This window comes from Lycium barbarum, chromosome 10, assembly GCF_019175385.1.
Source record: "Lycium barbarum isolate Lr01 chromosome 10, ASM1917538v2, whole genome shotgun sequence".
In the NCBI taxonomy this organism is placed as follows: domain Eukaryota; kingdom Viridiplantae; phylum Streptophyta; class Magnoliopsida; order Solanales; family Solanaceae; genus Lycium; species Lycium barbarum.
This window is the reverse complement of record NC_083346.1, coordinates 49,687,040-49,759,128: the sequence shown is the minus strand read 5'-3', so window position 1 is coordinate 49,759,128 and position 72,089 is coordinate 49,687,040.

The window sequence follows — 72,089 nt, the reverse complement described above, 5'->3', positions numbered from 1 at the left end:
TGTTGTTGTGGCCCTTATATCGTAAATGATTAATTGGTGAATGAAATTGGCATTTAAAAATGATGTTGAATATTATCGGAAAGCGTATACCTTCGGTATCTTTATGTATATCAATGTATATCTTGGGTGTTATGGACTTTAGATGTGAATCTATATCGATGTTGATGAATTCGGAATGAAACTACGTGAGTTAGAATGTTCGTAAGTGCATTTTAGATGTTTTGAAGAATTTGGGAAATAATGGATTTTTATGCAATTTCGTGTATGGCATGGTTGGTAATTAGAATGTGATTGTATAAGTTTGAATGTGGGAATACATACAATTATGTAGGTATAGAATTGGAGTTGTGAAACTTTGAATGAAAAGTTGCCAACTTAAGAAGTCATGAAAAACTTTGAAACTAGAATGGTGTTATTGTTGTTTGTTTTGGTTGTTGATGTGTGGGCTGTTGTAGTTGGTTAATTTGAGCCGAGCTATGCCTCGGGGATGTTAGATTTATAGGGGAAGTGCTGCCGAAATTTCGGTAGGCAATTGTGAAGTTAAAGGCATTTCTAAGCCTAAGGATCTCATTTGGTAACTTTGACCATTTGCAGATTTTTGACGAAACGGGACGAGACATTTGGAAGAGCTTACGACGTCTGTGAGGTATGTAAAGCCTCCCACTCTTTCATTTGGCATATCTTAGTGTGTCAGTCGAATAGAAGACCTTTCGGAGCATTTCTGCTCCTCGAAACCCGATCCACAGAAAAGTTACTATTCATTCAATTCTATTGAAGCCTAAAGGCTCCAATTTGGCTAGAATGCCACTATTCGTCCGAAACCTATCAAAATGTGGTCGGGTAACCTAGAAATGATTATGTATGACCCTTGGCATATAAAGTTCTTCGGGTCTAAGCCCGACGAGGAGCCCCACGACTTTATTCGGGGGATGCGACGCTCACTGGACTTGGTCAGGGCTTCAGAGACTGAGTCAGTTGAGCTGGCTTCGCACCGGCTTCGAGATGTGGCCACCCACTGGTATGAGACTTGGGAGCTGTCTAGGGGAGAGGGTGCCCCTCCAGCCACTTGGGATCAGTTTGTGACAGCATTCACCCGCCACTTTTTGCCACCAGAGTTGCGGCGGGCACGGGCTGATCGATTTTTACGTCTGCAGCAGAGGGGTCGGAGTGTTCGCGAGTATAGCCTTGAGTTTGATTCTCTGGCCCGATATGCACCGGCCGTGGTAGCAGATATGTCCGATCGGATGCACCGCTATGTTATGGGATTGGACCGGTATTTGGTAGACAGCTGTATGGCCGTATCACTGCAGGCAGACATGGATATTTCCCGGCTTCAGGCCTATGCGATGGGTATGGAGGACCGTCGCAGATCTGATCCTGCTGGCAGAGATAGAGACAGGAGGCCGCCCAAGAGGGCTAGATCCGCGGGTTATTCAGCAGATTCTCGAGGCGGACAGCCTCAGCAGCAGCAGCAGTCTGATAGATATTTCCCTCCTTCCGGCCGGGGTACTCAGTCAGGTAGCCGGAGATTCGACAGTATGGGATCGTCTGGGGCCGGTCAGGGCTCCAGAGTGGCAGGATCGCAGGTATCCAGGGGTCCCAGTCAGGCCAGACCACCTAGACCCCGTTGTCCACATTGCGGGAAGTCTCATCCCGGGGAGTGTTACCGAGCGACGGGAGCTTGTTTTTCTTGTGGCGGTCAGGGCCACTTTATGAGAGACTGCCCATTAGCCAGTGGTTCGGGTAATGCGGCTCAGCAGACAGGGTCAGCCGCCGGTTCTTCCTCTGTTCCATCTGTTGCACGCCCTGGAGGGCGGGGTATTCCAGCACCGGCAGGGCGCGGTCGAGGCCGCGGTGGCGCTTCAGGTTCTAGCGGTCCCTCGAACCGCATATATGCTTTGGCCAGCCGCCAGGATCAGGAGGCTTCGCCAAACGTCGTCACAGGTACATTACTGGTTTTCTCCAGATCTGTATATGCATTGATTGACCCTGGCTCTACTTTATCATATATTTCCCCGCTCGTTGCTAGTAAGATTGGGATCGTGTCTGAGCCTATAGAGCCATTCGAGGTAGCTACGCCAGTTGGGGATTTTATTGTAGCGAGACAGATCTATAGGGATTGTTCTGTGACCATTTATGATCGTACCACTAAGGCTGATTTGGTAGAGCTAGACATGTTTGAGTTTGACGTCATTATGGGTATGGACTGGTTGTCTTCCTGTTATGCTAATGTCGACTGCCAGAAAAAGGTAGTCCGTTTCCAGTTTCCGGGGGAACCAGTTATAGAGTGGTTCGGATCGACTGCATCGCCGAGGGGTAAGTTTATTTCATACCTCAAGGCTAAGAAGATGATCCAGAAGGGTTATATCTATCATTTGGTCCGTGTGCACGATACTGCAGCAGAGGTACCTACCCTTCAGTCTGTCCCGGTCGTCAGTGAGTTTCCAGATGTTTTTCCTGAGGAGCTTCCTGGCCTTCCGCCTGAGCGGGAGATTGATTTTTCTATCGAGTTGATGCCGGATACGCAGCCTATATCTATTCCTCCGTATAGGATGGCACCAGCAGAGCTGAAGGAGTTGAAGGAGCAGCTGAAAGATTTGCTGGATAAGGGTTTTATCAGACCCAGCACGTCACCCTGGGGAGCGCCGGTATTATTTGTCAAAAAGAAGGATGGGTCGCTGCGGATGTGTATTGACTACCGGCAGCTGAATAAGGTGACTATTAAGAATAAATACCCCCTTCCCCGGATTGATGATTTGTTTGATCAGCTGCAGGGCGCTAGACACTTCTCCAAGATAGATCTGCGCTCAGGCTATCACCAGGTGCGAGTACGGGAGTCTGATATCCCGAAGACTGCTTTCAGGACCCGGTACGGGCATTATGAGTTCAGAGTTATGTCTTTCGGGCTGACTAATGCTCCTGCAGTATTTATGGATCTGATGAACCGGGTATTTCGGCCTTTCCTGGACATGTTTGTTATAGTATTTATTGATGATATCCTGATTTACTCGCGATCAGCCGAGGAGCATTCAGATCACTTACGGACGGTACTTGGCATTCTCCGTCAGCAGGAGTTATATGCTAAATTCTCTAAATGCGAGTTCTGGTTGACTTCTGTGGCATTCTTGGGTCATATTGTCGGCGCAGACGGTATTCGGGTCGATACGCAGAAGATTGAGGCTGTGCAGAATTGGCCCAGACCTACCACACCGACTGAGGTGCGCAGTTTTCTGGGATTGGCTGGGTATTATCGCAGGTTTGTGGAGGATTTCTCTTCTATTGCAGCACCACTGACGAGGCTTACCCAGAAGGCAGCAAAATTCCAGTGGTCAGATGCCTGCGAGCGCAGCTTTCAGATGCTGAAGGAGAGATTGATCACAGCGCCAGTTTTGGCTCTTCCAGAGGGGTCTAACGGGTATGTTGTATATTGTGACGCCTCTGGTATTGGGATAGGGTGTGTATTGATGCAGCACGGTCGGGTTATAGCCTATGCTTCCCGGCAGCTCAGACCGCACGAGAAGAACTATCCCACTCATGATCTTGAGCTGGCCGCGGTGATTCATGCCTTGAAGATTTGGCGGCATTATTTATATGGGGTCCACGTTGATATCTATACGGACCATAAGAGCCTTCAGTATATTTTTAAGCAGAAGGAGCTAAACTTGCGGCAGCGGAGGTGGCTGGAGCTACTAAAGGATTACGATGTTGATATTCTGTACCATCCAGGGAAAGCCAACGTGGTAGCTGATGCGCTTAGCCGCAAGTCCGTAGGCAGCCTAGCGGATGTCCCATCTGATAAGAGAGACCTGGTTCGTGATATTCATCAGCTGGCCAGCCTCGGAGTCCGTTTGATAGATTCTGGAGATTCTGGGTTTTCTGTTCGCCCGGTTGCTGAGTCATCTATTATTCAGGAGGTAAAGCAGCGCCAGTTTGAGGATCCTATTTTGATTCAGTACAGAGAGGCGGCCCTTAATAAGACAAAGACCCAGTTTGAGATCTCACCTGAGGGAGTATTATTGTACGACGGCAGGTTCTGTGTACCGGACGTTGCGGGCTTACGACGGCAGATTATGGGCGAGGCACATTGTGCCCGGTATTCTGTCCATCCTGGTTCCACTAAAATGTATCGGGACCTCAGGTGTTTGTATTGGTGGGACGGCATGAAGAAAGATATTGCTGAGTTTGTTAGTCAGTGCCCGAACTGCCAGCAAGTTAAGATCGAGCATCAGAAGCCCGGTGGATTATTGCAGGAGATGGAAATTCCAGCCTGGAAATGGGAGATGATTAATATGGATTTTGTCGTTGGATTACCGCGCACTCCACGCAGGTACGACTCTATCTGGGTTGTTGTTGACAGGCTGACGAAATCAGCCCATTTCCTTCCGGTTCGGACTACTTATTCGGCTGAGGACTATGCCAGATTGTATATCAGAGAGATAGTCAGACTTCACGGAGTCCCGATATCTATTATTACTGACCGAGGTACCCAGTTTACAGCAAATTTCTGGAGGTCATTTCAGGAGGGATTAGGGACTCAGGTGAGTCTCAGTACAGCTTTTCACCCTCAGTCCGACGGGCAGGCCGAGCGCACTATTCAGACGCTCGAAGATATGTTGCGGGCCTGCGTTATTGATTTCAGGGGCAGCTGGGATGATCATTTGCCGCTTATTGAGTTTGCCTATAATAACAGTTATCACTCCAGCATTCAGATGGCTCCGTACGAGGCCCTTTATGGCAGGAGATGCAGATCTCCTATTGGCTGGTTTGACGTGGGCGAGACTAAGTTGATTGGGCCAGATGTAATCCAGGAGGCTGTAGATAAGGTAAAGCTTATTCGAGAACGATTATTGGCTGCTCAGAGTCGACAGAAAGCTTATGCAGATAGACGACGTCGACCGTTAGAGTTCCGGATTGGCGACTGGGTATTCCTGAAGGTGTCGCCCATGAAGGGTGTCATGAGATTCGGTAAAAAGGGTAAGTTGAGCCCCCGGTACATTGGACCGTATCAGATCGTGCGAAAGATAGGCGAGGTCGCCTATGAGCTGGACTTACCATCCGACTTGGAGGCCGTACACCCGGTGTTTCATGTGTCTATGTTGCGGAAATGCATTGGTGATCCTGCCAGGATATTCCCAGTTGACGACATTCAGGTGACGGAGCAGTTATCTTATGACGAGCAGCCTGTATCTATTCTGGATCGTCAGGTGAGGAGATTGCGCACTAAGGAAGTGCCTTCTGTCAAGGTTCTGTGGCGCAATAACAACCGTGAAGAGATGACTTGGGAGGCAGAGGATGAGATGAAGAAGAGATTTCCCCATTTATTCCCTACGCCTCCTGTAATCTAGATTTCTGTATTTGTTGTACCAATGAACGGATGGACCATGTGTGCTATTTATATAAGATGGTTTTCCCGTTGTGCTTGTGAGCCTTCATAAGATTTGTTTAACATTCGGGGACGAATGTTCCTAAGGGGGGGAGAATGTTAGGCCCCGTGTTTTCGCACAGTTGGAAATCGGGAAATAACTACGACTCGGGTGTTAGAAGGGCATAAATTAATTTTTGAGAATATGACTATGTTGGTTGTGTAATCTTTAATGCTAAGACCTCGGGGAAGGCCGAGGATAAATTTGGAATTTCGGAAATTAGTTTCGGGAATTACAAAACGGGATTTTTAAGCATTGGGCCAAGAAACTACAAATGCAATTGAAGCCCAACAATGGAAGAGGGGGGATCCGGCCATGTTATAGGCCCAAACCCATTTTAAAAGGGTCATGTGCTATGCACATGACCCCTAAATAGATATATATGAATTATACTTAGTATTATCCAAGAAACAACTCACAAAATCAAGAACACCCAAAAATAAGGTTTCGGCCGAGAGCTAGAGAGAAAGAAAAGGAAAAAAAATCCCAAGCTTGTGTGGTGGTTCAATAATCTTGGTTTCTACATATTTGTGAAGTGCTCAAGACGCTCTCCGACATGGTATAATTAGTTTGGCACGAGGACGACGTTTTCGACAAGTCGGGGTTTCAAGAAAGGTATGAATTCTCACCCTCTAATGTTGTAGAATTGCTATGAATGGGTTAAAGATTGGAAGTAGACGAGAATCCCGTAATTTGGACATAAATGGAAACGTGTGGGTGTGTGTTTGTAGTAGGTTTGGCCGTGAGCCATAGATGGGAAAATTGGTGTGAATTGATCTTGTTTAAGTTGGTAGAATGTGTTGTTGTGGCCCTTATATCGTAAATGATTAATTGGTGAATGAAATTGGCATTTAAAAATGATGTTGAATATTATCGGAAAGCGTATACCTTCGGTATCTTTATGTATATCAATGTATATCTTGGGTGTTATGGACTTTAGATGTGAATCTATATCGATGTTGATGAATTCGGAATGAAACTACGTGAGTTAGAATGTTCGTAAGTGCATTTTAGATGTTTTGAAGAATTTGGGAAATAATGGATTTTTATGCAATTTCGTGTATGGCATGGTTGGTAATTAGAATGTGATTGTATAAGTTTGAATGTGGGAATACATACAATTATGTAGGTATAGAATTGGAGTTGTGAAAGTTTGAATGAAAAGTTGCCAACTTAAGAAGTCATGAAAAACTTTGAAACTAGAATGGTGTTATTGTTGTTTGTTTTGGTTGTTGATGTGTGGGCTGTTGTAGTTGGTTAATTTGAGCCGAGCTATGCCTCGGGGATGTTAGATTTATAGGGGAAGTGCTGCCGAAATTTCGGTAGGCAATTGTGAAGTTAAAGGCATTTCTAAGCCTAAGGATCTCATTTGGTAACTTTGACCATTTGCAGATTTTTGACGAAACGGGACGAGACATTTGGAAGAGCTTACGACGTCTGTGAGGTATGTAAAGCCTCCCACTCTTTCATTTGGCATATCTTAGTGTGTCAGTCGAATAGAAGACCTTTCGGAGCATTTCTGCTCCTCGAAACCCGATCCACAGAAAAGTTACTATTCATTCAATTCTATTGAAGCCTAAAGGCTCCAATTTGGCTAGAATGCCACTATTCGTCCGAAACCTATCAAAATGTGGTCGGGTAACCTAGAAATGATTATGTATGACCCTTGGCATATAAATGCTCATAAAAAAATATGCTCGCCACCTCACTTCGACTCGAGGTGGGTCCGCTACCCCAAAATGCCCGATTTACTCTTCGGGCCATCTTTGATAATAAAGTTGTAAATATTACTTCGGATCCTTGAGACATCTTCCTACGGGGTAGGTTCGGACAATTCGATACGCTAACCTATGTTTTGAATTATATGGACCATTTTGGAAACGTTTGGCGAAATGAAATTTTATATCGACTAAGTATTCGACTATTTTGTAATATGATATGATTTATGATTTTACTTTGTTTTGAAACACTATTCTGAAAGACGATTTGCATTTGTTTGCTCACGACTCCGCTCGTGCCCTATTATGACTTCGTTCGCCGGTTCCCGGGCCGGTTTTGATTCGTGCGCTGTATGATAAATTCGGCTGTATGCTGTGTTACGGTTCCCGAGGCTTCGCCATAGGGCCCGGTTCCGTTTGGAGTTATGCTGTGATATGGCTCGGGATGCGATACGCTCACCGATGATTATGATTATGTTCGGGGATGTACGGAGATTTGAAACCTTCTGGTGTTATGCTGTGTGTGGCGTCAGCGTTGGGGTGGCGACCACGTTCCTAAGCGTTTGCATGATTTCATTTGCATAGTATATACGTATATGATTTCGATACAGACTTTGACATACCAGTTTGTACCCCACTTTGACATTTGATTTGCTTTCGGTTTTGATCTATAATTCTGTACTCCGTGCTTTACATACTCAGTACATATTTCGTACTGACCCCCTTTCTTCGGGGGCTGCGTTTTATGCCCGCAGGTGCAGATATCGGTGACCCTCCGCAGTAGGCTTCACTTCTTGCTATTCCGGAGTACTCTTATCCGATCCGGAGCCCACTTTTGGTACAGACTCTTTTGTTTTGTATATATTTGGTATGTCTGACTATTTGGGTACGGCGGGGCCCTGTCTCGCCACATGTCTTTGTTTTGAGTTCGTAGAGACCTGTAGTCATATATGTGGGGCGAGGGTCCTATGTGTTTATTGTTTGATTTTGCTTTCGGGTCTTAAAGCGGTCTGTTTGATATGATGGCCCCAAATGGCCCTTTTGTATATATTTGTATTTTGACCGGCGATGTCTATTCCGCCGCTTTGTTTGAGTTTGATTTGATATGACCGCTTAAGACATATTTTCGATATAAATTATGTTTGATATAACTTCTTGAAAATTCTGAAATAAGTTTAGATTCGGAAATAAATATGCGATTTGGTCTGGGTACCCAGGTAGGGTGCCAGTCGCGGCCCACGGGGCTGGGTCGTGACAGGAAGTCCCTCTTGTAGATAGCATACATAATTCATCTGTCAAACAACACAACAACTGAAAAGTTTAGATTACCTGTGGGCGTGGGAAACAAGTAGGGATACTTCTTCTTTATCTCATCTTCCGCCTCCCAGGTCATCTCTTCCCGGTTGTTGTTGCGCCACAGGACTTTAACGGAAGGCACTTCTTTAGTGCGTAGTCTCCTTACCTGTCGATCCAGAATAGTTATAGGCTGCTCTTCATAAGATAGATCTTCCGTTACCTGAATAGCGTCCACTGGGAATATTCTGGAAGGATCACCAATACATTTTCGCAGCATAGACACATGAAATACCGGGTGTACGGCCTCCAAATCGGATGGTAAGTCTAGCTCATAGGCGACCTCGCCTATCTTCCGAATGATCTGATATGGCCCAATATATCGCGGACTCAGCTTACCCTTTTTACCGAATCTCATAACACCCTTCATAGGTGACACCCTCAAAAATACCCAGTCGCCAATCTGGAACTCTAATGGTCGACGTCGTCTGTCGGCATATGCCTTCTGTCGACTCTGTGCAGCCAATAATCTCTCCCGAATAAGTTTCACTTTATCTACTGCTTCCTGGATCACATCTGGCCCAATTAATTTAGTTTCGCCCACATCGAACCAACCAATAGGAGATCTGTATTTTCTGCCATAAAGAGCTTCGTACGGTGCCATCTGAATGCTGGAGTGATAACTATTATTATAAGCAAATTCAATAAGCGGCAAATGATCATCCCAGCTGCCTCTGAAATCAATAACGCAGGCTAGCAACATATCTTCCAGCGTCTGAATAGTGCGCTCGGCCTGCCCGTCGGACTGAGGATGAAAAGCTGTACTAAGGCTCACCTGTGTCCCTAATCCCTCCTGGAATGACCTCCAAAAATTTGCCGTAAACTGGGCACCTCGGTCGGTAATAATATATACAGGGACTCCGTGAAGTCTGACTATCTCTCTGATGTACAATCTAGCATAGTCCTCAGCCGAATAAGTAGTCCGGACTGGAAGAAAATGGGCTGATTTCGTCAATCTGTCAACAATAACCCAAATAGAATCATACCTGCGTGGAGTGCGCGGTAACCCAACAACGAAATCCATATTAATCATCTCCCATTTCCAACCGGGCTTCTGATGTTCAATTTTAACTTGTTGACAATTTGGGCACTGACCAACAAACTCGGCAATATCTTTCTTCATACCATCCCACAAATACAAACACCTGAGATCATGATACATTTTAGTGGAACTAGGATGAACAGAATACCGTGCATTATGCGCCTCGCCCATGATTTGTCGCCGTAGGCCTGCAACATCCGGTACACAGAATCTGCCTTCATATAATAATACCCCTTCAGGCGAAATTTCAAACGGAGTCTTTTCTTTATTAAGGGCCACATTCCTGTACTGAACCAGAATAGGATCTTTGAACTGACGCTGCTTTACCTCTTCTATAATTGATGATTCAGCAACTGCCCGAACAGAAATTGCAGTACCTCCAGAATCTGCCAAACGAAATCCAAGGCTGGCTAACTGATGAATTTCACGAACCAAGTCTTTCTTACCAGATTGTACATCAGCCAAACTGCCCATGGACTTGCGGCTAAGTGCATCCGCTACCACATTGGCTTTCCCAGGATGGTACAGAATATCAACGTCATAATCCTTCAATAATTCAAGCCATCTTCTCTGCCGCAAATTTTGTTCTTTCTGTTTAAGAATATACTGGAGACTCTTGTGGTCCGTATAAATGTCAACATGGACCCCATATAAGTAATGCCGCCAAATTTTCAAAGCATGAATCACCGCGGCTAACTCAAGATCATGAGTGCGATAATTCTTCTCGTGTGGTCTGAGCTGCCGGGAAGCATAGGCTATAACTCGACCGTGCTGCATCAGCACACAACCTATCCCAATACCAGAGGTGTCATAATAGACCACATACCCATCTGACCCTTCTGGAAGAGCTAAAACTGGAGCTGTAATTAATTTTTCTTTCAACGTCTGAAAGCTGCGCTCACAGGCATCAGTCCACAAAAATTTTTCTGCTTTCTGAGTAAGCTTCGTTAGTGGTGCCGCAATTGAAGAAAAGTTCTGCACGAACCGTCGGTAATACCCGGCTAACCCCAAAAAACTGCGTACCTCTGTCGGTGTAGTAGGCCTGGGCCAATTCTGTACAGCTTCAATCTTCTGCGTATCGACCCGAATACCATCTGCTCCGACAATATGTCCCAAAAATGCCACAGAAGTTAACCAGAATTCACATTTGGAAAATTTAGCATACAATTTCTGTTGGCGAAGAATACGAAGTACTGTCCTCAAATGATCCGAATGCTCCTCTGCTGATCGCGAATAAATCAGAATATCATCGATAAACACAATCACGAACATATCCAGAAAAGGCCGAAATACCCGATTCATCAGATCCATGAATACCGCTAGAGCATTAGTCAGCCCGAATGACATCACTCTGAATTCATAATGCCCGTACCGGGTCCTGAAAGCAGTCTTCGGGATATCTGATTCTCGCACTCGCACCTGATGATAACCCGAGCGCAAATCTATCTTTGAAAAATATTTGGAACCCTGCAACTGATCAAACAAATCATCAATCCGGGGGAGGGGATATTTATTCTTTATAGTCACCTTATTTAATTGCCGATAATCAATACACATTCGCAGTGACCCATCTTTCTTTCTTACAAATAATACCGGCGCTCCCCAGGGTGATGTGCTGGGTCTGATAAAGCCTTTATCCAACAGATCTTTCAGCTGCTCTTTCAATTCCTTCAATTCAGCCGGTGCCATTCTGTACGAAGGAATAGATATAGGCTGCGTATCCGGCAACAACTCTATAGTGAAATCTATCTCCCGTTCAGGCGGAAGACCCGGAAGCTCATCTGGAAACACATCTGGGAATTCATTAACAACCGGAACAGACTGAAGAGTAGGTGTCTCGGCTGTAGTATCGGGCACACGAACCAAATGATAGACATAACCTTTCTGAATCATCTTCTTAGCCTTGAGATACGAAATAAACTTACTCCTCGGCGATGCTGTAGACCCGAACCACTCTATAACTAGTTCCCCTGGAAACTGAAAACGGACTACCTTTTTATGGCAGTCAACATTAGCATAACAGGAAGCTAACCAGTCCATGCCCATAATGACATCGAATTCCAGCATATCTAACTCTACCAAGTCAGCTTTAGTGCAGCGATCACATATAGTCACAGAACAATCCCTATATACCTGCCTCGCTATAATACAGTCTCCAACCGGGGTAGCCACTTCAAATGGCTCTATAGGCTCAGACACTATCCCAATTTTACTAGCAACGAGCGGGGAAATATATGATAAAGTAGAACCAGGATCGATCAGTGCATATACTGATCGGGAGAAAACCAGTAATGTACCTGTGACGACATTCGGCGAAGCCTCCTGATCCTGGCGGCTGGCCAATGCGTATATGCGGTTCGAGGGACCGCTAGAACCCGAAGCACTGCCACGGCCTCGACCGCGTCCCGCCGGTGCCGGCATACCTCGCCCCGCAGGGCGTACAACTGATGTAGCAAATGATGAACCAGCGGCTGATCCCGTCGGCTGAGCTACACTACCTGAACCGCTTGCCAACGGACAATCTCGCATAATATGGCCCTGACCGCCGCATGAAAAACAGGCCCCAGTAACTCGATAACACTCCCCCGGGTGCGATTTCCCGCAATGAGAACAGCGGGGCCTGGGTGGTCTGGGCTGACTGGGACCTCTGGATATCTGTGACCCTGACGCTCTGGAGCTCTGACCGGCCCCAGACTGTCCTGCACTGTCAAATCTCCTGCTGGCTGACTGTATACCCCGGCCTGACGGAGGAAGATGTCTACTTGACTGCTGCTGCTGAGGCTGTCCGCCTCGAGAATCTCCAGAATAGCCTGCGGATCTGGCCCTCTTGGGCGGCATCCTATCCCGATCTCTACTGGAATAATCGGCCCTGTGTCGGTCCTCCATACCCAGAGCATAGGCCTGTAGTCGGGTGATATCCTTGTCTGTCTGTAATGCCACTGCCATGCAGCCATCAATCAAGTAGCGTTCTAACCCCATCACATATCTGTGCATACGATCGGCCATATCTGCTACTATGGCAGGTGCGTACAGGGCCAAAGAATCAAACTCCATATTATACTCACGAACGCTCCGATCCCTCTGCTGCAGATGCAAAAATCGATCAACCCGCACCCGCCGTAACTCTGGGGGCAAAAAGTGGCGAGTGAAAGCAGTCACGAACTCGTCCCAAGTAGCTGGGGGAGCACCCTCACCCCTGGATAGCTCCCAGCACTCATACCAGCGAGCAGCAACATCCCGTAGCCTATGCGAAGCCAACTCAATAGACTCAGTCTCTGAAGCCCTGACCAAATCTAGTGAGCGCCGCATCCCCCGAATAAAGTCATGGGGGTCCTCGTCTGGCTTAGACCCGAAAAACTCTGGAGGACCACATAATAGGAACTCTCGAACCCTCAGGCTGTCACGCCTGTCATCATCATCATCATCTCTCCGCCCGCGCCTGCGAGCCTGTCCCGCTACCAGAGTGGTCAATAACTGCACAGCCTCTCTCAGTGTCCTGTCCTTCGCCCTTGGCTGAGGAGCTGGAGGCTCGGGTGCGGGTACTCGGGCCCCTGGAGCTGCTGATGGACCTGCTCCAGGCTCCGCCGGTGGTGGTGTAGCGGATCCCTCTGAATGGGGCACAACCTCGGGCAAATCATAAACACGAGCCCGGGTAACTCGCTGTGCCCGACTGGTCTCTCCTATCCCTGCCTTGCCCTTCTGGGCCACCGTTGCCTTCTTCGGAGGCATCACTGCAAACACAATAACCAATCAGATCAGAATCATCCTAATAGCACAGCTCTATCGCACGATCTAAGATTCCAAAGAAAGGTAACACCCTAAATGCCCTATAGCCTCCTGTTTATAGATGTGGTGCACAACACACCGATAAACAAGACTCTACGAGACACGGCCTGTAGACATTCCGAGGACAAACTGCTCTGATACCACTTTTGTCACGACCCAGCCCCGTGGGCCGCGACTGGCGCCCTACTTGGGCAACCGAACAAACAACATACCAAATCGTCATATTATCGATTATCTCAGATCTCGTATTATTCATTGAAACAGATTTAAAATCAAATATTGTCTTAAGCGGTCACACTTGCAAAGATATCATATCCAAAGCCAAAAGGAGAGGCGGAATACACATCGCCGATCATATATACACTGATGCAAACATATGGGCCAGTTTGGCCACCAAAATAGACGGACCGCATTAAGATGCAAATCGTAAACAAAACAGACACATATAGGACCCTCGACCAACATATATGACTACAGGCCTCTATACATCAAAACAAAGACATATGACGGGGCAGGGCCCCGCCGTACCCCAAATAGTCAACTATACAGTAACATATACATAACAAAAGATATATGTACCAAAAGCGGGCTCCGGATCAAAGGGGAGCACTCTGAAATAACAGAAGGTGGAGCCTACAGTGTGGGATCACCGGCGTCTGTACCGGCGGGCATGAAACGCAGCCCCCGAAGAAAGGTGTCACACCCAGACCTTACTAAGGTGTGACGGGCACCTGACCCTTATTTAGGGCCGAGCGAACCCTCAGACTTCTTCTGTACAGAAAATCACATCAAACTTCTTAAATCGAAAAAGGTAAAATGCATAGTAATTTTTTTTTTTCAGAAAGTATTCTTTGAAGCCGAACGGACCCACAATCATACAGAATTCAGTACAATATATCACAGACTGACATATCGGCTGACGGAGCCGCTTACAGACTGACAACCAACACCCACGACACTGTCTGCAAAGTCTCTAACATAAGTCCAGAACCATAACATACCAACTCTGACTCGACAGCACTCCAGGAGCAATTGGAGCTTACCAACTCCGCTGGATCATCTCCTGTAATAACTTCAGCTCATCTGGGAGTACCTGTGCGGCATGAAACGCAGCCCCCGAAGAACAGGGGGTCAGTACGAAAAATGTACCGAGTATGTAAAGCGAAAATGTCACAAGTATAATCATAATCCGAACCAGAAGTACAGAAATATAACGAACAGAATCGAACCCAAATCCGAAACGGACATACAGAGTTTGGCTGGCAGAATCATCGTACATATCTGGGGCACAAAATGTGACTGACATGATCATAATCAGAGCCAGAGGTACAGAATGTAAGGTCCGGATCAGATCATCAGAAGTGTAACATACAGAGACGTTATTCAACCGGACAGACAGAAGTATACCGGACAGAATCATAATCCAGACGGACGGACAGAATTATAATCCAGACGGGCGGACAGAATTATGATCCAGACGGACACACAGAGTCATAATCCAGACGGACACACAGAATCCTAATCCAGACGGACGGGCAAAATCATAATCCAGACGGACGGACAGAATCATATCATAATCCAATCAGACAGACAGAATCATAATAGGGCACAGGAACGGGGTCGCCACTCCTACTTTTCGCGCCACAACATATCACATTTCAGAAGATTTCATATCTTCGAACATCTCCGTCACATAACACATCATATCATAACCACGGTAACCCCGGGGGCAGATCACACGCCGGGAAACCGGACACATCATGCTTCGTAACATATACACGGTAACCGGGGACGGACATATACCACAGTACCCCGGAACCGGACACATCATACTTCAGAATTCATACATGGGACCCGGCCCCCCGACAAGGGACTCGGCAGCCCATCCGCACGATATAAACCGGCCCGGGACCCGGTGAAAGAGATCATGACACATGCACGAGCAGAGTAGTGAGAAACCAAATGCACATATAATCAGACTCGATAGAATAATCGAACGTGCTATCAGAATATTCATAACAGATTACCCATATCAGAATGCTTATATTAAAATACATATGTCGGAGTACTCATATCAGAATACTTATGTCAGAATGCTTAGGTCAAAATACTTATATCAAAATACTTATATCAGAGTAGTTATATCAGAATACTTATGTCGGGATTCTCATATCCAAAATACTTATATCCGAATACTTCTATCAAAATGTTTACGTCAAATTTCTTGTATCGGAGTACTTATGTCAAAATACTTTTGTCAAAATATCCATATGCAAAATACTTGTATCCAAATGCCTATATCGGAATACTCATATCAGAATTTCCAGATACTTATATCAGAGAGTACATACAGTTCATAACATATCCAGAACAATAGCCCAAGTTCCTCTTAATTACTATGCGGAAATAAGTCCAATAGAGCAATACAAATAGGGTTCGTGAATTATGGGCCCACCTCGGATTAAGTCGAGGTGGCGTATATAAACTATGAACATTTAGCCTTATAGAGTCATCCATGAAGGTATCAGGGCAATCTCGTTTCCTTTGTAGAAGTTACGGACGTTCAAACTATGTTTCCATCAAAGCATAAGGTTCTTAGTTCAATTTCACTGAATGAATAGGGGTCAAAATCAAGCTCGGATTTCTAGGAATAGAGTTTCCCTCGAGACTCGTATCATAGCCTATTACAACTAGGACATGCCAAAAGAAAGGAAGGGTAAGCCTTACATACCTTTTCCGCTTCTTAAGCTTCTCCAAATTCGAATCCCTTTTCCTCCAAAACCTACAAATGGTCATGTTTACCAAATGTAAATTACAAAACGTTAGGAATTCAATCTTAACCAATCCTTGTCTTAATCTTTCAAATGGATTCACCTATATTCTGCCGAAATTTCGGCAGCATTTCCCCTGTAAATACACCATCCCGAGAATATGGCTCAGCCCAAATCAACATCAACAGTAATCCGGGAATTCAACCCGGCCAATCTATCAACAATACCAACAATTATTCTAACAACACTTCAATAGCAAATTCAATTCACACAATATTTCAAACAAGGCTCCAACTCTCCCGAAATTGCCTCCAAATCCGAGAACTACACCAAACACATTCTTCTCTTCCAAATTCATAACTTATACCATTACCCCACACATTAACAATACAATTCTCCTAAATACAAGAATTACATAAAATTCACATAAATTTCCAAATCATCCCACAACTAACATAACATTATTTTGAGTCACTAAACTTGCACTTCTCATCACAGAATTCATAACGACGGCAACTAAAACGCTAACGACAATTTGTTTATTTTTCAACACACCAAGAGGGGCCATTCGGCCCACACCCAACACACACACCTAAGGAGAATTTTCATTCTTTTCTTCACACTACAATATTCAAAACATGCTAATTAACATTAATTCATGACTTTCATCACAACATACACACGGCCCACCCATCACACGGCCTTACTTACAACACACATTATTTTCATGATTTCCATGCATTTCTACACACCACGACATCCACAAGCATCCATAATACCTAAAAGAAGATTGAATTCTTACCTTTTCATCCAAACTTCTTCACTTGGCTAAGGTCTCAAATTGATGAAACAAGCCCTCCATCTTCCAAAACAACTCCACCATGTTGTAGAGGACCCTTGAATTGGTAGGAATACAACAAGAAAATAATTTTTGGGACAAACTTTCAAGAGACAAAAATTGGAGACCATGGCCGAAATTGGCCCTTTGGTTTTCTCCTTGTTCTTTCCTTTTTCTCTCAAGTTTTCATGAACCTTCTCAAGGCATATGATGAATTTTCATCCATGTGCCATATTTATTAAGAGGTCATGTGCATGGCACATGCCTATCTTATTTTATTTTCCTTTCTTCTTTTCTAGAAATTTCTTCAATTTATAGCAAGGATGACTTATTTGCCATCCTTCTTCTTTTTTTTGGAATTTTCATGAAACTCTTGTAAGATTCCCATTTTGCCCCTCAAAATTTCTCAATATTACTATTTTGCCCCTAACCTTCCACATTATTTTTATTGGACATTTTGCAAATTCCTCTTTTTACCCTTGGCCTTTCCCAACATTTTCATACTACCACTGTTCATGAATAATATTCCAAACAACTCGTACATTAAAATCATCCTTGACAATGACCTTGTCCTTAACTTGCCACGACTTTCTCGAATTATCCGAACGTACGAAATACGGGATATAACATTCTCCCCCCCTTTAGAACATTCGTCCTCGAATGTTCAACTAATCTCATGAGGTCTTGTAGCACTTCGGGGGTCCCGTTTGTGGTCACTCTTTTCTTTGTGCCCATACCTTATCCTTCACCTCATTCTCCTTGACCTCTACGCAAATCCTCGGTTTATGTCATAGGTTTCCCTTCTGGTACTTAAGAATATGGTAATCCCTTTTGGTCTAACATAATATGGTCTCCCCCCCTTTTAGGGGCTCCTTATAGGGTCTCGTAACCCTTCGAGGAGGTTCCTTTCTTCCCTTCAAACTCTTTTTCAACGTTACAATTGCCATCAACGTCTTTTGCCTCTTGTCACACTCCTCGGTACTTACAACGTTGTCGTAATACCACGTCATATCAAACAGATTCATAACTGGGTCGGACGCATAGAAGCATATCGGACAGAAACGTAATCAAGTTCAGAAGTACAGGGGCATAATAAACAGAGTCTCATCAAAATCAGAGGCGCAGAAGTATAATAGACAGAGTTTTGATTAGAATCAGACCACTTCTACTAAGGCTTCCGTGATTTACGAAAATTTTCTTGTCGACATTTCATTACTCACCCTGATCATTGTACCATGAATTATTTCATCAAAACCTGTTCGCTCATTCATAAACTCGTTCGTCAAATTGCTACACAAATAGTTTTATGTATCGTTTGTAGGCTCTCTCGAAGATCCTGCTTATTCACATTTCTTGTCCTTCATCTTTTCTAATATCCATACTCATTTTCTTTTCCAGATGTCGTCACACTAGACTAACTTATAATGTAATCAGGGTTTGTCTATTCCTTGACAACATTCCTTGTCGTAGTCGCGATTCCTTTGGTTTCGCTTGTTTAAGTCAATTTTCAACCCTCACACACTTTTCTCTCATGTCATATAACCATACTTCATCCTCTTCTGGAGGTTCGATTCGGTCATATTTCCTACCTTTCGCTTCCTCCTAATGTTTGACCTTTTTGCTTTTGCTTCACTTACTCTCTTTCCTTTCCAATATCATTATACCGGAACTTTCCAAGCTTAACAGATAGAACGAATGACAAAAGCCTACTTTATAACATTTGTACCATTTACCTTGTTATTGTTACTTGGAGCTCGGTACCCTTATTCAATTGGTGCCTTTCGCATTCTAGCACCGGTCGCGGGGACACACGTATTCACTAGTGCAATCACAAATAAGGCATCATACGCATTCATATGTGCATACATAATTATTTTCAACTAGGCCACACATTACCTCTAAACGTTGTTCAAGCCTATTCTAATTCCAAAGCCGTAGCGTTCTTTCCGTTTGTTCTCAAATCTATCTGATTGCGTGCTGTGTGGCCTTTCATGATCTCCAACCATCTCGTATATTCTAATCCCACTCGGGTTATTTTAACTTTCCATTCGTCTCTTATATCGGAATATATAAAATTCTTGCATACTTCCCAGGGGGGTCACCCATCCTGAAATTGCTCCCACCTGAGCACGCTTAACCTCGAAACTTTGGTGGAATTCAGTGCCTTAATGCTGATATAATCACGTCCACTTCCGCGTATGACCTTTACTACATAATCTGTAGCCAGTCAAAGTTTTACAGATTTCGAGGCGTGTTCGTAACACGTCCTTTCTTTCAAAATTACCATTTTACCCTTTTTCCATCTTTACTGCTCAGAGTCTATACGCAACAAATACCAACAATATCTCACAGATTATACATGTATATGCCATACTCCAGCCAACCGGGGCCTCCATGTATCGTATCATATCGTATCATATCACATCAGACCATATCACATCATATCATGTCATACCGTATCATATCATATCGTATTATATCGTATTATATCCTATTGTGTCGTTTCATATCGCACCGTATCATATCATACCAAATCACAGCCGTACAAAGCTTCCGGTTTCAGGTAACAGAACAAATATTTTCAGACTTGCCCTTGTAACCATTCCATATCGTTACTTGCTCCCTTCCGTCGTATGTAAGGCTTACATATGGAATTTCTTTCTCCTATGACTTGGCTCTATCGCACGATATATGACAGAAAGAAGGTCAACAATCCCTAGATGCCCCGTAGCCTCCTGTTTATAAATGTGGCGCACTACATACCCATAAACAAGACTCTACCGGACACGACTTTGCAGACAACCCCTAGGACAGACCTGCTCTGATACCACTCTGTCACACCCAGACCTTACTAAGGTGTGACGGGCACCTGACCCTTATTTAGGGCCGAGCGAACCCTCAGACTTCTTCTGTACAGAAAATCACATCAAACTTCTTAAATCGAAAAAGGTAAAATGCATAGTAATTTTTTTTTTCCAGAAAGTATTCTTTGAAGCCTAACGGATCCACAATCATACAGAATTCAGTACAATATATCACAGACTGACAAATCGGCTGACGGAGCCGCTTACAGACTGACAACCAACACCCACGACACTGTCTGCAAAGTCTCTAATATAAGTCCAGAACCATAACATACCAACTCTGACTCGACAGCACTCCAGGAGCAATTGGAGCTTACCAACTCCGCTGGATCATCTCCTGTAATAACTTCAGCTCATCTGGGAGTACCTGCGCGGCATGAAACGCAGCCCCCGAAGAACAGGGGGTCAGTACGGAAAATGTACCGAGTATGTAAAGCGAAAATGTCACAAGTATAATCATAATCCGAACCAGAAGTACAGAAATATAACGAACAAAATCGAACCCAAATCCGAAACGGACATACAGAGTTTGGCTGGCAGAATCATCGTACAGATCTGGGGCACAAAATGTGACTGACATGATCATAATCAGAGCCAGAGGTACAGAATGTAAGGTCCAGATCAGATCATCAGAAGTGTAACATACAGAGACGTGATTCAACCGGACAGACAGAAATATACCGGACAGAATCATAATCCAGACGGACGGACAGAATTATAATCCAGACGGGCGGACAGAATTATGATCCAGACGGACGGACAGAGTCATAATCCAGACGGACAGACAGAATCCTAATCCAGACGGACGGGCAAAATCATAATCCAGACGGAGGGACAGAATCATATCATAATCCAATCAGACAGACAGAATCATAATAGGGCACAGGAACGTGGTCGCCACTCCTGCCTTTGGCGCCACAACATATCACATTTCAGAAGATTTCATATCTTCGAACATCTCCGTCACATAACACATCATATCATAACCACGGTAACCCCGGGGACAGATCACACGCTGGGAAACCGGACACATCATGCTTCGTAACATATACACAGTAACCGGGGACGGACTTATACCACAGTACCCCGGAACCGGACACATCATACTTCGGAATTCATACATGGGACCCGGCCCCCCGACAAGGGACTCGGCGGCCCATCCGCACGATATAAACCGGCCCGGGACCCGGTGAAAGAGATCATGACACATGCACGAGCAGAGTAGTGAGAAACCAAATGCACATATAATCAAACTCGATAGAATAATCGAACGTGCTATCAGAATATTCATAACAGATTACCCATATCAGAATGCTTATATTAAAATACTTATGTCGGAGTACTCATATCAGAATACTTATGTCAGAATGCTTAGGTCAAAATACTTATATCAAAATAGTTATATCAGAATACTTATGTCGGGATTCTCATATCCAAAATACTTCTATCAGAATGTTTACGTTAAATTTCTTGTATCGGAGTACTTATGTCAAAATACTTTTGTCAAAATATCCATATGCAAAATACTTGTATCCAAATTCCTATATCGGAATACTCATATCAGAATTTCCAGATACTTATATCAGAGAGTACATACAGTTCATAACATATCCAGAACAATAGCCCAAGTTCCTCTTATTTACTATGCGGAAATGAGTCCAATAGAGCAATACAAATAGGGTTCGTGAATTCTGGGCCCACCTCGGATTAAGTCGAGGTGGCTTATATAAACTATGAACATTTAGCCTTATAGAGTCATCCATGAAGGGTTCAGGGCAATCTGATTTCCTTTGTAGAAGTTACGGACGTTCAAACTATGTTTCCATCAAAGCATAAGGTTCTTAGTTCAATTTCACTGAATGAATAGGGATCAAAATCAAGCTCGGATTTCTAGGAATAGAGTTTCCCTCGAGACTCGTATCATAGCCTATTACAACTAGGACATGCCAAAAGAAAGGAAGGGTAAGCCTTACATACCTTTTCCGCTCCTTAAGCTTCTCCAAATTCGAATCCCGTTTCCTCCAAAACCTACAAATGGTCATGTTTACCAAATGTAAATTACAAAACGTTAGGAATTCAATCTTAACCAATCCTTGTCTTAATCTTTCAAATGGATTCACCTATATTCTGCCGAAATTTCGGCAGCATTTCCCCTGTAAATACACCATCCCGAGAATATGGCTCGGCCCAAATCAACATCAACAGTAATCCGGGAATTCAACCCGGCCAATCTATCAACAATACCAACAATTATTCTAACAACACTTCAATATCAAATTCAATTCACACAATATTTCACACAACTCAAACAAGGCTCCAACTCTCCCGAAATTTCCTCCAAATCCGAGAACTACACCAAACACATTCTTCTCTTCCAAATTCATAACTTATACCATTACCCCACACATTAACAATGGAATTCTCCTAAATACAAGAATTACATAAAATTCACATAAATTTCCAAATCATCCCACAACCAACATAACATTATTTTGAGTCACTAAACTTCCACTTCTCATCACAGAATTCTTAACGACGGCAACTAAAACGCTAACGACAATTTGTTTATTTTTCAACACACCAAGAGGGGCCATTCGGCCCACACCCAACACACACACCTAAGGAGAATTTTCATTCTTTTCTTCACACTACAATATTCAAAACATGCTAATTAACATTAATTCATGACTTTCATCACAACATACACACGGCCCAACCATCACACGGCCTTACTTACAACACACATTATTTTCATGATTTCCATGCGTTTCTACACACCACGACATCCACAAGCATCCATAATACCTAAAAGAAGATTGAATTCTTACCTTTTCATCCAAACTTCTTCACTTGGCTAAGGTCTCAAATTGATGAAACAAGCCCTCCATCTTCCAAAATAACTCCACCATGTTGTAGAGGACCCTTGAATTGGTAGGAATACAACAAGAAAATAATTTTTGGGACAAACTTTCAAGAGACAAAAATTGGAGACCATGGCCGAAATTGGCCCTTTGGTTTTCTCCTTGTTCTTTCCTTTTTCTCTCAAGTTTTCATGAACCTTCTCAAGGCATATGATGAATTTTCATCCATGTGCCATATTTATTAAGAGGTCATGTGCATGGCACATGCCTATCTTATTTTATTTTCCTTTCTTCTTTTCTAGAAATTTCTTCAATTTATAGCAAGGATGACTTATTTGCCATCCTTCTTCTTTTTTTTGGAATTTTCATGAAACTCTTGTAAGATTCCCATTTTTCCCCTCGACTTTTCTCAATATTACTATTTTGCCCCTCGACTTTTCTCAATATTACTATTTTGCCCCTAACCTTCCACATTATTTTCATTGGACATTTTGCAAATTCCTCTTTTTACCCTTGGCCTTTCCCAACATTTTCATACTACCACTGTTCATGAATAATATTCCAAACAACTCGTACATTAAAATCATCCTTGACAATGACCTTGTCCTTAACTTGCCACGACTTTCTCGAATTATCCGAATGTACGAAATACGGGATATAACAAAAGGGGGTCAGTACGAAAGATGTACTAAGTATGTAAAGCATAGGGTACAGAAATATAAGCCACAACCGAACACAAGTAGGATACAAAAGGGGGAATACTGAACAGTATATCAGAATCTGTACTGAAAACATATATACATAATGCAGGTAAAATCATGCAAAAACTCAGGAACGTGGTCACCACTCCAACGCTGGTGCCACACACAGCATAACACCAGAAGGTTCAAATCTCCGTACAACCCCGAACACACATATCATAATAACACATCACCAGCCATATCACAGCATAACTCCAAACGAAACCCGGCCCTATGGCGAAGTCTCGGGAACCGTAACACAGTATACAGCCGAATTTATCATAACGCGCACGAACCATAACCGGCCCGGGAACCGGTGAACGAAGTCATAATAAGGGCACGAGCGGAGTCGTGAGCAACCAATGCAATTTATAAGTCAAAACACCTTTTGAAACTTGATAATATCATATGTCAAATTTATAACTCATTAGTCAAATAGTTCGAATAATTAGTCAATACGGGGTTCGTTTCAGAAAAGTATTTCCAACATAGTATCTATGGTTCAAGCTATAATTTAGAATATCGTGGCAGTCAAAACATTATTTTATGATAGCCAAATTCATAAACAAAAGTGTTTTGCCGACATTATAAAAAAATGAGAATAATAGAGCAAACAAGGGAATCTCGATGCTAGCGGGCCCACCTCGGATCAAGTCGAGGTGGCGGACATAAATCGCGAACATTTGGAGTCTATGGGATCATACATGGAGGATCCGAAGCAATTTGATTACATTTGCATAAGTTCCGGACATTTAATTACTTTTCAAGCAAAAGGAGAACTTTAAGGTTCAATTCAATTGAATGAATAGTGCTCGATTTCCAATTCGGATTTCCAGGAACAGAATTGCCCCCGGGGCTCCGATATCAACCTAGGATACTTAAGACATGCCAAAAGAAGGAATATGGTAGCCTTACATACCTTATATACGTCTTACGCTCGTCCAAAACTCAAATCCCGTTTCGCTCAGAATCTACAAATGGTCAAAGTTACCAATTAGGAATTGCGAGATTTTAAGAATTCATCTAACCTTATATTTGTCTACCGAAATTTCGGCAGCACTTCCCCTATACATATGACATCCCCGAGGCTTAGCTCGGCTCAATATATCAACAACAACAACCCACAATTCCAAAGACATCATAATTCACAACGAGATAATCTAATGTCAACATTCTTCCTTTCTACATCAAGCGACAACTTCCATTCAAACTCCACAATATCAAACTAATATCGACATTATCATATTCATTTACTCATTCAAGGTTATTCAACCGTATTTCAATCATATTCCATGCAATATACATGAAATCAAGTAATCCGCCACTTTCCATATTCTATCCAAAACGTCAACAACTACGACGAACCTACTAACTCGCATTGTTTCCTCCCAAATTTATTAACAACAACATTAGTTCCCATTCTAGCATCTTACTTTCATAATTATATAAAACTATATAAAAGTTGCATCATTTCCCATAATGACATACAACCATGTTCGACGCCGACTCGATTCATTAAACCCTTATTTACGTCACAAATGCCACAACGACGCAACTAACGAACTAAATAGAATTTAATCTATTATCCCTTCACTACAACATGGCTCACGACCACATACCATCACACACACACTTACGGCTGCACACACATGCATCACTACCACATAATTCTCATCTTATTCCAATCATTATAACATTCATACAAGTTCCATAACACAAAAGTGGCAAAATCCTTACCTTTTCTTGAAATTCCGATTTGCCGCAAACGTCGCTCTTTCGCCAAACAAATTGTGTCACGTCGGAGAGCGTCTTGAACTTACTACAAATACAAGAAGACCAAGATTTTGTGGATCAAAAGCCAAGACTAGAATTTTTTTTTTCTTTCTTTTTAAGGGAGTTCAACCGAGAGCTCTATATAGCTCAAAGATGAGTTCAATTTGTTTCTTGAGCCTTCTATGGATAAACATGGATATATACATTGATTGATTAAGTGGTCACATGTTATTCACATGACCACTTAAATGGGGCTTGGGCCATGGCCTTTGGCCGGCCACCCCTCCAACTTGGGCTTAAATTTTTATTCAAATTTTTCTTGGCCCAATTCGTAAAAATCTCGTTTCACAATTCCAGAAACTAATTTCCGAAACTCCAACTCTCACCCTCGACCTTCCCCGATGTCTTTGCACCAATACTTTCATAAACAACATAGTCATATTAACTAAAATCAAAATATTACCTTATAACCTACAAGTCTTAATTATTTTCACGATTTCCAATTATGCGAAAACACGGGACATAACAGATTGCATCTTATACTTGCATTTTTTTTCTCATCCGCTTCCCCCCTTTTGGGTGCACTTACATCATTATCTATTTATACTCTGCTCTATGCCTCCATTTCCAATTTTCAAATTCCTATGATTCTTTTTCCAATACATTTGGTATACTGCGCCATATCCATGTCTTTTCTTTATCATCTATAACTTAGATTACCCATGTACGAAACCTTAACACAATCACGAGGTGATGAGAACTCTCGATATATAGTACAAAATCTCGTCTGATGGTTGGTACTCGAGTAATATAATTAATGTAGTAATTTGTCCGAGGCCACATTCCATTTATTCGAATCAGTAATTAGCTAGTGCTTATAGTCGTTTCAAATTCTCCATTCGGTACCACTTATATTCTAATGATAAGTGTCCCAAACTTTCCCATAACACCGTTTTTGTCCCAACGGATATCATCTGTTTCTTCTAGTAAATTCACAATACATCAGTTGTTTCGCAAATCCGCAATCCTTGTCTTTTAAGGATTTCACCATTTCCGAGGTGAAGTCACATACACATAGTACTCCTTTATGCCTCATGCTCTTTCATCATTGTTGTATACCCAACGCTAACTTCTAACTTACTCAAAATCATATCAAATTCGTTTTAATAGTGGTCTTGTCTCATCACTTTTTCGTCGTACTACACCTTAAGTTTGTAGCTATATATTTCCTTTTTTTTCCTACACTCATACTCAATTAATTACGTCTGTCTTGAGTGCTTCCTTTAGTATTACTTTCATTTCTCCAATCTGTGTCCATCTTTTATTTTGTGCATGAGGAATCTCATGCTACTCCTATATCCTTCAGAAAACACTACTCCTGCATAACCCCTCTCTCATTTTCATAGTATATTCTGTTCATCCTTACATATTCTTATCATACCTCATTTCTGGCATTCATTCTGTCTCGTTGTTCATCTTCCTTTAGGTTGGTATTTCACAATTCTGTCACCTATATTACCCGTTTCCTTAACTATACACGTCATAACACCTCGATATACTGTAATCCCACTCGCTTTCTTTCTATCTTCTTCTTTCAATTACTTCTTCGTTACCACTTGATCTCTATTCTGAACTTTCCCTATAGGACTTGGTAGGTCTTCCTTATTCGTTCTATATTTGCTTTTCTGTTTCTCACTAATCACATCATATCCTTTAGTTACTTCCTCGCTAGGCTTTACTCATTTCTATAACAATCCTTATGGTATTCACATTGCATCATGTTCGTAATCCATCCTATAACGCAACACTTCTTAATCTTATTCATGATTCTTACTATGTTTTAATTACATTCTGTGGGCTAGGCATACTTAACCCTTCACCCTTTCTGATCAATCTTACCGTTAATATCTCACAAGCTGTCGTATCAATACCTTCATAATTTGTCATAATTCTTCCTCCTCCGTACTTTTTTCTCAATCATACTACTACTCCTTTTAACTGTAAACTCGTCGTAATTTATCCCTACTTATCGGTTAACTCGATACCTCAAAAAAATATTTTGTTAAGACTTGCCACCTTTTTCTAAATCATCCCTTAGTATCACAAGCCCTTCCGAATCATCCTAGCATTTCATCAACAATATATGAAATACATGATCCTAAACAGCCCACAAGTTTGAGCTTTCTTTCCACAAATTCCATCTCCAATTAGTTGATTAAGAACTAATAAAATGTCACCATGAAGCATTCTCCAACCACCACCAGAAGAAAAACTAGAATCCGACAAGCACCACAGGACTTCTAATGCTTGATTTACATAGTTTACCTCCATATTTGTTCTTGGGTCGTGAGCGAATCATTTAGTTCATAAACGACTTGTTGTATGATTTGTACTCTTCAAATAAAGTGAAACTTAATTGCTAGACATTTTTTCCCTTTAACATGAGCCTTCTTTTCTAAGGCAAAATGTGGTTGGAAAATATTCTGATCCGTCCAAATGAACTGCGAATTTGCTGCCCATATACGCTTCTTCGAAATAAAATTTCCCAAATAAGAATGATGCCTCTTAAGGAATACGTTGGGGGTATCTCTTAAAGCATTAGCCCAGCATAATAAATTTGCCCTATCGGTATCGACTTTCAAGACATATTATGAACTTATATCTCATCCCTTTTTTTTCTGGGAAAATTTGGGCAGAGTTTCCTCTATACTTCTTACTATCCCAAAACCAGCACGCAGGAAATACTAACAATGCCTCACAGGGCCAACATATATACGCATATATCATATCGTATCATAGCCACACAGGGCTCCCAATTTCCAGTAAAAAGTATAAAGGTGTCGAGACTTACCTCACATATCGCACCTCGAGACGTACCTGATCCTTTAACGATCTGTTCTGTTATACTTTCCTATCCACCTTTTCTTTCATCCTCCAACTTTACATTTCAATCATATTTCAATATTCTCACCTTATCTGACATGCCTCTTTCGTACCGTTACTTACCTATGTACTCTGTAACTGCTAATATCATCGGTCACTTTCTTCTGTCGATGTCGTTCTTCAGCTGAAATCAAAGGTTAGTATAAGGAATTTCATTTCCTATGGCTGGGCTCTATCGCACAATCTTAGATATGAAAGAAAGGTAACATCTTAAATGTCCTGTAGCTCCCTGTTTATAGATGTGGTGCACAACACACCGATAAACAAGACTCTACTAGACACGGTCTGTAGACTCTCCGAGGACGAACTGCAATGATACCACTTTTGTCACGACCCAAACCCGTGGGCCATGACTAGTGCCCGATCTGGATACCCGCATACGTATCTACTAGATATAGTAAAACTGAACTATGACAATATGGAAACTTATAAAGGAACTCCAAAGTTCTTAACGTCGTCATATATATATATCCAGATAAACTGTCTCCTGAGGAGTCATAACTAATCATATCATGAAATAATACGCAAGCCGACAAGGGTGCCGCTACACATCAATATCATGTCATATGCGAGCCGACAAGGCTGCCATTACATACGAACATACCCATAGCACAACGTTTAGACACAACTGAACAGAACTATTACACAACCCACACATATGTCTACAGACCTCTAAGAGTATCGATAGCTAAATATGACGGGACAGGGCCCCGCCGTACCCCTGGATAAACATATACATATATATCATAAGACTTGTACCAAAAGTCTAGGCTCCGAAACAACGGAGCTCTCCAAGACAGCTGAGTAAAAGTCCTATGCTGAAGGATCACCAAACCGACTATCTGTGCCTCCGGGCATGAAACGCAGCCCCCCAAAGAAAGGGGGTCAGTACGGAATATGTACTGAGTATATAAAGCATGAAATACAGTAAAAAGGATCATAACTGAAATAGGGAGTGCAGGAGGCAAGTATAACATCCAGAATACCAAAACACTTGCATTTTGAAACATCATGCCTGTCAATATCATATATCATACCCGGCCCATTATGGGACTCGGTGAATAAAGTCATCATATGCCCTCCTGGCTGCCATAATATATCATCATATCATCATACATATATATATATATATATATATATATATATACCATACCCGGCCCTCTAGTGAGGGACTCAATGAACAATGCAGTGAAACTGTGCACGATAACATACCCGGCCCAGGACTCGGTGAAAGACATATTGAGGCATGCACGAGCAGAGTAGTGAGCAACCATATGCAATTTAAAACATTTTCAAGACTCAAATACAATAAGAAGAAGGGATTTACACCTGAGTATCAATAGGGACAATCATACCAAATATCCCTCGAACGTTGTCATAAATAATATCAAAGGAGCCTTAAGAGCCATAGACATATGTCAATATAGAATGAAACAGCTTATAGATGTCAAGGACATCATTTATCGTAGAGTTTCTAGGAATAGGAGCTTATATATATATCGACTATTATCCAACGTATAGGAAATTGAAGAGGGAAGCTCAATCACTTAAGAGTTTTAACATCAAGAAGTGAATAAGAGTCATGAAACACATTCAAGACTTATGAATAGGATTACCCCAAAGCTCATATCATTCATCACTTAAATCTAAGACATTCCAAAAGAAAGAAGGGACAGCTTTACATACCTGTTGACGACTAATCGCAAAACCGTTCGCTTCGTCACCCCTTTAGCCTATTTAATATAAAAGTAACGCTATCGTTAGTATTATACTTTCTAATTCGTAATTCTGCAACTCATCGCTTATAGAACTTATTCTTTAACTCATACTTCCTCGTTTTAGGGTTTCTCATTAGTTAAGGACTTAACGAAAATCGGGCAGCATTTCCCCTATATACTCGCCTAACCCGAATTTCCAATTATTTTTCTGTTAACACAGAAATACCAACAACAGAGATATACATATGAAATTCTCACAATTTAGCCAATAACAATGCTAACAACCCAACAACTTCTGTAAATCCATTTCATCCCACAATTTCCCATAACATCAATTTTATGCATTTTCTTACTTCCAATTTCGTCCAATCCAATTTTAATAACTCCATTACAACACTATTAACACAATTACACCATAAAACAAGAAAATCATACCTTAATTTTCTCGGAGGAATTTCTACTCTTAATTGCTACAATTTCACAATTGCTATCACCTCCTTGAACTTGTAAATCACCTTGGAATTAAATCAAAGCAATTTGTTTTTTTAAAACAGCCATGTCTGGCCGTGAACAGTATCAGCCTTGGCTGCTCCTTTTTTTTTTTCTTAAGCAAATTGTTTTGGAAATGTATTTTTAGTTGTCAACTTTGTGACAATCCATGCCTTATATGTGGTTGTCCCCTAAGGGACACGTACCCCCCCCCCCCCCCCCGCCACCAAATGACTCACCAAATTAATTCTTGAATTGTTTTTTTTTATTATTATTTTTTTAATTTTTGGGTGGGGCCCACTTTCAATAATTAAATTAATTAATTTTAATTAATCAATAATCCTTACTTAATAATCTAATCATAATTAATTAGTCCCTAATCTCCAGTAATATTTTTACACTAAATAAAATTTATAAAAAATTTATGTTCTGATTAAAATTGAAAATTAAAGATTTCTATTTCGTGTCCGAAAATGATTCTGCCTTTAACTTGAGTCGATTTGCTTGCGAATAATTCGACGTATAAATATACGGGGTATAACACATTCTATAAGGAGGAATATATATGGGCTTAGTGTCTGGAAACACATCAATAGCAAAGTCAATCTCTTGCTCGGGAGGAAGGCCTGGAAGCTCTTCCAGGAACAGATCTGGAAACTCATTTACTACAGGAACTGACTGAAGAGTCGTCGGTTCAGCTTCTACATATTGAACCCAAACTAGATGATAAATGCATCCTTTCGTGATCATTTTCCTTGCCTTTAGATAGGAAATATACCTACCTTTTGGTGACGCAGTATTCCCTTTCCATTCTAAAATTGGTTCTCCCGGAAATTGGAAATGAACCATTTTCATTCCACAATCAACATTGGCATAACAAGAAGCCAACTAATCCATGCCCATAATTACATCAAAGTCTACCATTTTTAACTCATGCAAGTCAATCATAGTATGACGGTCACAAAACACAACTATACAGTTTCTATATACTCGGCTAGCTATTACCGATTCACTAACGGGTGTAGACACCTCAAAAGTTTTGATCGACTCCGGTTCGACTCTAAATCGACTCGCAATATACGGAGTAACATATGACAATGTGGAGCCCGGATCTATCAAAGTATATACATCATGAGAAAATACCGATAATATACCTGTGACCACATCAGGAGAAGACTCAAGATCTTGGAGTCCAGCCAAAGCATAAATACGGTGCTGAGGACTGCTAGAACTGGGGACTCTCCCTCTGCCTCTATGTCATGACCCAACTCCGTGGGCCGCGACCAGTGCCCTAGCTGGGCACCTATACGTACCCGATACCCAATTTAGCATATTATCAAAATAATGTAATATAATAGCAACATTAGTGGATGCTACAGAATTTAGCAGAAAAGCAGACTTGGCACACAGAAGCCGATAAGGCTGTCATAAAACCAAAACATCCCAAACATATGTACAGAACCCACACAGATGTATCCACAGACCTCTACAGAACATATCATAATCATAAGACGGGACAGGGCCCCGTCATACCCTGAACAAAGTACATATCCAGATAGCAGTGACAGACTGTACCAAAAGATGGGCTCTGTAGAAGAGAGCGCCCCAAAATAGCAGAAATGGGATCCTAAACGTGCGGATCAGCAAACCTGTCGTCCGTACCTGCGCGGCATGAAAACGCAGCCCTCGAAGAAAGGGGGTCAGTACGAAATATGTACTGAATATGTAAAGCGGAATCACAGAAGTCAAATCATAATGGTTACAGAAAATGAGTACAGAATCCAGAGTGTCAAATGCATATTTCCAAAACAGACAGAATGCGTACAGAAACATATGTCATATCATATCATATCCGGTCCCTGCCACGAGACTCGGCAGACAGAATGTGGCCACCCTCCCGACGCTGGTGCCACTATACAGAGGAATCAGAAAAGGGGGCGTGGCCCCGTATCATAAAATGTCATATCAAAATGGCCATAACAGATCAGAACAGAATAGGCGGACATGGCACATCATACTCCACAGACCCATATACGCGTATACCTGCCCCCTCACATCGGGACGCGGCGAACAATGCAGAGAATTACGCTTGACAACATATCCTGGCCCGGGCTCAGTGTGGGAAACATTGGGACATCCACGAAAGGAGTAGTGAGAGACTAATGCAATTTAAAAATATCATAAATGTTTTCAAAGACTCGATGAAGCGTATCAAAGACAAACAAATTCAATGGGGTCGGACGGAATCATAATAAATGTATTTCGGATATCATAATAAATTACAGAAGTATAACTTTCCCGAAGTCATTCCGAGTGTCAAAATAATTTATAATATTTAACAGAATATTTAAAATAATATTCGTTAAGCGATTAGTAGGGTAATTAAAACATTTCTTTCAAAAATCGCTTAAAAAGGAAGCTTTAACACATTAGGGGCAAAAACGTAAATAGTGGGCCCGCCTCAGAACAAATAAGGCGGCGGGCTCAAATTGTGCCCTCTAAACATATAATATCATCTACGAAGGTTATACAGACATCCTATGACTTTCTGAGTAATTTAGAGCACAATTGCATAATTTCAGAAAAAGCGTATCAAAATGGTTCAATTCTACTGAAGGAAAAACTGAAATTTTGTCTTGCGGATTCCGAGGGCCAAGAGGTCCTTCGAGGCCCGGATCCGACCCTAATACACTAAGGGCATGCCAAGGGAAGAATTGGGTTTACTTTACATACCTTTCACGCTCCTTAAGCCTTTCCAAACTCACTTCCCGTTTCGTCGAAAAACTGCAATTGGTCAAGTTTACCAATTGTAAGCTATGAATACCAAAGTTTCAACTTAATGCATATTTGGCTACCGAAATTTCGGCAGCACTTCCCCTATACATATAGCACCCCGAGAATTCAACTCGGCTAGAAATCATCAACAACAACCCAAACGACAACATCAATATCAACAATGAACATTAAAAACATAAATATCCTTCAACTAGTCATTTTTCTCACAAGTTGACATAATCTTCAATTCAACCCAACTTTCAACTAAGATCAATAATTTCACTATTAGCAACCAAACAACTTCATTTCCTTAATGTCGGAAAATCATACTAAAACGACATAAGTTTCTACATTCCAATTCAATACAAACTTATATCATTCTAACTTCATTTACATTACAAACATCACAACAACACTTTAACACACTAAACAACTCAATTCCTTTCTATCCCAAACCATATACACCCTACGGCCATATGCCTATTTTTTCCAATATCAACTAAATTCATCCAACTTTCAATTCCCATATGCATTTCATCACAATCACAACTAGAATATAACATAAATTCAACACATTGTGGCTATACAATTGTGCATACCCACGGCTACACACCTACAACACACACCCACTTTGCAAACTTCTATTTTTCCATACAATCAACACATTTCTATATACTACAACACAATCAAAACTTCATAACACAATAAAAAGGTAGAAATTCTTACCTTTTCTTCAAGTCTTCTTCACTTGGAGATGTGATCACTTTGGTGATTCTAATGCTCCCCACTCCAATCCAACTATACCAAGTTACAAAGGAACCTTAACTTAGTAGGAAAACCACAAAAGAAAAATTTTAGGAGCAAGATTTTTGGTGGTGAATTTTCCACACCAAACCCGAAATGGTCTTCTTTTTTTGCTCTTGTTTTGCTCTTCTTTCTCTTCTAAGTCTCTTGAACCTTCTAAGGGATATTGATCCCTTTATAATTAATTAGCACATGGAAATACTCATTAAAGCCATGGGTTGGGCCTCACTTGGCCGGCCACCCCTTAAACATTGGGCCTAAATTTTTATTTTATTTTTTTGGGCCAACTCGGTTGGTCCCGAGTTGGGCCTAGCCCACTGACCTTTCGACCTTAAAACGTTCATAACTCCTTGTACCGACGTCACCTGGGAACCCACGACCTATGGATTGAAAGCTAATTCAATTATCTACAACTTCTATTTCAAGGTATTTTCGAAATTCCAAACTTACAATACAAGTTTTGCCCCCCCCAAAGTCAGGTCACCCGAAAACGTTTTCTTAAAAATATTCGTTTGGAGGGTTTCCACTTTGATTTGGTCCAAAGGTACTTCATGAGTTGTGTTTCACTTTACATATGTGATTCATATGACTTTTCAGATGTTCCAAAAAAATCTCGGTATGTGGGCCCCACCCCAGCAGATGCTCCGAGGTTCAAAAATATGGGATATAACATCCTCCCCCCCTTTAGAACATTCGTCCTCGAATGTTAAATTAATCTCATAGGGTTTAAAAATACTTTGGGGGAGTTCATGTTTACAGACATCACATATGACACACGATTGATATTGGAATAAATTAAAGCAGGGATTTAAGGTTACCTGTGGGTATAAAGAACAAATGAGGATATTTCTTCTTCATTTCCTCTTCGGCCTTCCATGTCATTTCCTCCCTATTATCGTTCCGCCACAGTACCTTAACAGAGGCTACATCTTTATTCTGAAGCCTCCTTACCTGACGATCCAAAATAGATACGGGCTGCTCCTCGTACGATAGTTGCTCCGACACCTGAATATCATTCGCAGGGAAAATTCTGGAAGGGTCACCAATGCATCTGCGAAGCATAGAGACATGGAATACCGGATGTACCGCTTCCAAATCAGATGGCAAATCTAACTCATAGGTGACATTTCCAACCTTCCGAACAATCTGATAAGGCCCAATATAACGCGGACTGAGCTTACCCTTTCTGCCGAACCGCATCACGCCTTTCATAGGCGATACCTTCAGAAATACCCAATCGCCTACCTGAAACTCCAACGGTCGACGCCGTTTATCCGCGTATGATTTCTGTCGACTCTGGGCTGCCAACAGTCGCTCTCGAATAAGTTTCACCTTGTCCACGGCCTGCTGGACCATATCTGGGCCAATCAACTCTGTCTCGCCAATATCAAACCAGCCGATCGGCGATCTGCACTTCCTGCCATATAAAGCCTCGTACGGAGCCATCTGGATGCTGGAATGGTAACTGTTATTATATGCAAACTCAATCAACGGCAGGTGATCATCCCAGCTGTCTCTGAAATCAATAACGCAGGCCCGCAACATATCCCCCAGCGTCTGTATAGTGCGCTCGGCCTGCCCGTCGCTCTGAGGATGAAATGCGGTGCTCAGACTCACCTGAGTCCCTAGTCCCTCCTGAAAAGATCTCCAGAAATACGTCGTAAAATGGGCGCCTCTGTCAGAAATAATAGATATAGGAACCCCGTGGAGCTTCACAATCTCCTTAATATAGATCCTGGCATAATCCTCGGCGGAATAGGTAGTCTTGACGGGAAGAAAATGGGCTGATTTCGTCAGCCTATCAACGACGACCCAGATGGAATCATACTTCCGTGGAGTGCGAGGCAATCCTGTAATGAAGTCCATATTAATAACCTCCCACTTCCAAGTCGGGATTTCCATCTCCTGCAACAGTCCACCCGGCTTCTAATGCTCAATCTTGACCTGCTGACAATTAGGGCACTGAGCGACGAACTCTGCAACATCCCGCTTCATACCGTCCCACCAGTATAAGCATCGGAGATCATGGTACATCTTCGTAGACCCAGGATGGACCGAGTAGCGAGCATAATGTGCCTCGCTCATAACCTGCTGCCGAAGGCCTGCAATATCCGGTACACACAACCTGCCTTTGTATAACATAGTGCCGTCCGGTGAAAACTCGAACGGAGTCCTCTCCTTATCATAGGTTGTGTCCCTATACCGAGCTAAGACAGGATCCTCGAACTGATGCCGCTTAATATCGTCCCTGATGGATGACTCAGAAACCCCTCGAACAGAAATCTGGGTATCTCCAGAATCGGCCAGACGAACCCCAAGATTAGCCAACTGATGAATGTCACGTACTATCTCTCTCCTGTCTGGCTGTAAATCGACCAAGCTGCCCATAGATTTCCGGCTAAGCGCATCTGCAACAACATTAGCCTTGCCCGGATGATACAGAATATCCACATCATAGTCTTTCAGGAGCTCCAGCCACCTCCGCTGCCGCAAATTAAGCTCTTTCTGCCTGAAAATATACTGGAGACTCTTATGATCTGTATAGATATCAACATGAACGCCATATAAATAATGTCTCCATATCTTCAGGGCATGGATCACCGCTGCAAGCTCCAAATCGTGAGTAGGATAATTCTTTTCATGCCTTTTCAATTGCCGAGAAGCATAAGCTATAACTCTGCCGTACTGCATCAATACACAGCCCAATCCCACGCCAGAAGCGTCACAATAAATAACATATCCATCGGGTCCCTCTGGAAGAGTCAGAACTGGGGCTGTAGTCAGCTTCTCTTTCAGCAACTGGAAGCTTCGTTCACAAGCATCAGTCCACTGGAACTTAGCTCCCTTCTGAGTCAGCCTTGTCAAAGGCGCTTAAATCGAAGCAAACTTCTCCACAAACCTCATGTAATAACCTGCTAACCCCAGGAAACTGTGTACCTCTGTGGGCGTCGTAGGTCTGGGCCAATTCTTCACGGCCTCAATCTTCTGTGTGTCCACCCGGACACCATCAGCTGCAATAATATGCCCCAAGAAGGCCACTGAAGACAGCCAGAATTCACACTTAGAAAATTTCGCATATAACTTCTGATGCCGGAGTACCCCTAATACCGATCTCAGATGATCTGCGTGCTCCGCCTCAGACCGAGAATAAACCAGGATATCATCAATGAATACAATTACAAACATATCCAAGAATGGCCCGAATACCCGGTTCATCAAATCCATGAATACTGCGGGAGCATTTGTCAGCCCAAAAGACATAACCCTGAACTCGTAATGCCCATATCGGGTCCGGAAAGCTGTCATAGGGATATCGGCCTCTCGTACTCGCACCTGGTGGTAACCGGATCGAAGATCTATCTTCGAAAAACACTTAGCGCCCTGCAGCTGATCAAACAAATCATCAATCCTGGGGAGGGGGTATTTATTCTTTATAGTTACCTTATTCAGCTGCCGATAATCAATACACATACGCAGCGACCCGTCCTTCTTACGCACAAATATTACCGGGGCTCCCCAAGGCGAAGTACTGGGTCTGATGAAGCCCTTATCTAACAAATCCTTCAGCTGCTCTTTCAACTCCTTTAATTATGCAGGCGCCATTCTATACGGAGGAATAGAGATAGGCTGAGTGTCTGGGAGTAAATCAATAGAGAAGTCTATCTCCCGCTCTGGAGGAAGACCTGGAAGCTCGTCGGGGAAAACATCTGGAATCTTATTAATCACGGGGACTGACTGAAGTGTCGGCATCTCTGCGTCCAAGTCTTGTACCCGTACCAGATGATAGATATAACCCTTTCTAATCATTTTCTTTGCCTTAAGGTATGAAATAAACTTACCTTTCGGCGATGCTGTATTTCCAGCCCAATCTAAAACTGGCTCCCCGGGAAACTGGAAGCGAACCACCTTATTCTGGCAGTCAACATTAGCATAACAGGAAGCTAGCCAGTCCATACCCATAATAACATCAAATTCAGTCATATCTAACTCTACCAGATCTGCCTTAGTATCACGGCCACATACAATCACAGAACAGTCTTTATAAACCTGTTTCGCTACAATAAAGTCCCCTATCGGTGTGGCTACCTCAAATGGCTCTATAGGTTCAGACATAATACCAATTTTACCGGCAACAAGAGGTGAAATATATGATAAAGTTGAACCTGGATCAATTAATGCATACACAGACCGAGAGAAGACCAATAAAGTACCTGTAACGACATTAGGAGATGCCTCCTGATCCTGGCGACTGGCCAAAGCATAAATGCGGTTCGAAGGACCGCTAATACCAGAAGCTCCACCACGGCCTCTGCCGCGACCCGCTGGTGCCGAAATACCCTGCCCCGTAGGGCGCATAGCCACTGACGAAGATGAAGACCCAGCGGCTGATCCGGTAGGCTGCGCTGCACCACCCGAACTACCCTTATACGGGCAATCTCTCACAGAATGGCCCTGACGGCCACAAGAAAAGCATGCACCGGTGGCTCTGTAGCACTCTCCCGTATGGTATCTGCCGCAAAAAGAACACTGAACCCTGGGTGGCCTCATCTGACCAGAACCCCTATCTGTCCGCGAAACTGAAGCCCTGGAGCTCTGGCCTACTCCTGAATACCCTGGGCTATCGAACCTGCGACCTGTAGGCTGGGGAGGCGCGCTCTGCGCTGGCTGAGATGAAAATCTGCTAGGCTGCTGCGGCTGTTGGGGCTGTTTGCCCCGAAAGTCTCCAGATGACCTGGCCCTCTTGGGCTGTCTCCGATCCTGGCCCCTGTCAGGCTGGTGTCCTCCTCTGCCCCGATCCTCCATGCCCTGGGCATGGGCCTGGATACGGGCAATGTCCATACCGGGCTGAGCAGCCAATACTAAGCAGCTATCAACAAAATACCGATCCAGCCCCATAATATATCTGTGCATCCGGTCCGCCATAGTAGCCACCACAGTAGGTGCATATCGGGCCAAGGAATCAAACTCCAAACTGTAGTCCCGGATACTGCGGCCCTTCTGCCTCAATAATAAGAACCTATCAGATCAGGCTCGTCGCAACTCTGGGGGCAGAAAGTGTCCAAGAAATGCCTGAGAAAAATCGCCCCAAACTGCTGGAGGAGCGCCGTCCCCCCTGGATAGCCCCCATGACTCGTACCAGTTTGCCGCCACATCATATAACCGGTACGAAGCTAACGCGACTGACTCTGTCTCGGAAGCAATAATCAAATCTAGAGTGCGTCGCATCTTCCTAATAAACTCCTCAGGATCCTCCTCGGGCTTTGTCCAGAAGAACTCTGGAGGGTTACAAGTCAAAAACTCACGGGCTCTCGAACTATCACGCCTGACTGCCCGGTCACCTCCCAGTCCATGCCCCTGAACCTGCCCTGCCACAAGTCTCGTCAGCAACTGGACTGTCTCCCTCATAGACTGATCCTCAGTGCCTGGCCGTGGAGCTGGAGGCTCAGGTACCGGAACTGCGGGAGCTGGCGGTGGAGCCGCCCCCCGATCTGCGGCTGCGGCCGCCCCAATCTCCTCCACGAGTGGCGGTGTAGACGAACCCTCTGTCTGGGGCAAAGTCCCCGGAGCAATATGTGCCTGGGCCCTAGTAATCCTCTAGACCCGGCTAGTCTCTCCCAAGGCTGCTGACTTGGCCTTTTGGGCCGCTGTTGCCTTTTTTGGAGGCATATCTGCAAACATAGCCACTCGTTAGGGAGGGGTCATCCTGATAACGCAGCTCTATCGCACGATCTAAGACAGAAAGAAGGGTAGTATCCTAAATGCCCTGTAGCCTCCTGTTTATAGGTGTGGTGCACAACACACCGATAAACAAGACTCTACTAGACACGGTCTGTGGACATTCCGAGGACGAACCGCTCTGATACCACATTTGTCACGACCCAACTCCGTGGGCCGCGACCAGTGCCCTAGCTGGGCACCTATACGTACCCGATACCCAATTTAGCATATTATCAAAATAATGTAATATAATAGCAACATTAGTGGATGCTACAGAATTTAGCAGAAAAGCAGACTTGGCACACAGAAGCCGATAAGGCTGTCATAAAACCAAAACATCCCAAACATATGTACAGAACCCACACAGATGTATCCACAGACCTCTACAGAACATATCATAATCATAAGACGGGACAGGGCCCCGTCATACCCTGAACAAAGTACATATCCAGATAGCAGTGACAGACTGTACCAAAAGATGGGCTCTGTAGAAGAGAGCGCCCCAAAATAGCAGAAATGGGATCCTAAACGTGCGGATCAGCAAACCTGTCGTCCGTACCTGCGCGGCATGAAAACGCAGCCCTCGAAGAAAGGGGGTCAGTACGAAATATGTACTGAATATGTAAAGCGGAATCACAGAAGTCAAATCATAATGGTTACAGAAAATGAGTACAGAATCCAGAGTGTCAAATGCATATTTCCAAAACAGACAGAATGCGTACAGAAACATATGTCATATCATATCATATCCGGTCCCTGCCACGAGACTCGGCAGACAGAATGTGGCCACCCTCCCGACGCTGGTGCCACTATACAGAGAAATCAGAAAAGGGGGCGTGGCCCCGTATCATAAAATGTCATATCAAAATGTCCATAACAGATCAGAACAGAATAGGCGGACATGGCACATCATACTCCACAGACCCATATACGCGTATACCTGCCCCCTCACATCGGGACGCGGCGAACAATGCAGAGAATTACGCTTGACAACATATCCTGGCCCGGGCTCAGTGTGGGAAACATTGGGACATCCACGAAAGGAGTAGTGAGAGACTAATGCAATTTAAAAATATCATAAATGTTTTCAAAGACTCGATGAAGCGTATCAAAGACAAACAAATTCAATGGGGTCGGACGGAATCATAATAAATGTATTTCGGATATCATAATAAATTACAGAAGTATAACTTTCCCGAAGTCATTCCGAGTGTCAAAATAATTTATAATATTTAACAGAATATTTAAAATAATATTCGTTAAGCGATTAGTAGGGTAATTAAAACATTTCTTTCAAAAATCGCTCAAAAAGGAAGCTTTAACACATTAGGGGCAAAAACGTAAATAGTGGGCCCGCCTCAGAACAAATAAGGCGGCGGGCTCAAATTGTGCCCTGTAAACATATAATATCATCTACGAAGGTTATACAGACATCCTATGACTTTCTGAGTAATTTAGAGCACAATTGCATAATTTCAGAAAAAGCGTATCAAAATGGTTCAATTCTACTGAAGGAAAAACTGAAATTTTGTCTTGCGGATTCCGAGGGCCAAGAGGTCCTTCGAGGCCCGGATCCGACCCTAATACACTAAGGGCATTCCAAGGGAAGAATTGGGTTTACTTTACATACCTTTCACGCTCCTTAAGCCTTTCCAAACTCACTTCCCGTTTCGTCGAAAAACTGCAATTGGTCAAGTTTACCAATTGTAAGCTATGAATACCAAAGTTTCAACTTAATACATATTTGGCTACCGAAATTTCGGCAGCACTTCCCCTATACATATAGCACCCCGAGAATTCAACTCGGCTAGAAATCATCAACAACAACCCAAACGACAACATCAATATTAACAATGAACATTAAAAACATAAATATCCTTCAACTAGTCATTTTTCTCACAAGTTGACATAATCTTCAATTCAACCCAACTTTCAACTAAGATCAATAATTTCACTATTAGCAACCAAACAACTTCATTTCCTTAATGTCGGAAAATCATACTAAAACGACATAAGTTTCTACATTCCAATTCAATACAAACTTATATCATTCTAACTTCATTTACATTACAAACATCACAACAACACTTTAACACACTAAACAACTCAATTCCTTTCTATCCCAAACCATATACACCCTACGGCCATATGCCTATTTTTTCCAATATCAACTAAATTCATCCAACTTTCAATTCCCATATGCATTTCATCACAATCACAACTAGAATATAACATAAATTCAACACATTGTGGCTATACAATTGTGCATACCCACGGCTACACACCTACAACACACACCCACTTTGCAAACTTCTATTTTTCCATACAATCAACACATTTCTATATACTACAACACAATCAAAACTTCATAACACAATAAAAAGGTAGAAATTCTTACCTTTTCTTCAAGTCTTCTTCACTTGGAGATGTGATCACTTTGGTGATTCTAATGCTCCCCACTCCAATCCAACTATACCAAGTTACAAAGGAACCTTAACTTAGTAGGAAAACCACAAAAGAAAAATTTTAGGAGCAAGATTTTTGGTGGTGAATTTTCCACACCAAACCCGAAATGGTCTTCGTTTTTTGCTCTTGTTTTGCTCTTCTTTCTCTTCTAAGTCTCTTGAACCTTCTAAGGGATATTGATCCCTTTATAATTAATTAGCACATGGAAATACTCATTAAAGCCATGGGTTGGGCCTCACTTGGCCGGCCACCCCTTAAACATTGGGCCTAAATTTTTATTTTATTTTTTTGGGCCAACTCGGTTGGTCCCGAGTTGGGCCTAGCCCACTGACCTTTCGACCTTAAAACGTTCATAACTCCTTGTACCGACGTCACCTGGGAACCCACGACCTATGGATTAAAAGCTAATTCAATTATCTACAACTTCTATTTCAAGGTATTTTCGAAATTCCAAACTTACAATACAGGTTTTGCCCCCCCCCCCCCCCAAAGTCAGGTCACCCGAAAACGTTTTCTTAAAAATATTCGTTTGGAGGGTTTCCACTTTGATTTGGTCCAAAGGTACTTCATGAGTTGTGTTTAACTTTACATATGTGATTCATATGACTTTTCAGATGTTCCAAAAAAAATCTCGGTATGTGGGCCCCACCCCAGCAGATGCTCTGAGGTTCAAAAATACGGGATATAACACTCTACCATGGCCGACTAGCGCATGTGAACCTGGCCCCATAGGGCGTACAGATGATACGATCTGGCTACCGACCCTGAAGGCTGGGTCCTACCTCTACCATGAGCTGAGGGGCAATCACGCATAATATGGTCTGGTCGACCACATGAATAGCAAACCTCTGAACCCAATCGGCATGGACCCCAATGTAACTTCCCACACTGGGAACATCGTGGCACGTGTGGCCTTGCCTGACCCGTATCACCTCTGAACTGAGATCCCGAAAAGTTTTGACTCGGCCCGGAATGAGTGGATCTCTGAAAACCGTGGAGGCGCACTAGTCATAGAAAGGCTTGAATGACTAGAAAACTGTTGTTTGCGCCCGCCTCTAAACTCACTCATCGGACCCGAAGATCTAGCCCTCTTGCTATGTCCCCTATCATGCTCACGTTCACTTCTTTGCTGTTGTAGACTTTATTCTAAATTTTAGGCATGGGCTTGAATGCGTGAAATATCCATATTGTCTGAAGGGACGCAGTCAAGCACCTATCCATCAAATGTGGCCCTAGGCCTTTCACAAATCGGTGTACCCGGTCACCCTTATCCGCTACCATGGCTGAGGCATACCTAGCCAAAGAATTGAAGTAGAGACTATACTCTAAAGCACTCATGCTACGTTGCTTCAAATTCAAGAATTTATCGGCTCTAGCTTGCCGAACTTCTTGAGGCATATAGTGTCGGAGGAAAGCATCAACAAATTCTTGCCATACCGGGGGAGATGCATTGGCTCCTCGTGAAGCCATCCAAACCGTGTACTAATGGATCGAGACATCCCTCAATCTATATGACGCTAAGTCCACCGATTCGGTGTCCGAAGCATGTATCAAATGAAGCATCCTCAACATTCCATCAATAAAGTTCTGAGGGTCCTCATCCGGCTTTGATCCAAAGAATTCCAGAGGGTTCTAGCTAATGAAGTCACGGGCCCTTGCACTAACAGCCCTATCACCTTGCCCTGTACCTTGCCGCTGAGTCTGAGCAGCAACCAATTGAGTAAGCAAATGAATAGCCTCTTCTACATCTTAGCCTGAAGCATCCGGTGGAGGAGCCGGAGGTGCTGGAGCTGGGTCTGAGGCTCCCTCACGCTCCTCAGAAGCATGCACGGACTAGGAGGACTGAGATTGAGCCGCATTTTGGGACTCACTTTCCTCTACCACTGTTGGCGGTGCTCTTTCAGCCCGCTTTTCTGCCACTGTCTTGCCCTTTTGGGCTGCTGTAGCCTTTCTCTTTATAGGCATCTCTGAAATACATAACACACTGTTAAGGAAAGAGCAGTTCCTATATCATGGCTCTATCGCACGATCTTATGAAGAAAAAAGGTCATTCATTCCTAAAATGCCCGCAGCCTCTTGTTTATAAGTGTGGCGCGCAACACACCCATAACCAAGACTCTACTGGACACGGCTCGTAGACACACCCTAGGACAGAACTGCTCGGGTAGCACTTTTGTCACGACCCAACCAGAGGGCCACGACGGGCACCCGGTGCTAGTGTCACGACCCAACCCCGTGGGCCGCGACTGGTATCCTAACTGGATACCCAAACGTACCTACCTGACAGAAATGACATACCAGACAGATAATCCACACTAGCTGTATACAGACTTAAGCCAATACAAATGCAGCGCGCGCTATAACATACACATACCCGAACATACTGAAATTACATATAAGCCGATGAGGCCAACTATTATAGCCCATATTTTGTACGTTTGGATGTTTCAAAGTCGTCATGAAAAGTTAAGGGCGAAACCAATTTCAAAATTTTTATTAATGCACAAGTGGTTATGAATATTATTTATGACTATTATTAGTATGGGAATATTGTGAGAGGCTAAGGGCAAGAGGAGAAATTCGCAAAATGGCTTATGGAAATATTGCGGAAAGAATAGGGGTAGAATGGGAATTTTACAAAAAAAAAATTGTCTTGAAATTGTTGGACCAAAACAAGGTTTGGCCGTGTGCATGTGTGCATGTGCATGTATATGTGGATGAGCCAAGTTCCCAATTTAGTTAATTAAAGGAAATTCAAAAAAAAAAAAAAGGGGAAAGAAGAGATGACAAAATTAAGTCATCTTTGCTAGAGAATTAAGGAAATTTCTAGAGGGGGCATGTGCCCCTCACATGATCACTTGAATTATATATCTATATATTAGGGAGTACATCTTTTAATTCAAGAAGAGTGGAGAGAAAGAAAAGAAGACAAACAAAAAGAAGACAAAGGGGGAGCATTCGGCCAAGCTCCCCCAAAATTGAGTCCATGGAATTGTCTTAGAAAAATTATTCCCTTCCACTTTTCCTACCTAATGGAAGGTCCTTTACAACATGGAAGAGTTGTTGGAACAAGAAAAATCCTCCATTGGTACAATTCCCTAACCTTAGCGAAGTAAGGAGTTTAAGGGAAAAAGGTAAGGAACTAATCCTCTTTCATGTGTTATGGATGTTGTTGAAGTGTTGTAGTATGTAGAAATGAGTGAAATTCATGAAATATGTGTGTGTTGATGTGTGGCCGTGTGATGTATATATAGTGTGTATGGCCGTGTATATTGTGGTAGTATGTTGAACGATGAACAAATTTTATTTAACGTCTTGGTTGTTATGGTATGAAGAGATGAATGAAGTTCATGAAAATATAGTATTATGTGTGTTTGGCCATGCATGTGGGTGTTTAATAATGTGTATGTAACATGGTGTTGGAGTAATGAATCAATGGTATCCCTCTCCTTTTATATGTTGTGGATGTTTGGGAATGATGTAGCATGTGAAGATGGATGAGATTCATGAAGCACATTGATGTTGAAGTTGTAGCCGTGTGTATTATGTAGCCGTGTATGTTGTGTTATTTGAAAAGATTATGTCAATTCTATGTAGTGTGTTGATGGTTATAATGCATGGAAAAGGATGGAAATTCATGGAATTGTGCATGTAGTGTGTGGGTATGGTGTTGGCCGTATGGCCCCCTTTGTGTAGCTGAGAATGAATAAATCGTCGTTAGTATTTTGGTTGTCGTTGTTGTGAGTTCTAAGACGGAAAAATGAAGTTTTAAATAATCCAAGTTAAGATTTCAATTGTGTGGGCCGAATTGGAAGAAAATGTAGTTTTGATGTGGTTTCTTGGATTTATGAAATGAAGTTGTAAATGTATGTATTGTGACATAATGTGTGAATTTGGAAGGTTTTGGGTAAAGTAATATGTTGATTAAGTCGTTGAAAGATCGTGTGAATCGGATTGAAATGAATTGCTAATATTGTTACTGGTCTGGCCGAGTTCCATTCTCGGATTGTTGTTGTTGATTTGGGGCCGAGCCATATTCTTGGGGTTGGTGTAGCTACAGGGGAGATGCTGCCGAAATTCCGGCACAAAATAAGTGAATATGTTTGAAAGGTTAAAGCAAGTATATGATAATGAAACTAACGAATGGACGAATTCCTTTGTATGTAGATTTCCGAGTTTGGGAAAAATAAGCGCAACTAGTTGGCCGTCGCACAGGTATGTAAGGTTTACCCTTTCTTCTTGGCATGTCTTAGAGCAACATAAGGTATGATACGATATGTACCTCGGGGAAATTCTACTCTTCAATTCTGAGTTTTGTCCCTAAAAAGTCCTGTATGCGTAAATGTCCAAAGCTTTATTTGATATGTTCTAAACGGCATTCGAAAGATAATTGGTATGATTAACATTTTGATTTCCAACGATAGTACGTTTAACTATTCCACTGAGTCTTTAATATACTTTGGTATGTACATAAGACCCTAAAAGTTATATTTGATTTGGCCCATATGATACTCGAAGGGGATTTGCCTCTGAAGTTCTGTTTAATATGTTCTTGAGTCTGCCTACGATTCTGAGTCACTTCTGATATAGGTATGTCTGACATGATCGAGCCCATGATACGATTCAGTAACGAGATAAGTATAAAGAAATGTGTTTCTAAAAGAGTTCTGAAGATTTAATGTCTCCAACTTCCACGGAATATGTCTCTAAAAGGATTCTGTAAGTCTGATGGCACGTTTGATGATTCCAGCGAGTCTTTGACAGTCTTTGATACGTATGTAAGATTCCAATAGTTCTATTTGGTTTGATCCATAACCATGTCTAAAAGGTAGTTAACCCGATTACGGCTTTGGTTTTCCAAGAAAAGCTTCTGAATTGATTGTAGAGCGTTCTGTACTTCAAACGCTCGTAACTTTTGTATACTAACTCCGATTGACCCGAAACTTGTTCTGAACCTTCATATGTCGATAAGCATGTTTGTATATAAGTATGTTGTATCTCGGGTCCTGACTTGTGTGCGTATGGTTTCGCACTATTCTGCTCGTGCATATGTTATGACTCCTTTCACCGAGTCCCGAGCCGGTACGTATCGTGCGGATGGTTCGCCGAGTTCTCTGTTGAGGGCCGGGTTCCATATATGAATTCCGAAGTATGATGTGTCCGGTTCCGGGGCACTGTGTTATATGTCCGTCCCCGGTTACCGAGGATATATTATGAAGTATGATGTGTCCGGGCTCGGGGTGCTGTGTTATCTGTCCGCCCCCGGGTACCGTGGTTAGGTTATGATGTGTAACGGAGATTGGAGCAAATTTTCAGAAATCTGAGGTGTTGTGGCGCCAAAGGTAGGAGTGGCGACCACGTTCCTATGTTATCGTGCGCATTCCTTGGCACTGTTCACCGGTTCCTCGGCGTGTTGTCTGTCCCCGAGGTTACCGTGTATATGATAGAATGTGATAGTCCCTCGGCGTGATATTTGTCCCCGAGGTTACCATAGGTACGATATGGTATTTGTCCCGGTGTGGTATATGTCCCCGGGGTTGCCGCGTATGCGATATGATATCCGATTCCGATATGCTTGACTTGTGTTGGAGAGTAAGCATTCTGACCTTCCGTATATTCTGTATTCCGTTTGCTATGTGACATCATTTGAGTAATTTGTACGTTCTGTAATCCGTCTGGCATACAAGACGAGTAAGTATGGTTCGTATCTGGAAAAGAAATAATAAGTGTTTGGTATTCTGGATAAGCTATTTGTATGTTGTTCTGTCTATCTCAGTCATAGTTTCGTTTTCTGTACTTATGCCTTACATACTCAGTACATATCCCGTACTGACCCCCTGTTCTTCGGGGGCTGCCTTTCATGCCGCGCAGGTACCCACAAATGGCTAAACGAGATGAGCTGAAGATGGTCCAGTGGATTGGCGGGCTCCATTTCCTCCAGGAGTGCTGCCGAATCAGAGTATGTATGATGTGATGTCTGATCAGTATTAGAGACTTTGCAGACAGCGTCGTGGGTAATGATAGTCAGTCTGTAAGCGGCTCCATCAGCCGATATGTTATTTTGTGTGTCACATAACAAATTTTGTATAATTACAGATTTGTTAAATTCTAGAAGTAGCAAGCAGAAGATTTCGAAAGCTCAACATGTATTTTATTTGTAATTGACTCTCAGAATTTTAAAAAAAAGGTTAGGTGTGTAAACAAGGTCTGCGGGTTCGCTCGGCTCCGTATGTGGGGTCGGGTGCCCATCACACCCTAGGGATATTGGGGTGTGACACCAACATGACGGACAGAGTCACAAAATCGTACGTACCTACCCGAATCGTAGCAACCCGTAACCCACATACATATCTACAGGCCTCTAACAGACATACAGAATCATATGACGGGACAGGGCCCCGCCGTACCCAGAATTACCATACGTACAGAATATACAGATGTCAGAAGATATATACCAAAAGTACACGCTCTGGATCAAAGGAGCTCTCCAAAATAGCAGAATCTGTGCCCTAGACTGGTGGTGTATCACCGGGTGCGTCTGTACCTGCGGGCATGTAACGCAGCCCCCGAAGAACCGGGGGTCAGTACGAAAAATGTACCGAGTATGTAAAGCGAAAATATAACAACATAATCATAGTCTGAATCAGAAGCACAGAAATATAGCGAATGGAATCATAATCCAACGGACAGACAGAGGTGTATCATACCATTTTCACAAAATATTCTTAAGGTATACACAATATACAAGTTTCCTACCAAGGGCATAATTCACCCACAACTTCCAATCTTTTAGCAAACATGTTCATGACATATTCATATCTTCCAACTTCATCAATGACAATCATAATTTGCCTCTTACTACCTTCATTTCCATATTTACATAAGTTACGATAAACTTGCATGTTTTCCTACAACAACTTAACAACCATTTTTCCATAACAACAAGAACCATTATTCTTTTATTCACTTCACCATAACACACTTAACATACTAACGGAATTTAATTCACATTCCATCCTACACATAGCACCACACGGCCATACATTATAATTTCCAACTTTCACTAATTCATTCAACTTTCACTTCCAATACAATTTCTACTATAACTACAACTAGATTCCAACATGAATTCAAGTCATCATAGACATGCAATATATATACATACATACGGCCAACATGCATACAATCCCAACACACAAAAGTTTCATGATTTTCATTCATTTCCACTTAATACATCATACATACACCTCCCATAACATAACAAAAGCATAAAATTCTTACCTTTCCTTCAAGTTCATCACTTGCCACCGAGTCACTTTCTTGCCAAGATACTTATATCACTTTGTAGAGAATCTTGCACTTAGTAATAATCCCACAAGAAATGGATTTTTAAACCAAAGATTAAGCTCCAAGAATTTTTCTTTCTTTTCTTTCTTTTCTTTCTCTCTAGCCGAATTTCTTTTTTTTCTTTTGCTCTTATTTTGTTCTTGCTTTCTCTTGAAGATTCTATGGATAAAGATGACCATATATAATATCACATGGAAATTAATTCCATGGGCTTGGTCCATGCAATGGCCGGTTGGGCCTTCCCTTTGTTGGGCCTTATTCTCTTATTGTTATTATTTTTTTTTAGCCCAATTGGTTAAATCTTGTAATTCATGAAGCAAGTTTCCAAAATTTCAATTTTGCCCTTGGCCTCCTTTCGTAATTCCACACCAATGCATTCATAGCCGACACATTCATACCAAGTAAGGTCCAAATATGGCCTCATTCATTACAAGCCAAGTTATCTCGAATTTTTCGAATATGCAAAAATGTCGGATGTAACATCCTCCCCCCCTTTAAAACATTCGTCCTCGAATGTTAAATTGACCTCATGGGGCATCATACTACTTCGGCAGGGTTCTTTTTTTATAATCGTCCTTTGTTGACTTTCCGATATGGATTCTTTACCAATATGATGGAGTAATTCTTCATATTACTGACTCGTATGCTTTCATAACGTATTCTCTCATATCCCACACAGTCATTAGGCCAAGAACTACATTCTAGTAACCGATGGATGTTTTTCGCTCTTTCACAGACGTTGTGTCCCTTCTTCATTTCCTTCAAAGCTTTTCAAACGTTATAATTAATACCACTTCTTGTCACACTCCTCGGTTCCTTACGACGTTATCATAATCCACGTCATACCAAACAGATTCATAATTGGGATCGGACGCATTGAAGCGTTTCGGACAGATTTGTAATCGGAGGAAAACGTACTAAACTATGACAGACAGATTCGTAGTCAAAATTAGATGTATGGGAGTATGTCAGACAGATCCGGGATCGGAGTTAGACGTACAGAGATGTACCAGACAGATTCGTAATCAGAATCAGACGTACAGAGATGCATCAGACAGATTCGTATCCAGAGTCAATCGTAAAGAGGTATATCAGACAGAAGCGTAATCAGATTCAGAAGTACGGAGGCGTAATAGGCAGAGCCTCATCAAAGTCAGAAGTGCAGAAGTATAACAGATAGAGTTTTGATTAGCATCAGACCACTCCTATTAAGGCTCCAGTGATTTACGAAAATTTCCCTTTGTCGACATTTCATTGTTCACCTCGACAATTATATCACAGATTATCTCCTCGAAACCTGTTCACTCATTCACAAACTTGTTCGTCAAATTGTCATACAAATCGTCTTACGTGTCGCTTATCGACCCTTTCGAAAGTTTTGCTTAATCACATCTCTTATCCTTCATCTTTCCTACTATCCATGCTCATTTTCTTTTCCAGATATCGTCGCACTAGATTAAGTTATAATGTAATCAGGGTTTTTCTATCCTTTGACAACATTCATATCCCAACCTCCGCGTCGTTTCATACATTCTGTTTAATAAAACCTTTCGTCTATCACAACATTAGTCGCCGGAACTCGGCTCTTAATCCCTATGGTCACCAGACAAAAATCATGCACATACATATACGTTTATTACTATGTTACCTGCAAACATCTCCGACCGCTATTCAAATTGGCCCAAATTCTCGAGCGATATCAGACTTCTTCTTTTCGCCCATTTAGTCTGCCTCGGTCTGCGCGACTCCTGTAAGGGCACTAGTTACTCCACACATTCTCTTTTCCTTTTAGGGTACCCCAATTTCCATTTACATCTTATATTTACACTTGTAAAAATTTTAGTATCCTTCCCAGGGGGTCACCCATCCCAGAATTTCTCTGGCCTTAGCACGCTTAACCTCGAAACTTTCATGCATTTTGACGCGTTAAGGCTAGTATAATTTCGTCGACTGCCCCGGACGACCTTTGTCACGTAATTTAGGGCAGATCGGGATCTTAGTAAATTTTCAAAAAATTCTCATAGTGGGTCCCACCCCGGGCTAAACCATACAATTATAATATCGCCCTTCCGAATTCTTAGTGTCTATCAGGTTGACAACTACCTTACTCTTACTAATACCCAAAAGAAGAAAGTCACATAATATGATAAAGTATAGACCCATTCATATACATATCCCTCAAGAAAAGATCACTAACATACCTGGGTGTGCACTTGAAGACGCTCTGGGGTCCTGCCGGCCGGTCAAAGCAAATACGCGGTTCGTAGGACCGCTGTGACCAGAAGCTGCGCCTCGACCTCGGCCACGACTCGCTGGCGCTGGTGCTCCTCGCCCTGTGGGGCGTATGGCTGCCGAAGGAGAAGATGAGCCAGCAACGGACCCAGTAAGCTGGACTGAGCCTGAACCACCCTTATGCGGGCACTCTCTCACACGATGATCTGGGCTGCCACAAAAATAACAAGCGCCTGTAGCGCGATAACACTCCCCCGGGTGGGGCCTCCCACAGTAGGAACATGGGGGCATGGGTGGCCTCGACTGACCGGGGCCTCTGCTCGCCTGTGAGCCTGGAATTCTGGATCTCTGGCCGGAGAACTGTGGGGGCGTACTGTGTGCTGGCTGGGACGAATATCTATTACCCTGCCGCTGAGAAAACTCACTCTGAAATCCCCCTGAATACCAGGCCGATCTGGCTCTCTTAGACCGGCTCCCGTCGTGACCCCTATCTGGCCGACGTTCCCTACGTCGGTCCTCCATGCCCTGAGCGTGTGCCTGTACCCGGGCAACATGCATCCCTGGCTGAGAAGCCACCGCCAGGCAACTATCAATCAAATAAGGATCCAACCCCATCACGTACCGGTGCACCCTATCGGCCATCTCAGCTACTATAGCGGGTGCATACCTGGCCAGTGAGTCAAACTCTAAGCTATACTCTCGAACACTTCTGTCGTTCTGTCTCTGGTGCAAGAATCGATCAACCCTAGCTCTCCGCAGCTCTGGAGGTAGAAAATGATCAAGAAAGGCCTTAGTAAACTCGGCCCATACTGCTGGGGAAGCATCGTCACCCCTAGATAGCTGCCAGGACTCATACCAGTTCGCCGCTACCTCATATAACTGATACGAAGCCAACTCGACGGACTCAGTCGGCGAAGCCTTAATCAACCGTATCGTGCTCTCCATCTTTCTGATAAACTCCTGGGGGTCCTCTTCGGGTTTTGTCCCAGAGAATTCTGGAGGATTACATGTCAAGAACTCACGAGCCCTGGAGCTTTCATATCTGTCTACACGACCACCCCCAAATCCATGCCTGCGAACCTGCTCTGTCATCAGTGTGGTCAATAGCTGAACCGCATCTCGCATGGCCCTATCCTCCGTCCCTGGCTGTGGAGCTAGAGGCTCGAGCACTGAAACCCCGGGAGCTCGCGGTGGAGCCGTCCCCTGATCAGCAGCTTCTGCTGCTCCGATCTCCTCCGGTAAGGGGGGTGTAACAGATCCGGCTGACGGGTGTTCATCCTCAAGCGCTAGCTGCGCACTGGCCCTGGTAACTCTCTGGGCCCGGCAGGTTTCTCCTACCTCAACCCCCGCTTTGCCCTTCTGGGCAGCTGTTGCCTTCTTCGGAGGCATTGCTGAAAACATAACAAATCGTTAGGAGGGGATCATCCTACTAATACAGTTCTATCGCACGATCTAAGATCCAAAGAAGGGTAACATCCTAGATGTCCTGTAGCTTCCTGTTTATAGATGTGGTGCACAACACACCGATAAACAAGACTCTACTAGACACGGCCTGTAGACATTCCGAGGACAAACCTCTCTGATACCACTTCTGTCACGACCCAACCCCGTGGGCCGCGACTGGTATCCTAACTGGATACCCAAACGTACCTACCTGACAGAAACGGCATACCAGACAGATAATCCACACTAGCTGTATACAGACTTAAGCCAATACAAATGCAGCGCGCACTACAACATACACATACCCGAACATACTGAAATTACATATAAGCCGATGAGGCCAACATGACGGACAGAGTCACAAAATCGTACGTACCTACCCGAATCGTAGCAACCTGTAACCCACATACATATCTACAGGCCTCTAACAGACATACAGAATCATATGACGGGACAGGGCCCCGCCGTACCCAGAATTACCATACGTACAAAATATACAGATGTCAGAAGATATATACTAAAAGTACACGCTCCGGATCAAATGAGCTCTCCAAAATAGCAGAATCTGTGCCCTAGACTGGTACCGTATCACCGGGCGCGTCTGTACCTGCGGGCATGTAACGCAGCCCCCGAAGAACGGGGGGTCAGTACGAAAAATGTACAGAGTATGTAAAGCGAAAATATAACAACATAATCATAGTCTGAATCAGAGGCACAGAAATATAGCGAATGGAATCATAATCCAACGGACAGACAGAGGTGTACCAGACAGAGTCATAATTCAGACGGACAGATAGAATCATAGTCCAGACGGACAAACAGAGTCATAGTCCAGACGAACAGACAGAAGTATGATCCAACGAACGGACAGAATCATGCATGCAGAGTCATACAGAGTCATACGCTTATATAAATGCTGATAGCACATACATACATACATACAGATCCCGGCCCTCTCATGAGGAGCGCGGTAACAGAACCCGGCCCTCTTAGTACGGGACGCGGTGGATGGACAGAATCAGATCATATGCCATCCTGGCCGCCATCCCCATACACAAATCATAATATCATACAGATATAAACAGATCCCGGCCCGTACACCGAGGGACGCGGTGAACAATGCACAGGAATATGCACGATAACAGAACCTGGCCCGGGACGCAGTGAAGGAGACATTGAGACATCCACGAACAGATTAATGAGAAACCACATACATACAGATCAATATACAGACTCAATCAAACTGAAGTATGCCAACCGGCGATTCAGATCAGAGTATTCGGATAGTGTTCATAATACGCGCCTACATCCTACTTGGGAAGGCACGACAGATTATAACCAGAATTAGATTTTCAGATGTCAAAACCATTTTTGCAAGATTTATATAAAAACAGTCATATCATGGTCAAAATGATAGTTCAGATGTTGCCTGTGAAAAACGGACAGGAATAAGGCAATTTAGGTCATACAAGAGGTATCGGGGCTCCGTGGGCCCACCTCGGACCAACTCGAGGCGACATACGTAAATTACAGATAGTAGACCTTATGAGGTCGTCCATAATGATTTGGAAGTATTCTGACTCCGTTTAGGAAGGTTGCATACTTAAGGTTCACTTTGAAGACAAGTTATAAGGAAATGGATTCAATCTTACTGAAGGAATTGGAGCGGATTTCCATCTCGAATTCCGAGGAACGGAGTCGTATTTAAGGCTCGCGGCCGAGCCTATTATGTTCAGAACATGCCTAAGAATGAAGGGGTAGGCTTTACATACCTCAGTTGCGCCTTATGCTCGCTTAGCTTCAATCCCAATTTCGTCCGGAATCTACAAATGGTCATGTTTACCAATTGTCAAATTCAAGCATTTAAGATTCCAAATTTCATTGCATACTTGCCTACCGAAATTTTGGCAGCATTTCCCCTATATATATAACATCCCCGAGACTTAGCTCGGCTTAATATATCAACACATCACCCAACAACAACATCAATAACAACAACAAGTATTACAAAATATGCAATATGGCATTACTAGCCATCTTTCCGACATAGCACAATATCTTTCATTCCGACCTTACACTTCCAAACCAATCTTACCATTTTCATATTCATCACTTAACAAGGTCGTTACAACATACTTCGGAGGCATATCATACCATTTTCACAAAATATTCATAAGGTATACACAATATACAAGTTTCCTACCAAGGGCATAATTCACCCACAACTTCCAATCTTTTAGCAAACATGTTCATGACATATTCATATCTTCCAACTTCATCAATGACAATCATAATTTGCCTCTTACTACCTTCATTTCCATATTTACATAAGTTACGATAAACTTGCATGTTTTCCTACAACAACTTAACAACCATTTTTCCATAACAACAAGAACCATTATTCTTTTATTCACTTCACCATAACACACTTAACATACTAACGGAATTTAATTCACATTCCATCCTACACATAGCACCACACGGCCATACATTATAATTTCCAACTTTCACTAATTCATTCAACTTTCACTTCCAATACAATTTCTACTATAACTACAACTAGATTCCAACATGAATTCAAGTCATCATAGACATGCAATATATATACATACATACGGCCAACACGCATACAATCCCAACACACAAAATTTTCATGCTTTTCATTCATTTCCACTTACTACATCATACATACACCTCCCATAACATAACAAAAGCATAAAATTCTTACCTTTCCTTCAAGTTCTTCACTTGCCACCAAGTCACTTTCTTGCCAAGATACTTATATCACTTTGTAGAGAATCTTGCACTTAGTAATAATCCCACAAGAAATGGATTTTTAAACCAAAGATTAAGCTCCAAGAATTTTTCTTTCTTTTCTTTCTTTTCTTTCTCTCTAGCCGAATTTCTTTTTTTTCTTTTGCTCTTATTTTGTTCTTGCTTTCTCTTGAAGATTCTATGGATAAAGATGACCATATATAATATCACATGGAAATTAATTCCATGGGCTTGGTCCATGCAATGGCCGGTTGGGCCTTCCCTTTGTTGGGCCTTATTCTCTTATTGTTATTATTTTTTTTTGAGCCCAATTGGTTAAATCTTGTAATTCATGAAGCAAGTTTCCAAAATTCCAATTTTGCCCTTGGCCTCCTTTCGTAATTCCACACCAATGCATTCATAGCCGACACATTCATACCAAGTAAGGTCCAAATATGGCCTCATTCATTACAAGCCAAGTTATCTCGAATTTTTCGAATATGCAAAAATGTCGGATGTAACATCCTCCCCCCCTTTAAAACATTCGTCCTCGAATGTTAAATTGACCTCATGGGGCATCATACTACTTCGGCAGGGTTCTTTTTTTATAATCGTCCTTTGTTGACTTTCCGATATGGATTCTTTACCAATATGATGGAGTAATTCTTCACATTACTGACTCGTATGCTTTCATAACGCATTCTCTCATATCCCACACAGTCATTGGGCCAAGAACTACATTCTAGTAACCGATGGATGCTTTTCGCTCTTTCACAGACGTTGTGTCCCTTCTTCATTTCCTTCAAAGCTTTTCAAACGTTATAATTAATACCACTTCTTGTCACACTCCTCGGTTCCTTACGACGTTAGCATAATCCACGTCATACCAAACAGATTCATAATTGGGATCGGACGCATAGAAGCGTTTCAGACAGATTCGTAATCGGAGGCAAATGTACTAAACTATGGCGGACAGATTCGTAGTCAAAATTAGATGTATGGGAGTATGCCAGACAGATCCGTGATCGGAGTTAGACGTACAGAGATGTACCAGACAGATTCTTAATCAGAATCAGACGTACAGAGATGCATCAGACAGATTCGTATCCAGAGTCAATCGTACAGAGGTATATCAGACAGAAGCGTAATCGGATTCAGAAGTACGGAGCCGTAATAGGCAGAGCCTCATCAAAGTCAGAAGTGCAGAAGTATAACAGATAGAGTTTTGATTAGCATCAGACCACTCCTATTAAGGCTCCAGTGATTTACGAAAATTTCCCTTTGTCGACATTTCATTGTTCACCTCGACAATTATATCACAGATTATCTCCTAGAAACCTGTTCACTCATTCACAAACTTGTTCGTCAAATTGTCATACAAATCGTCTTACGTGTCGCTTATCAACCCTTTCGAGAGTTTTGCTTAATCACATCTCTTATCCTTCATCTTTCCTACTATCCATGCTCATTTTCTTTTCCAGATATCGTCGCACTAGATTAAGTTATAATGTAATCGGGGTTTTTCTATCCTTTGACAACATTCATATCCCAACCTCCGCGTCGTTTCATACATTCTGTTTAATAAAACCTTTCGTCTATCACAATATTAGTCGCCGGAACTCGGCTCTTAATCCCTATGGTCACCAGACAAAAATCATGCACATACATATACGTTTATTACTATGTTACCTGCAAACATCTCCGACCGCTATTCAAATTGGCCCAAATTCTCGAGCGATATCAGACTTCTTCTTTTCGCCCATTTAGTCCGCCTCGGTCTGCGCGACTCCTGTGAGGGCACTAGTTACTCCACACATTCTCGTTTCCTTTTAGGGTACCCCAATTTCCATTTACATCTTATATTTACACTTGTAAAAATTTTAGTATCCTTCCCAGGGGGTCACCCATCCCAGAATTGCTCTGGCCATAGCACGCTTAACCTCAAAACTGTCATGCATTTTGACGCGTTAAGGCTAGTATAATTTCGTTGACTGCCCCGCACGACCTTTGTCACGTAATTTAGGGCAGATCGGGATCTTAGTAAATTTTCGAAAAATTCTCATAGTGGGTCCCACCCCGGGCTAAACCATACAATTATCATATCGCCCTTCCGAATTCTTAGTGTCTATCAGGTTGACAACTACCTTACCCGAAAGAAGAAAGTCACATAATATGATAAAGTATAGACCCATTCATATACATATCCCTCAAGAAAAGATCACTAACATACCTGGGTGTGCACTTGAAGACGCTCCTGGGTCCTGCCGGCCGGTCAAAGAAAATACGCGGTTCATAGGACCGCTATGACCAGAAGCTGCGCCTCGACCTCTGCGACGACACCCTGGCGCTGGTGCTCCTCGCCCTGTGGGGCGTATGGCTGCCGAAGGAGAAGATGAGCCAGCAACGGACCCAGTAAGCTAGACTGAGCCTGAACCACCCTTATGCGGGCACTCTCCCACACGATGATCTGGGCTGCCACAAAAATAACAAGCGCCTGTAGCGCGATAACACTCCCCCGGGTGGGGCCTCCCACAGTAGGAACATGGGGGCATGGGTGGCCTCGACTGACCGGGGCCTCTGCTCGCCTGTGAGCCTGGAATTCTGAAGCTCTGGCCCGAGAACTGTGGAGGCGTACTGTGTGCTGACTGGGACGAATATCTGTTACCCTGCCTCTGAGAAAACTCACTCTGAAATCCCCCTGAATACCCGGCCGATCTGGCTCTCTTAGGCCGGCTCCCGTCGTGACCCCTATCTGGCCGACGTTCCCTACGTCGGTCCTCCATGCCCTGGGCGTGTGCCTGTACCCGGGCAACATGCATCCCTGGCTGAGAAGCTACCGCCAGGCAACTATAAATCAAATACGAATCCAACCCCATCATGTACCGGTGCACCCTGTCGGCCATCTCAGCTACTATAGCGGGTGCATACCTGGCCAGTGAGTCAAACTCTAGGCTATACTCTCGAACACTTCTGTCGTTCTGTCTCAGGTGCAAGAATCGATCAACCCTAGCTCTCCGCAGCTCTGGAGGTAGAAAATGATCAAGAAAGGCCTTAGTAAACTCGGCCAATACTGCTGGGGAAGCATCGTCACCCCTAGATAGCTGCCAGGACTCATACCAGTTCGCCGCTACCTCATATAACCGATACGAAGCCAACTCGATGGACTCAGTCGGCGAAGCCTTAATCAACCGTATCGTGCTCTCCATCTTTCTGATAAACTCCTAGGGGTCCTCTTCGGGTTTTGTCCCGGAGAATTCTGGAGGATTACATGTCAAGAACTCACGAGCCCTGGAGCTTTCATATCTGTCTGCACGACCACCCCCAAATCCATGCCTGCGAACCTGCTCTGTCATCAGTGTGGTCAATAACTGAACCGCATCTCGCATGGCCCTATCCTCCGCCCCTGGCTGTGGAGCTGGAGGCTCGGGCACTGAAACCCCGGGAGCTCGCGGTGGAGCCGTCCCCTGATCAGCAGCTTCTACTGCTCCGATCTCCTCCGGTAAGGGGGGTGTAACAGATCCGGCTGACGGGGGTTCATCCTCAAGCGCTAGCTACGCACTGGCCCTGGTAACTCTCTGGGCCCGGCTGGTTTCTCCTACCTCAACCCCCGCTTTGCCCTTTTGGGCAGTTGTTGCCTTCTTCGGAGGCATTGCTGAAAACATAACAAATCGTTAGGAGGGGATCATCCTACTAATACAGTTCTATCGCACGATCTAAGATCCAAAGAAGGGTAATATCCTAGATGTCCTATAGCTTCCTGTTTATATATGTGGTGCACAACACACCGATAAACAAGACTCTACTAGACACGGCCTGTAGACATTCCGAGGACAAACCGCTCTGATACCACTTCTGTCACGACCCAACCCCGTGGGCCGCGACTGGTATCCTAACTGGATACCCAAACGTACCTACCTGACAGAAACGGCATACCAGACAGATAATCTACACTAGCTGTATACAGACTTAAGCCAATACAAATGCAGCGCGCGCTATAACATACACATACCCGAACATACTGAAATTACATATAAGCCGATGAGGCCAACATGACGGATAGAGTCACAAAATCGTACGTACCTTCCCGAATCGTAGCAACCCATAACCCACATACATATCTACAGGCCTCTAACAGACATACAGAATCATATGATGGGACAGGGCCCCGCCGTACCCAGAATTACCATACGTACAGAATATACAGATGTCAGAAGATATATACCAAAAGTACACTCTCCGGATCAAAGGAGCTCTCCAAAATAGCAGAATCTGTGCCCTAGACTAGTAGCGTATCACCGGGTGCGTCTGTACCTGCGGGCATGTAACGCCGCCCCCGAAGAACCGGGGGTCAGTACGAAAAATGTACCGAGTATGTAAAGCGAAAATATAACAACATAATCATAGTCTGAATCAGAAGCACAGAAATATAGCGAATGGAATCATAATCCAACGGACAGACAGAGGTGTATCGGACAGAGTCATAATTCAGACGGATAGACAGAATCATAGTCCAGACGGACGGACAGAGTCATAGTCCAGACGAACAGACAGAAGTATGATCCAACGAACGGACAGAATCATGCATGCAGAGTCATACAGAGTCATACGCTTATATAAATGCTGATAGCACATACATACATATCCCGGCCCTCTCATGAGGAGCGCGGTAACAGAACCCGGCCCTCTTAGTATGGGACGCGGTGGACAGACAGAATCAGATCATATGCCATCCTAGCCGCCATCCCCATACACAAATCATAATATCATACAGATATAAACAGATCCCGGCCTGCACAACGAGGGACGCGGTGAACAATGCAGAGGAATATGCACGATAACAGAACCTGGCCCGGGACGCAGTGAAAGAGACATTGAGACATCCACGAACAGATTAATGAGAAACCACATACATACAGATCAATATACAGACTCAATCAAACTGAAGTATGCCAACCGGCGAGTCAGATCATAGTATTCGGATAGTGTTCATAATACGCGCCTACATCCTACTTGGGAAGGCATGACAGATTATAACCAGAATCAGATTTTCAGATGTCAAAACCATTTTTGCAAGATTTATATAAAAACAGTCATATCATGGTCAAAATGATAGTTCAGATGTTGCCTGTGAAAAACGGACAGGAATAAGGCAATTTAGGTCATACAAGAGGTATCGGGGCTCCGTAGGCCCACCTCGGACCAACCCGAGGCGACATACGAAAATTACAGATAGTAGACCTTATGAGGTCGTCCATAATGATTTGGAAGTATTCCGACTCCGTTTAGGAAGGTTGCATACTTTAGGTTCACTTTGAAGACAAGTTATAAGGAAATGGATTCAATCTTACTGAAGGAATTGGAGCGGATTTCCATCTCGAATTCCGAGGAACGGAGTCGTATTTAAGGCTCGCGGCCGAGCCTATTATGTTCAGAACATGCCTAAGAATGAAGGGGTAGGCTTTACATACCTCAGTTGCGCGTTATGCTTGCTTAGCTTCAATCCCAATTTCGTCCAGAATCTACAAATGGTCATGTTTACCAATTGTCAAATTCAAGCATTTAAGATTCCAAATTTCATTGCATACTTGCCTACCGAAGTTTTGGCAGCATTTCCCCTATATATATAACATCCCCGAGACTTAGCTCGGCTTAATATATCAACACAGCACCCAACAACAACATCAATAACAACAACAAGTATTACAAAATATGCAATATGGCATTACTAGCCATCTTTCCGACATAGCACAATATCTTTCATTCCGACCTTACACTTCCAAACCAATCTTACCATTTTCATATTCATCACTTAACAAGGTCGTTACAACATACTTTGGAGGCATATCATACCATTTTCACAAAATATTCATAAGGTATACACAATATACAAGTTTCCTACCAAGGGCATAATTCACCCACAACTTCCAATCTTTTAGCAAACATGTTCATGACATATTCATATCTTCCAACTTCATCAATGACAATCATAATTTGCCTCTTACTACCTTCATTTCCATATTTACATAAGTTACGATAAACTTGCATGTTTTCCTACAACAACTTAACAACCATTTTTCCATAACAACAAGAACCATTATTCTTTTATTCACTTCACCATAACACACTTAACATACTAACGGAATTTAATTCACATTCCATCCTACACATAGCACCACACGGCCATACATTATAATTTCCAACTTTCACTAATTCATTCAACTTTCACTTCCAATACAATTTCTACTATAACTACAACTAGATTCCAACATGAATTCAAGTCATCATAGACATGCAATATATATACATACATACGGCCAACACGCATACAATCCCAACACACAAAATTTTCATGCTTTTCATTCATTTCCACTTACTACATCATACATACACCTCCCATAACATAACAAAAGCATAAAATTCTTACCTTTCCTTCAAGTTCTTCACTTGCCACCAAGTCACTTTCTTGCCAAGATACTTATATCACTTTGTAGAGAATCTTGCACTTAGTAATAATCCCACAAGAAATGGATTTTTAAACCAAAGATTAAGCTCCAAGAATTTTTCTTTCTTTTCTTTCTTTTCTTTCTCTCTAGCCGAATTTCTTTTTTTTCTTTTGCTCTTATTTTGTTCTTGCTTTCTCTTGAAGATTCTATGGATAAAGATGACCATATATAATATCACATGGAAATTAATTCCATGGGCTTGGTCCATGCAATGGCCGGTTGGGCCTTCCCTTTGTTGGGCCTTATTCTCTTATTGTTATTATTTTTTTTTGAGCCCAATTGGTTAAATCTTGTAATTCATGAAGCAAGTTTCCAAAATTCCAATTTTGCCCTTGGCCTCCTTTCGTAATTCCACACCAATGCATTCATAGCCGACACATTCATACCAAGTAAGGTCCAAATATGGCCTCATTCATTACAAGCCAAGTTATCTCGAATTTTTCGAATATGCAAAAATGCCGGATGTAACAGCTAGCCCACCCGGGCACCTCTCAACATATCTTTTCATTTACATCTAGGTGAGCCACATATCAAATCATACTTTCTATTCATTATTCGTACTAATCCCATTGGACCATCAATACATTTATATCATCATTAACAACTATACCCATATCAATGTACATAAGCTGGCGAGGCTAACAAAATGATATCCAAAATATAGGCTGACAAGGCCAAACACATCTAACCATATACACATGTCTACGAGCCTCTAAGGAAAGTATGTCATATCATATAGGCGGGACAGGACCCTGCTATGCCCATAAATATATACACAAAAGAATAAGTACCAAAAGCTTTAGCTCCGAAAGAAATGGAGCTCCGCTATGTAGTCCCTGAGTAACGTAGCTATGAATCAAGTCTGTCTCCCTGGCCACCTGCGGCCATGACGCATCGTCCACAAACAAATGGATGTCAGTACTAAGAATATACTGAGTATGTAAAGCACGATCAATATCAATATAGGAGCATAATAAGCAATATAGAAATAGCATAAGATCGGAGATAGTAGAATCATCGTCATAAGCACTTACTTGCTTTTCATAGGGACTTTTCATTTCTAATGCGATATTGTGTACATACATCCGTATTTGTATCCGTACTCATATCCTTATTCATATTCATAGACGTATTCATATACATGTTCTTATTCATATTCATATCCATACCATATACATAACATTTACATAGCATGCCCAACTATGAAGGTTCGGTGTTTCCTACATACCTGGCCAACTAAGGCTTCAAGGTTTCATATACCTGGCCCTACCAAGGCTTCAGGGTTATCCGTACCCAACTGCAGAGGTGCGCGCGGGTTATATAAATATATACATATTCTACCCGACCTTATAAGCTCGGGGTTCCACAATAGTCATACATAGACACACATACCTAATAGCTCATAAGCATCTTTAGCATCATTACCATTTTCATCATCGTCATTATCGTTATCAATATCATCGTCATCCTCATTATCGTTATCACTATCATCGCCGTCATCATTATCGTTATAACTATCATCATCGTTCTTTACATCTATCCTTACAGGATTAATGGTCATATGAGGAATTTAGTACAATCGTAATACATATCAAGGATTATAAGCTTTGTAGCTTTTTGAAGATAGAATCATTTGGAGCGCATCATAGGCTCATAGAGAATAGATATTTTGCCAAAGAACCATGCCTTATGAAAGAAGGGTTAGCCTTACATACCTTTCCATTCAACTATTTTATCACTTGCACGTTCTCCTTCAATGCTTACGTTTCTACCTTCATTAGAGTAATACTACCATTAGAAAACCGATAGCTAGTATACATGACTAAGGCTAGAGAAAATTGGACAGCATCTCTTTTATTTATAAGACATTCCTCCATATCGTAAATCAACTCCCGAACGTCAATAATACATTCACAATATCTTAACAATAGTCTCTATTTATCCACATTATCTATATTTCTCAATTCACTTCCAATCACCCATATCTATGGTCATAACACAAGACTTCGTTAATTCATATACATTGCCTATCCCGTGTTCTTAACATCATTTATAACATATCCATATCACAACACATCAAGAATCATGACTTAATCCAAGCTATTACTCAAAAATGACACTATTCCCATATTCAAGACCCATTTTCTATATCCTTTTACAATCCAAGTGTTTCAACTTTCAAATACCTTAAGCAACATGGAAATACCATAAATCTTACCTTAGATGGTGTATGTCACGACCCAACCCCGTAGGCCGCGACTCGTGTCCGAGCAGGACACCTTACGTACCCAGTAACCCCGAACTAACATATAAACTAGATACATAAATATATAAAGCCAAACGGAGTCACAAGCTATCGTACATAAGCAGATGTAGCGCACAGAAGCCGATAAGGCCATCACAGAATATGTATTTCCCAGAACATATACACAACCCACATATGGGTCTACAGACCTCTACGAACAGTAATAACAGAAACATAAGACGGGACAGGGCCCCGTCGTACCCCTGAATAGCATACATATACAATAGTTGAATACTATACCAAAATATAGGCTCCGGATAAAAGAGCGCTCCAAAATAGCAGAACAAAGTGCTAAGCGGGCGGATCAGCAAACCTGTCGTCTGTACCTGCGCGACATGAAAACGCAGCCCCCGAAGAAAGGGGGTCAGTACGGAATATGTACTGAGTTTGTAAAGCATGAAGTACAGTAGACGAAATCATAACCGGAACAGAAAATACAGAAAATGAGTGCAAAGTCCAGGATATCAAAATGTATACTTACAAAACGTAAATAATGCATGCAGAAACATATGCCAAATCCGGCCCCAATACGGGACTCGGTGAACAGAACGTGGCGCCACCCCGTCACTAGCGCCACAACACATCATACTTCAGAGTAGGGAATAGCTCCGTAACATATCATAACATATCAGATGCCCACATCATATCATATCAGAACATAGGTGTACATGGCATATCATACTCCGGACCCATGTACATGTCATACCTGTCCCCTCACATCGAGGCACGGCGAACAATGCAGTGGAATACGCTTGATAACAAATCCTGGCTCGGGCTCAGTGAAGGAAGCATTGAGGCATCCACGAGTGGAGTAGTGAGAAACTTTTGCATCATAAAATATTTACAAAGACTCGACAGAATAATCCGAATGACAGGTCATTTAAGAAAGAAATCAGACGATAGTCATAGCACGTACCTTTCGGATGTCGCGGGGGATTATATCGAATTAAAGCTTTTGGCATTGTTTGAACATATCAAAATATAACATTTACAGAATCTCTATAGCATAACTCAGATGGCAAATCATATAAAAGAGATTGAACGGTAATCATAGCGTATGCCTTTCGGATGTCACGATGGTTTATATCAAAATAAGCTTTCTGAAATCGTTTTCATGTTTCAAAATGCATTATGGAAGTCAACAAAATAATTCAAACAAACGTCATATGGTAATTAGGAGAGTAGCCAAGAGTTTCCTTTGAATTCTACTTCAGAACAAGTCAAACGGAACAATCAGAAAAATCCGGGAGTAGTGGGCCCACCTCGGGTCAAACGAGGTGGCGGACACAAAGTATGTGTAATAAACTTTATGGAGTCTCTTATGAGGGTTTTAAGGTAATCGGATTTTATTTACACAAGTTCTAGGTATTTAAACAACTTTCCTAACCATTTGCAACATAATTAGTTCAATTCCACTGAATGGAAAATGGGCAAATTTAGACGCGGATTCCGAAGAGTAGAGTAGTCCCCGAGGTCCAACTTCAAACCTAATACATCTAGGACATGCCAAGAGAAGGAAAGGGTGAGCTTTACATACCTTTTCCGCTTCTTACGCTCCTCCAATTTCAAGTCCCGAATGCCCCAAAATCTACAATTGGTCACAAATACCAAACATTGATTATAAGCCTTTAAGAATTCAATCTTAACTCAACACTTGTCTACAAACATTTGGGCAGCATCTCCCCTGTTTATATGCCTAGCCCAGAATTACAATTCAGCAACCAACACATCAACAACAATACCAAATATATTAACATCATTTCCAACACCAACATATGCTGTAAAACAGCCCGCACATTATTTTCCAAATTTTCCAACCAACCAATTCGCGATATAATTATTTAATAATTTTATTTCCGTAAAGAAGTCGAAATTAACACTAACAACATCCTCTGCATTCTACAAGTTAAATACATTTTTTTTTCATCCAAAATTTTCTTCAAACCCCATTCCACAATTCAACCATACCAACAAACGAATTTATCACGCTATTTTCTTCGTTCTAATCCGTTAAAACTCTAAATAAACTTGTTAACAATGAAAAGGAACCTTATTCATACCTTAAGTGCACAGCCACCACGTCCACCCTCTTCTCTCTAGTTGATTTTTAGCTCAAATCGAAGGCAACACGACGTAGAACACTTTTCTCTTCATGGGCTTCGGGATTCGGGGCTCCGATTTTGGTCAAAAATTGATTTTCTCTCTAGGCTCTCCTCTCTCTTTTTCTCTAGAGTTTTCTAGGTTCTCTTGGTCTGAAAATGAGGGAGAGAAACCGAAAATTGTAGTTAAAAAGCATGGGTAATGGGCCTAACCCGAATTGGATTCGGGTTGGGCCGGATTTACTGTTCAACTCGACACTCCTGCCTTAAAACGTTCATATCTCCTTATCCCGATGTCACCTGTAGGCCCACGACCTACCGTTGGAAAGATAATTAAATTATATACAACCTTTATTTCTGGGAGTTTTCCCAAATTCCAAACTTATAATGCCGTGTTTGCCCCTCCAAGTTAGGTCATCTGAAAACGTTTTCTTAAATCGTCCTTTTGGAAGGCTTACACTCATTTTTGGCTTATGAGTCCTTCTTAGGACTTGCTAAAATTCACATGTACTACCCATATATCTCTTCATATGTCTTTCATAAGGTCCCGATATGTGGGCCCCACCTTAACTTACTGTAACGAGGGTTTTTCGTTAAATAACTTATGAACCAATTCACACCATATTGTCTCCAAATGTCGTATGTGTATATATTCTTAGACTTAGATCACCCAATCTTCATCCTTAATCCTTGTTTGACTTAACTCCTTTTCGAGCTCGTACTACGCTGTCTATGATTTTGTAGCGCGAAATCTTTCCGGGGTGTAACAGTGTAGGAATATGGTTTGGGTGGAAATACTTCACGTGAGCAAAGCCCTAGTTTCACCCACAATGATTTCTTGACTTGGATGATCTATAATGAGTTTCTTACACTTGGTTTGCTTAGCTTGATGAAGTAGATCATAGATTTCTCTTATGTTCCTGTAGATGAAGAGTGGAGAGGGTTTCTAGAGAGTTCTTGAAGTGTGGATGAAAAATGAAATGAAAATAATGACTTGGTCCCTTTTTAATATCGTGAAAATCTGATCTGTCGAGTAATTATACGAACACTTATATGGTCCGTATAAGTGACCGTGAAATTTCCCCTCTTTCCACTCGATTCTGTGACCATTGGACGGAACTTTATACGGGCCGTATAATTTTATACGATCCGTATAAGTGACCGTAAAATCTCACCCATGAGGTACTTCACTATGACAATCCTACGGTCTGTTATATGACCGTATAACATTATACGGACCGTATAATCAACCGTATAACTCATCTTTCCACTAATCTTTTTCTTGTCACTTCGTTTGATCTCCAATCATTAGGGAACCTTCTTAGCACTTGTTTGTCACCCCATTAATGATCTAAGGGACGTTATAATTCTTCTGCAAAGCATCATTAAATCATCATTAACTCGTTACTCATAATTTCTTTCTGATGCACATCATATGCCTTGCCTTCTCTCGGCAAACTTTCTTCTCTTATCTCGAATGCCTTTGAAATCTTAATTAGGGCCATCAAACGTCATTCCTTTCTTATTGAAATATCGTATACTCGTACTCTTCGTTAGTCTATTCACTGTGCATCAACGAAACATTTTCCGAGGTGTAACAGTAGTTTGGAGTGAATCATGAATATTGAGATGTGGTGATTATAAGTAAGCTATAAATGATATTAAGGACATGGGATAAGCATTATATATGAGAATACGTACTAGTATACTATGACCATGAATATGGATGAATTGAAGTGGAATTGTGAAATGAGGATAAAGTAGATGAATGAAGATTGTTGGTTATGATATTGTGAATGTTATTATAAATGTTTAGGACATGATATATGTCACACCCTAATTCCACTAGGGTATGATGGGCACCCGGCCCCACATCCGGAGCCGAGCGAACCCACAGACCTTCGGGACACACAAAATCTTATTAGGCTTTTAAATCAAATAAAATAGAATACACAATAAACTCTCAAAATATTCTTGTCCGATGTTTTCCAAATCAAACAGAATATATGATCATACAGAATTTAACGCATAATACAGAAGGACATATCGGCTGATGAAGCCGTATACACAACTGACATACTATACCCACGACTCTGTCTGCAAAGTCTCTAACATCAATCCAGAAGAAGCACACATACAAACTCTGACTCGGTGGCACCCCAGGAACGAATGGAGCTTGCCAACTCTGCTGGAACATCCTCTATAATAACTCCACATCATCTGGGTGTACCTGCGCGGCATGAAACGCAGCCCCCGAAGAAGAGGGGTCAGTACGGAATATGTACTTAGTATGTAAAGCATGAAATACAGAAAACAGAACATATCGGATCAACAATACAAAGGTAAATACATTATCCAGATTATCAAAGCGCTATTTCCCGATCACTAATCACGTAAGCAGATGTCATACGTCAGAAAAGTGCAGACTTAGAATATAAGAATGATTGTTTCCCAAACACAGATCATATAAGCCGAAGTCGTATGTCAGAAGAAGTACGGATCCAGAATGTCAGAATACTTGTTTTTCCAGACACAGATCATGTATATCAATATCATAGGTCAGAAGAAGTACAGAGGATATAGAATGCCAGAGAACTTACTTTCCAAACACAAACCGTGCATATCAGAATCGTATATCGTATATGTGCGTATAACAGATCTCGGCCCTTCCGTGAGGGACGCGGTGAACAGAACTATCAATGCATGTCAAAACATATGCCATATCCGGCCCCATTATGGGACTCGGTGAACAGAACGTGGTCGCCACCCCGTCACTGGCGCCATAACACAGCATAACTCCAGAGTAGGGAATATCTCCATAACATATCATAACATATCAGATAGCCATATCATATCAAATATCAGAATGTGCACATATCATATCATATCATCGAATGTCAGAATATATGTACATGGCACAGCATAACTCCAGAACCCATGTATGTGTCATACCTGCCCCCTCACATCGAGGCACGGCGAACAATGCAGTGGAATACGCGTGATAACATATCCTGGCCCGGGCTCAGTGAAAGAAACATTAAGGCATCCACGAATGGAGTAGTGAGAAACTAATGCAATATAAAATATAACACATTTGCGGAGACTCAATAGCATAACTTAGATGACAACCCATATAAAAGAAATTGAGCGGTAATCATAGTGTATGCCTTTCGGATGTCACAAAGGTTTATGTCAAAATAAGTTATCTGTAATCGTTTCCATATTTCAAAATAAGTTATGGGACCTAACGAAATAATTCAAACAACTGTCGTATAGTAGTTAGAAGAGTAGCCAAGAGTTTCCTTTAAATTTTACTCCAAAATAAGTCAAACGGAATAGTAATGAAAAATTCGGGAATAGTGGGCCCACCTCGGGTCAAATGAGGTGGCGTACATAATATACGTATGTTACATTCCATGACGTCACTTGTGAGAGTTTTAAGGTAGTCGGGTCCTATTTGTGCAAGTTCTAGATGTTTAGACAATTTTTTTGCAACTATTCATAACATGTTAATTCAATTCTACTGAATGAAAAAGGGGAAAATTTAGGCGCGGATTCCTAAGAGTAGAGTCGTCCCCAAGGCTCGTATCCAAGCCTATCACATCTAAGACATGCCAAGAGAAGGAAGGGTAAAGCTTTACATACCTTACTCGCCTTTTACGCTTATCCAAATTCAAATCCCGTTTTGTCCAAAATCTACAATTGGTCACATTTACCAAATATTAATCATAAGGCTTTAAGAATTCAATCTTAACCAATACTTGTCTACAGAAATTTGGGCAGCATCTCCCCTATACATACAACATCCCCGAGATTTAACTCGGCTCAAATATCAACAACCATACCAACAACAATGCCAATAATATCAACAATCTATTAGAAACACATTCTAACATAAATTGTTTTCTTTTCTAAATAGTGCAACAACTTCCAATCCAACTTTGCACTTTCAAATCAATATCAACATTTCCATATTCATGTACTAATTTAAGATCATTCAAACATAGGCCATGAACACTCCAAGCAATCCATGCAATATTTAACAATTCCATATTCCACCCGAATTCCTACATACGCGACAAAACTATCACGACGCATTTTCTACCTTCAAATTCATAATCAACAACAACAATCCATACTTTAACAACTTCATTTCCATAATATTATAAAATCATACTAAAATGACATAATCTTCTACAATCAATTTCAATGCCAACTTAAACCATTTAACCTTCATTTACATTATAAGGGTCACAACAACACAACTAACATACTAAACAAAATTAATCCATTTCCATTCTACCTCCCTACACCACACGGCTAACACCCATTTCCAACTTCAACCAATTTCATTCAACTTTCATTTCCAATAAAAAGTCCACCCTAATCACAACTAGAATACTACATAAAATTCAACCCACCTCACCTATACATTAACACACACACACGGCCACATGCACATATACACACCCAACATGCAAACTTCCATATTTCCATAAATTCTACTCATTTCTACATACTACAACATAAACAAACCTTCATAACATAATAAAAAGGGATTAATTCTTACCTTTATCTCCTAAGTTCTTCACTTGTCCAAGGTGCTAAATTGATGAAATAAGTGTCCTTTCTTCCGAAACAACTACACCACGTTGTAGAGGACCCTTGAATTAGTAGGAATACAACAAGAAAATAATTTTTGGAACAAAATTCCAAAGGGAAAAAATTTGGAGCCTTGGCCGAATGGCCTTGTCTTTGCTTCTCTTGTTTTCTTTTGTTTCCTCCTTCTCAATTTGTCTTGAAGGTTCTATGGGATTTTTGGATGATTAAGTGGCCTTTTATTCATTTATCACATGATTAATTCTACTTGGGCTTGGATTTTTCTAGCCATGGCCAGCCACCCTATGGGTTGGGCCTTGCTTGTTCTCTTGTTTTTTTTGTCATGGTCCTAACCCGGTTGGCCCTGAGTTGGCCTAGCCCACTGACCTTTCGACCTTAAAACGTCCATATCTCCGTGTACCGACGTCACCTGGGAACCCATGACCTATGGTTGGAAAGCTAATTCAATTAGCTACGACTTCTAATTCTTGGTATTTTTCCAAATTCCAAACTTATAATACCGTTGTTGCCCCTCAAAGTAAGGTAACCCGAAAACGTTTTCTTAAAAATATTCGTTTGGAGGGCTTCCACTTTGATTTGGCCCAAGGGTCTTTCATGAGTTGTGTTTAACTTTACATATGTGATTCATATAACTTGTCACATGTTCCAAAAAAAATCTTGACTTGTGGGCCCCACCTCAGCTTACAAATAATCCGACGTTCAAA